This window comes from Xyrauchen texanus, chromosome 18 (assembly GCF_025860055.1).
Source record: "Xyrauchen texanus isolate HMW12.3.18 chromosome 18, RBS_HiC_50CHRs, whole genome shotgun sequence".
Classification (NCBI taxonomy): Eukaryota; Metazoa; Chordata; class Actinopteri; order Cypriniformes; family Catostomidae; genus Xyrauchen; species Xyrauchen texanus.
Window position 1 is genome coordinate 12,094,633 of NC_068293.1, and position 69,177 is coordinate 12,163,809.

At 46.8% G+C, this 69,177-nt stretch overlaps 1 pseudogene; it reads right to left on the reverse strand.

Annotated features, from left to right (window-relative positions):
- Positions 1–55,397: 55,397 nt before the first annotated feature.
- Positions 55,398–57,360, reverse strand: LOC127658622 (uncharacterized; annotated as a pseudogene).
- Between the last annotated feature and the right edge of the window lie 11,817 nt (positions 57,361–69,177).

Below are 69,177 nucleotides of genomic sequence, written 5' to 3' on the forward strand. Positions count from 1 at the left end.
AAATAAAGTGATCCGGCATGTCATTCATGTGTTCTGTCTTTCCGACTTGGTATAACATTTAAGTTAAGTATATAATACAAGAACTTTACTTTGGTCGATGATGAATCATAAGATCATATTTTTTACTTTAAATATAACTGTTAACCTAGTTATATTTTATCAGCAGAGATAATGATAGGAAAAGAGATCAGTTTGGTTTGCATTAAATACATGCATAATTAAATTAAAACATTAGCGGCTCTCCACATGAAACACCCCGTGACAGATATTTAACGACACGCTGTTTCTTCTTCAATATTATAGGAAGCATGAAATGTAATTAAGAATAATGAAAAGAGGAACATGCATCTTATGAAAACTCATGTAAAAGGATGATTGACAGGTCGATGTACAGTGACACGTAACAATGTGCCTGAGGGGTTTCAAGACACGATTTTCTGATGTGATAGAATGTTTCGAAACTTGCCCCCTTTTGCAACACATCAAAGAGTAGACACTTTCCATCACAAAAAGAGTGCACACTTTAAGGACACAGAATAAGTTGGCGAACTGGGACACAGCAATTGTCCATTTCCATTTATTTGTTTATTTGGCAAGTCTTTTAAAAAGATGGATAATGAGCAATTAAATGGTCATTTTTACAAAATGAACACCAACAGAACATGATAATGCAAACCAAAGGTGGAATTTATTTATTTAGCAATTTCTTTCTTTTCACATGCTACATAATTTCAATGCAAATCAATATTTTATGTAAATGTATGTATTTATTTGGTTAGTAGCCTTGTAATAAGCGGGATAATGTAGTCAGCTAGTTGTTACCGCAAAATAAACCCCTCTTCACGCCGGGTCCTGATCAACTTTTGGGGATATATTTTGTAATAACAACCGGCTGACTATACATTATCGCTTACATTTCTATTTATGGCAGAAATAGCAAGAGTAGTATGGTAGGATGCCATTATGAACTCGGCCATAGAAACCAACTGACCGACAAAATGTCTCATTGTGTCTGGTAAGTACAAAAACATGGACGAGATGGTTAGGACGTGGTGTGAATGACTGCACACTGATGTTATTGCTCCTAATTTAATTTAATCAATGCAACATTACAACCTCTCAAAATAACATTTGGAGCAACAATATCAGTGACCTGACCTTATCTCTTTTCTTTTACTCTGTTAGCTTTCTCATCTGTTGTTAAAAAGGTTTTATTTATATCCTCCACATTTTCAGTCAGTATAGTCAATAAATATGTATTTTCTCTCTCCTACACTTGCCAACTCACAAAGCTGCAGGGAGACTGGCCTTGAAAGATCAGTGATTAATTTGCCCCATTAACTGCCATTGCCGGGAAAGAGAAGGAGAGAGATTGTGAGAGAAGAAGAGAGAGAGAACTTCTTGCCTACAATGCGTATTTAAAAAAAGAAAAGAACGAAAGAAAGAAAGAACGTCAAACACACAGAGCCATGTCCTCAGCTTACCCTCAACATCATCTGTTAGTCTTGTGGGCATCCAGTGGGCGACCCAGTCTCCCTCACTGTTTTGCATTTATTCTTTCTCTCTTCTTTTCTTTCTGGGCCACGCTCAGAGTCCCCTCAACACCGTTGCTCTGAAGCCATTTTGACAGCTGCACCCTCTGAAGTCATTCAGCATTCTCAAACTTCCACCTGTCCCTCAAGCCACAGCTGTTTGAATGCAGAGCTTAATGTAAAACTAGACTTAAAAGGGCTGGAGGGGAGGATTATGATCCTGAGTAGATAGAAAAATGGGATTCGAAATGACGAATACCAGGACTCATGCCAGGCCGGCATTAGAGCTTAAAGCTGGAGAAGCACCCAAACACTGGACCTTATTTTCATCCCCATGAGACAGCAGGTCACACAATCTGCAATTTCCACCCCGAGGAAAAGCAGACAGTAACATTTGAATCTGTTCGGTCTAGTCAGATCTGGGGAGACATGTGGTTGGCAGTATATACTGTATCTCCCCAGAGACAAGAAAAGAGAGAGGGAAGAGGGATCGGACCTCAATCACACACACCAGATGATTCAAACACACACAGATTCATTTGTTTGCTCACACCTCTGTGGTGGTGTAAATAAAAATCATCATGTTGCTAAGCAACGGACAGTCTTATTACAGCAGCTTGAGCACACTAATGTATATTGTAAGTGCATTGTGTAAATTGTGTCATTTGGGATAGTTCACCCAAAAATTAAAATTCTCTTATCATTTACCCACCCTCATGCCATCCCAGATGTGTCTGAATTTCTTTCTTTAGCAGAACACAATAAAGGTTTTTAGAAGAATATCTCAGCTCTGCAGGTCCATGCAGGCAAGTGGATGGTGATGGCTTTGTAGCTCCAAAAATCACATAAAGGAAACATAAAAGTAATTTATAAGACTCCAGTGTTTAAATCCATATCTTCAGAAGCAATATAATAGGTGTTTGTGAGATACAGAACAATATTTAAGTCCTTTTTTACTCTAAATCCCAACTTTCACTTTCAGATGTGAAAGTGAAACTAAACTGGCACCACATGTGACTTTTAGATGTAAAAGTGAAGGTGGAGATTTAGATTAAAAAAGGGACTTTTTTATCTGTTTCTCACAAATGAGGTGATACAAGTTTCAAGTGACATGAGGGTGGGTATATGACAGAATTTTCAGTTTAAAGAAAATTATCTGTGGAAAGACTGACCCAAATTTAGACAGCTGAATGGGAGTGATTTCTGCTACACCATTTTGAATAAACACTTTTTTTAATCTACAATACTTCTGCAACTTAATAATCAAAGATGCATTTTATTTTAATTGTTTATTTATATTTTATTTATTTAGATATTTATTTTTATTTCAAAATCCACTTGCCTAAAAAACCTGAAGGAAATGATGCTTATGGCTGGAAAAACCACATACAGTAACATTGCACTTCCTCGCACGGCCTGCGGGTGGCAGTGTTCCCACACTAACAATAGTTGTACAGTTTTAGGCAATACTTTTATCAATCTCTCACACAACCCTATCACCAGCTATACAAATTTAGACACACACACACACACACACACACACACACACACACACACACACACACACACACACACACACACACACAGGTTCCCTGTACAAGGTTATTAATCCTCCAGCTCTTTCATAATCATGACAGAGGATACATAAATATTATTGGTTTTAAAAATATGAATAACATCTCTAAAAAAAGATCTCCTCAGCAAGAGCTAAATAGTCACTGTAAAGATTCAAATGAAGCTGCTAAATGAACCCACATGCATAATGAACAGCATGAATAATTGAAAAGCTGATCATACCGCAGCACTGATGAACGAATGCAGCAGAGCATTCGCCAAACTGTCATTATGAGTGATAATGTGTGTTCACAAATAAGGTCTCATTCATGAACACAAGCAGAAGGAATTTCAGTGTGAATTGTTTGTAAAAACATTCTAACGTAAATTGCTGGACAACTTACACTATGGGCATCAAACCGAGATGCATAAATACATCGCCAAAGTGCATTTAAACGAAGACCCATGCATGAAAAATAACATTGACACTATTGTTCAGCACATCATGAACCAATTTAAAGCTCACATTGTCTCCACTAATGAACTGTGATGCATTCAAATCAATGTGATAATTTACTTAAAAATGGCTTTACCAACAATTTGCACATAAATATATTTTGCTTATTTTTCATAAATAACGCAGGGTCTGATGTTGTAAATAACCAAAGTGCACTTGGATGCATACAAACACTTACACTTGTAACTAAGCACATGCCCAAACTAAAACATTATAGTGTCTCCACTGTTCAACAAAATCATCTATCAGTGCTGTGCAATACAATTGAGCAGAGGACTGACTAGATTAGGCATCTTGATTGGCTTAGCCAATGACCTTTCACCCCTGCTCATTGGCGCTCCTGCAATGATCACAGAGGTCGGTTCTTGTCATCAATCACAAGCGCTAGTAGCTGCTGAATTATCAACATCATGTTACAATGGCTGGGAGTAGGTGTGTTTTTTTTTTCTTCCTCCGATGAAATAATGCATTAAGGGTAAACTGTCTTCTAAAGGAGAAAACATATACATCACATACACACACCGCACCACATGACATTGATAGACCTTTCCATTTATATGCTGGTAAAGAGAACACTTGGGAAAATGGTGGCTCACACAGCGGCAGTGTATTACAAATGTGCACATGGTGTTCACAAGCTCACATATGCCTAACTTATTGGCATCTATACATGCACACAAAAAGGCTTGACCCTTGTATACATTGGCCTTAAGTGCTGCAAATGCAGGTTATAAAATTGTTATACTATGGAAAGAAAGAAATGCACATTAATATCTGTGACCTTGGAGCTTTTAGTGACATACTGTAGAACACAGTCCATTGGCATTTTTATGTTTGTTAGCAATTCTAATGTCCACTCTAAGATCCCATGCTCACACACATTCCAACACACCACACCTCACGTTACACCAATTGGCCAATTTAGAGCCCAACCAACTGCACTTCAAATCAGTCCACTAACTCATCCTGAACCAGCAGCTACATCTCTTTACTCTACACCCTTCCTAATGCACTCCTTCACTCTTCCACAATTTTTTCTTTATGTTGCCAAGAAGAACAAAATGCACTAGAGTTCCAAGCAACACATGAGTAAGCACATCAAACACTGGAGTAAACAATGAAGAAACTGTCTTACCAGTAATCCAGTACAGTGGTGAAGGGAACGGGTGACGAACTGAAGAAAAAGAGCCTCCGCTCTACTCCACCAAACCAATTTCACACTCTCTCACCTCCCAGTCCCCATGATGTCATTCATTCATCAGTTTTGTTGTTGCCATGGAAACCCTGGCCGGCGTGGTTTGGATTTAGCCATTCCGTGACACTGTTTTCTGGCATATGAGTGTATCCTCTTTCCACCCTCCCAATCCTCACTCAGCATGGGGGAGTGTCGCATTCAATTTCCTGACACTGTCATTAACATTTACACATTTGGCAGAAGCTTTTATCCAATTTCAAGTAATTCATTTTCAATATAAATTTTTCAGGTATATGCATTGGGAATCAAATCTGTGACGTTGATGTTCCTAGCCAACTGGTTGGTTGATGCTCCAACAACTGAACTACATGAAGCATCAGTAAAACGGGACAAGGAACAAAAAAGTAGTTGTTAGATGGAAAGTTAGCCTCAGTCACTGTTCACTTTCATTGTTTGGACATTTCTTTTGGAAAATGAATAGTACTGAGACTAACTGTCTAGTGCTGCATGATTATAACAAAAATCGATATTTTCCTTGATATTGTAATTACCATATATTTTGATGAATACAGTTTATGTTAAAATACTTATTTTTTGTGTATTATGTAGGCTACACATCCAAAACCAGCCAAAAACTGTATCTGAATTACTTTACTTACATATGCTGTTTTATGAAGATTCAAATTCAGAATAAATTGTATACACAGAAACGAGCAACAGACTTGTCTGTGATTGGTTACGATGTTCAACCGCTGCATAAACACACATCAACTAGACAATTTAATCAAAATTTTAATAGAACTACTTGGACTGCTGCATAAAATTAGCACTTTTCTTGATTAGTTAATTTTAGCAATCTTGATAATTTATTTGATTAATTGTACAGCCTTTTCACTGCCTAGCATCTAATTTGTTGTTCCATGGAACTCATATAGGTTTGGAACAACATGAGGGTGAGAAAATGATGAAAGAATTTTCATTTTTATGTGAGCTTTCCCTATAAGCGGTAAAACCCCTGAAGCACAGAGGGAGAGAATGTTTTATCCAGCTACTCAAGACCCCCTACAATCTTCATGCTGGTTCTAGTCTCATCATCTTGTACTTCATATACACATGTATTAAAATGAACTGCTTATTAGTATACTATGTGTGTGACCCCATACAACTTTTTGATTAGGCCAGTCTTTACTGTATCACACAAATAGTCCAAGATGCCCCCCTGCAGCCCTGTCTTAGTGTTCTCCTCCTTTCTCTTCAGACATTTTCCAGTAATGATTAGTTAATGGGACTGCCCCCCTCCATTACAGTGCACACTCTGGCAGTCCCTGGGCTGACCTTGGGGGATCAACATCTTCATACAGACCCTGTACTTCCTCAAATTAATCATCCAGAAGTCTGCAAATAGATAAGAACCCCTCCTTATTACTGTTCGGACCGGTACAGTCAATTGGAATATCATCAGTCTGATTCATTCTTAACACCAGACTGAATTACACAGAGAATAAAATAAATTGATTCTGTAACTGCAAGGCCACTTTCCCTCGCTGATCTTAAAGGGATAGTTCACCCAAAAATGAAAATGCTCTCATGATTTACTCACCCTCCAGGCATCCCAGATGTACATGTCTTTCTTCCTTCTGAGGAACACAAACTAAGATTTTTAGAAGAATATTTCAGCTCTGTAGGTCCTCACGATAGAAGTGAATGGGTGCCACACATTTGCAGCTCAAAAATCCACATAAGGGGAGCATAAAAGTAATCCATACGAATCCATGTGTCCAGACACAATATGACAGGTGTGAGTGAGAAACAGATACAAATTTAAGTCATTTTTATCATAAATTCTCCTCTCTGCCCAGTAGGGTGTAACATGTATTAAAATTGTGTTTCCCCAAAAACAGAAGAAGAAGAATGGGAAATTGAAACTGAAGTGGAGAATAATTTACAGTTTTTAAAACGACTTAAATATTGATCTGTTTCTCACCCATATACTATCGCTTTAGAAGACATTGATTTAACCACTGGAGTTGTCTGGAGTACTTTTATGTTGCCCTTATATGGATTTTGGAGCTTAAAAATTTTGGCACCCATTCACTTGCGTTGTATGGACCTACACAGCGATATTCTTCTAAAAATCTTCATTTGGGTTCAGCAGATGAAAAAAAGTCATACACATCTGGGATGACATGAGGGTGAGTAAATGATGAGAGAATTTTCATTTTTTTTTGGTGAACTAACCCTTTAAATTATGATGATGTTGTGTGAAAAAAATACAGATTTCAGAAACACAGAAAGCTCAGAAATACAATTTCTCTAATGGTTCTTCTATTCCATATATTAACTGACCTGGACAGTGAAAGCCTTCTTCTTTTGTGCTGAAAGTTCTTTCAAAGCACAGCCAATGGCTATCAGACAATTTGCAGTAATTACAGTATACAATGTCCTTCTTTGCGATGGCAGATCCAACTTTGCACCTTACATTGTGATTTCATACATGATTTTGCATCCCACATTGCGTATTTTAGAGAACAAAGCAATAAGAAATTTGCTTTTAAAAACTGTCAAACTTTATGCAGAGATCTTGCACACCTCATAACTTATTTTTATTAATTTATGTTTACCTTATTGTTTTATTCATGTCTAATACTTTTCCATCCTTTGTTTGCTGTCACGCGATGTTTCTTTGATATGCTTTACCTTAAATGACTGCTCTTCTCAATATTGCAATTTCAAGAATTGTGTATACAATTACTTTCTTTCTAAATAACAAATTCATAAAATCATCCTTCCGTGACACTATTTGCAACCCTATTCATGTGGAGGTCAAAGTGGTTCATGTTGCTTGCATTTTATTGGTGTGTTGAAGCCCTGCCGCGAGTCATGTGAAAGGGCCTTGAGACAGCAACAGATTTTTACTCCATGTGTGTCACTGTAAGTTTGAGGCCAAATATATGCTTGTGTAAATATATGCTAAGAAATTGACAAAATTTGTCTCTCTTTTTGGACCAAAATGTTGATGGATATATAAACATATAAAAATGAATATACACAAATATAGATGAGTATAGATGATCTGGAACTCATGGGCATTTTCAAATTGTTGTCCAATAAAACACTCTCTAGAACGAGAATGTCCCTCTTCCTAATACCACTGTGGCAGACAAGCCTCTTGTTCATCGGGAAAGGAGGAAGCAGGAACCAGGTTAACAACGAAGAATACTTTAAATTAAAAACAAAAACCACACAAACACTGCTGTATGTGTCTCTCTCTCTCTCGAACTGGCATCGTCGTCTCCTCTTCATCCCTCTCCCGGCTGATTCAGCACTGGGCGTCCATCATTATGACCCAGCCATGCCCTCCTTCTCGTCACATCCACCTGCTACCAACTAGCAATAGCAAGTGGTTCATAGCTGTGACAGAAAATAAATTAAACTGGCTAAGACCTTTCATATATTCCACCTTCTCTGCCTTCCTGTTTCATTAGGAAATATGTCAACACTGGAAAGAAAATAGCCCTCGTCATGTCATTTCATGATTCTGTTCATGCATCGATAGTACATGATTTATTGTGTTGTAATAACACACAATCCTGCTTATTCACCAGTGGCAGTAACCTCTGGATTTATTTCTCCAAAAGAGGTTGATATAAGACTACTTTGACCTCAGGTGTCTGAGAGAGAAGGGTCTGCATTACATCAGAGTTTCAGAACTGAGTGATGTATCATCAACACTTACAGTCTGCTTTATTACACCAGCAGACAGGAAATCAATCAGAGCTCTTTCTCCATCTGTCACCAAACCTCAATATAGTGCAGGCAAGGAATGCATGGATGACAGAATAAGTGACAAATGGTGTGAGAAAGACAGAAGACATTTTAAATAGTAAACTGAGAGTCAGAAATTAGAAAGAGAGAATCCCTCTGAGAGCTGTTTTTCCCACATTGCGTACGCCATTTCTTTCTCTTTTTTTAAGTTGTCTTCCTTCATTTCTTCACACTCTATTGGCCCTCTCCTGGTTTTCTAAGTTAGAACTTGGTGATAAACAATATTGCATATACTAGATATTTATCGAAGAAACAATTCTTACAATTGATGATAAGCATATTAGCAATTTTCTATATTTAGCTTATGATCTACATAGACGATCGTCTCAGATACGTGTCACTAAAAACGCAAGCAGTTCAGCAAATGTATACACACAACTTGCTAACTAAATCAGTCATGAAATCAGCTGGTTAGTAAGTATTTGCTGGCTAGAGGCTACATAAGCTCTGCTGTCATAGAAACCAGTAGTGAGGCTAGGTAGCTGCTAGCTAGCAACTAGCTATCTGACTAATGTGATTTTTTTTTTTTGTATATTGAACAAGACAGAACTGACAATGCAATTCAACTATTAACTGAAATCAAAAACAATTCAAGATCAACATCATTGTTGTTTGTTAATGTACTATTTAGTTAAACGTTTTAAAAAAAAATTTTTTTTAAAGAAAGTAAAAGGCTTTACCACCACCTACTGAGCTGAAATGTGAAGTAATAGGAAGTCAACTGAAGATGATGAAATTGGTGAACTATTATCGGAAAAAGATCTCACATCTTATGTAGGATTAAATATTAAACTTCTTGAACTTCAAATTAAAAGGTAGCATACCCTGTCGAGTTTAATTGTAAACAAACACAATATTTTTACATTGATTCTTGAGGTCTTAAAAACACGTGGAATTAATTTAATTTCCTATTACTGGAATTAAATAATTTTTTTAATGAATATCGATATCGAAAAATCTGAAGAAAAAAAAAACTATAGTGATAATATTTTTGGCCATATCACCCAGCCCTTGTTAAAACAGACTACAATTAAATAATTTTAAGGCAAGACAGCCAATATAAAATCTGACAATAATGGTAACATAAATTTGGTTTCTTTAGCCCAAATCACACTAAAAATGTAATCATAATCAAAATGATCACTTCCTGGAATGCCATCTATGCATATAATAAGTTGTCTTTTCAGGGCGTTGAATTACAGTCAACAAACAAAACTGAAAGCAGGAATATAAAATATGAAACACTGTTCACAACCCCTTTTCTTCCATAATCTGACAGGATACTCAACGAGGTGCTGCAGCCTGGTCTCAAAGAATTGTGACTTTTATTCAGTTTCACACAAATTATAAATAAACAATCCCAGCAGTTTAGGGCTGCAACAACTTATCGATAAAGTCGATAATTATCGATTATGGAAATCATCGACACTGAATTTCATTATCGATTAGTTGTATGTATGCCGTGAGCATAGACAAGCTCCATGAGTGGCATCACTTTACTGCCCAGTGAAAAATGCGTTGCATGATAACTAATTTGAAAAAAAAACGATGAGACAAGTTAAAATGGAAAAAACACAAGCCAAGTGGCCAGCGTAAGAGAGAAGAAGTTAGAAAAATCAGGCTGTATGCGTTCAGTGCTTGAGCACACTGCTGATGACAAGATTTGCGATTTGCATCTGACCAAAGTATACTTTGGGCTTAAGAGTTGTCTCTCTCCATAGCATAACACACACTTGCTATTTTCTATGTTTTATAATGTATACATGTTATGAATTCAAAATTAAAATAGCGTATTTCGCAAAACTGTTTGTTTTTAACACATGCGAGTCTCCATTAAACTTCACTGAGCAAGCGAGTGTGCGTATCCACATCAATCAAACTGATCGCAATGGAGAAAGGAGTGCAATCATTTTGATTAAATTCATCCAAAATCATACCACATCTTCAATTTCAATGTAATCAATTGTGCAGCTGTCATTGACATCTCACTGATGTTTCAGAGATCAAAGTGTGCCAGTTTTACTATACTGGTCTGTCATTAATAGGCAACTATGTAGGACTACATTAACACTTTAGCTACTACTGTTAATAACTAATATGGAAATGCGCTTAACTAATCATTAAGTAATAGTGAACTGATGACTGAGGTAGTTCAATGTTAACTAATCAGCAATTGCTGAATTTGATTTGCCTCATTGAGAACTATTAAATAACTATGGCTCATTTAAAATGTCTACTAATTAAATACTAATAAAAACATTAACATTTCTAAAATGTAAGCAATTATGTTTTTATTGTATACATGAACATGAAGTGCTCCATCAGAGAAATATTTCACCTCAAATGTTTTTTATAGCAAGAATTAATTTATTAAAGCAACAGCTCCAAGGCTACAGTGTCTGGTGTATCATAGTTAGCTTATTTACAGAAATATAGGGATGCAAGTGCCCAACCTGTGTATTTCCTTCGGGGATCTCTTCTGTTCATTTCAAATGGTTAACTTTGGCATGTTTGATATTGCTGGAGGTGTTTTTTACCTAGAATAGTAAATTGAAAATGTTGTTGACCCATAAGTAATGAGTCAAGAGTGTTAACATATATATGAAGGAATTACTAATGATTTGGGCCATTTTTTTTAAAGTGAGGCTCATGGTAACACATTATTAATTAATGAATATACACTTGAATATTCACAAAAAATATATATAAATTACAAAATATTTAACAGTAACTTTTTAGTTATAGATATAGTAGGTTAATCTTACAAGAAGTGTTGATTTTATATGAAGAGCATTTAATAATGTTTTTTTACTTAATGGATCCAATGGGGAAAATACAAATGACAAAACTAATGTCATATCCATCAAGTTTCTAATCCAATCAGGGTTCGCCATATTCTTTGCTCGTGCTAAAACTGAAAGAAGAGCAAAAGCAATTTCTCTCCGTCGCTCCTCCTGCAAACAGTGAACTTCAACATAAATTGAACATCTGTTCTGTTCATGCTGAACGTATGCAAAGGAGGGCACATGTAAAATGAATTTTTATAAAAACTGTACGTATGGGTGGAATCGGACATATATGCACGCCGGTTTTCTCTCCGTTTTCTGTTATAGCCTTGTTGAGGTCAACGCACTTGTCCTTTTGACACAAAATGTTTATATTTCTCTTGATATATTTTTTTACGTTAAGAGATAAGACTTAAAACATGTGTAGTAACCGTGAACAACCATTATAAGCATGATCCTGCTTACGGTTTGCGAAAAGACATTGCATTTAGTTAAGTATGTAATTATGTACAATTATTTCAATGATTCATAGTTAATTAAATCTGGACCATTAGTAATTCCTTCATATTTATTTGGTAACATTTGACTCATTACTTATGGGTTACTAAAATTATAAAAAAAAAAAAAAAAGACTTCCAGTAATATCAAACATGCTGAAGTTAATAATTTGTAATGAACAGATATAATACCCCAAGAAATACACAGGTTGGGCACATACATTCCTATATTTCTGTAAGGTAAGCTGACTATGATACTCTACCAGACACTGTAGTCTTGATTTAGCGAGCTGTTACGTTCATAAATGAATTTCCACAAAAAAAAATTTCTCTGAAGATGCATTTCATGATCTTTTTAGACACATGTTAATGTTTTGATTTGTTATTAATGAGTAGTTATTTTAAATAAGACATAGTTAGTTAATAGTTCTCAATGAGGCAAATCAAATTCAGTAATTACTGATTAGCTAACAGTGAGCTACCTCAGTCATCAGTTCACTATTTTACAAGTAAGTTTTACAAGTAATGAAACAAACTGTTTTCCATATCTCCTGAAAGTACTAAAAATATATTTAAACTTAACTCTTTGTTCAAAGTTTTGCAAGAATACAGAATTGTGAATTCAGTACTGTAAATTAAACCAAATCCGTACCCACTTTATCATTTCTGATTTTTTTTTTAATCACCTTTTAATATAATACAGGAAACAAAATTAGGGGATTTTTATCTGATTAATCAATGAATTGAAGAAATAATCAACGATTAATCGATTATCATATTAATTGTTAGTTGAAGCCCTACAACATTTACATCATTTTCATGAGGTCAGACTGTGATAAAATGGGTTCAGGGGTTCAAAAGTAAGAATTAAAGTCATTTCAGTAGCAGAGCAAGTCAATGTATTTTGATAAAAGAAAAACAAAGACTTATTTTAACAAATTATTTCTATTAAGAATAACATGCACAATGCGACAAAGAATGTGCATTAAGAAAGTAAATCAATTTGAGTAGGTTCATTTTAAGTTCATGTGGACTTAAAAATCGTCTCCTATGCCATGCTTATCCAAGCATGTATGCTCTCACTTATCAGCAAGTATTTCAATATTGCTGTCAGCAAATCATAAAAAAGCCAGTTTACAATTTACCTTCAACAAGGATCCCCTCACAGTTTGTCCTGTCACTGACTCTAAACAAACTGTGAAACTGTCACACCACTTGACAGTTTTGCAAGGAAACAGCTATAGGATCTCAGCAAGCTAGTGTAAATGGCTAATGGCACTGCCAATACCTCACACAAATAGCAAATAAACAAAGCTCCATCAATTCTAACTTAGCCTACCTTTGCATTGCCTCTGAAAAATATTAATTCATCTCACAGTGCATAAATGAATCGCCATATACTAAACATGTTAGCTAAATTAGATTCAGTGTTCTTCACATTGAGATAATATCTTCCCTGAATAGCCTTTATGAGATAGATGACCATAAATTTGTACCTCAATGGGAACTGAAAAGTGTTTTATATGAAAGCTTTAGTCAATGCACAGCTCAAAAGAATATAACAGAGCGAAACTAGGTCATATACATATCTCAACCAACCAACAGCAGAGCAGCCCTCCTTAAAAAGACATCAAATAACAGCAGATTGTAGGAGAGCAGGAGCTGAAGCTCAGATGTGAATGATTTATGAATTGAAGCCGATCCATAGCTTTGAGCTTCACATACTCCCAGCTAAACAATACCGGAGAGAATCATGTCTTCAATGCGGACGTTTTCCCGGCGTGAAGGGAACAATTCTCAAGGGTTCAAACTCCCATGACACTTGCTCAAAAGCACTTGTTGAGGAGAATGAACCCCTTTTGGGTTCATCTGTTGTAGCAGAGTGTTGATGCACTTGTTATGTTGATGGTGTCTTTTCCTCAAGCAAGTATTGCAAAAGTTTGCTTAATGCTCTTGGAAAAGTTTGTTTTGGAACTAGAAAAGCTACACTAAAATGCTAGCTAATGTACTCTAGCTTTTAGCCAGAACCACTGCCTCCCAACATAATCACATGAGAAGTCAGCATGGTGTTTCTGAGAGGCTTGCTCACACTGATGTCACTGGACTTCCTGTTCCTGTTGCTGACGTCATGCTGCAGGAGTGTTTGTATTTGTAGCCTGCCCTTTTTATCCTTTGTCATTTTACCATGTGTTTCGGGTTTTTCCTCTTTTCTACTGTTTCATCTGTGTGTATTTTACCTGTTGCTGCTGGTGCCTAGCTCGAGTCTGTGTTTGTAGCCTGCTAGCTTTTTTAGCATCGCTTATATATCTGTTTTCAGCCTTTAATCCTTAACATCTGCCATTTTTCAGTGCACATCAGGTTTCCCCCCGCATTATTCTGTTATCGCGATTCAACTGCGTGCATTTTCCACAAGCACCAGCTTTCTATTTTTAACCCACTAGTAATGACTGAAGTGCTACAACATCCTTCTAAATGAATTACTAATGATCTTGAACATATTCCAAAGTAAAGATCATGGTAACCCGCTATTTGGAACAGTATTCTAATGTGAAGTCTTGATACCCTGCTAGTAATGACTTGTGACGGTACTAAAATATTACCATTCTGTTCCTTTAAAATTAATCTCATACCATCCCTTTAATAGTGCCATTCTATTATTTTAAAAACAGAAATGAAGCGGCATATCCGGGAGGTAATTGGAAGAGGAAGTGTATAAAAATTACTGTTTATTATATTGGCAGACCTAACCTGTCTGCCTGGCACCCGAAAATAAATTGAGTTTTCATTCTGTGTCGCACTCTGGGAGTCGGCCACCGTAACAGACTGAAAAGCTACTTCATACATATAAATGAATTACTTATGATATTGAACAGTTTTCTGTCTTCTGAAGGTGAAGATCATGGTAACCTGCTAGTAATGACTGAAGTGTTACTACATCCTTCTGAAGGAATTACTAATGACCTTGAACAGTATTCTAAAGTGAAGATAATGGTAACCCTCTAGTAATGACTAAAGTGTTACTACATCCTTCTGAAGGAATTACTAATGACCTTGAACAGTATTATAAAGTGTAAATGCATTATAAACGATTAAATGTAACCATGGTTTTACTTATCAGTTTATACTGAATATTGCACCAAGAAATTTGGTTACATAAGTTACATAAGATACATAAGTTACATAAACATGTAAATACATTCAAAACATATTTCTATGACATTAAATTAATTGAACATAAAATGCATAATAAACAATTCACTGCATTACAATATATTTTGTCAAACATATAACGTATATAATGCTTTTAAATGTTCTCACAGTTAGAACCTACTACAAAGGCTGTGTGCTGTGAACAAGTTCTGGAGGCCTTCCACAAGTTTAATTCCCTGGTTCTCTGAAACTTAGAGTGGAGAGATCCACCTATGGGAAGGGCATCCGTACCTGACCTCTGCAGAAGCATCCAATTGCAACAAGTATGGCTAGACAGACAGAAGCACGTGACCTATGCTTGGTAAGGACCCACCCCCTTACATAAGAGCAAAAATCAGCCCAGCAGCATACATTAAAGACAACACCCAGGCAGGAATGTTAACGCATGCTTGGTGACATGAACCGACCCATAACCCCTTTTTCTTACTTTCTATATAAATAAATATATATATAAATATACATCCAGCCGGTAGTAATGTACAAAAGTATGGGGAGAAGCCCAGCTGGCAGCAGAACAGATGTTCTGCAATGAAACTCCCCTGAACAGAGGTGGCCATGCCCCTCGTGGAGTGGGCTCTGATGCCTTCTGGAGGCAGCACTCCCCTAGGTTCATAAGCCAAAATTATAGCTTCCACAAGCCAATGCGAGAGGCGTTGTTTAGAAATGGGATTCCCCGAGTGAGGGGGGAGCCCAAGAGATAAAGAGCTGATTACTCTTCCAAAAAGCACTGGTCCTATCCAAGTAAACCCGCAGGGCATGGACCGGACATAGACCATTCAGCCTCTGATCCTCCGCAGATCAAAAAGGAGGAGGGTGAAAAGCGGAAATAGCCGCCAGGTAGACCTTAATAGTGGAAAAAGACCTGCCTTTATCCATAAGGTCTTGTAAAAAACACAAAATATCAGAGACTGAACACTGATATTGTTATGGTTACCCTGTCTTGTTTCACTGTTGCCCTCTTGTTTTCCATCTTGTCACTTTTGCACTTCTTAGTTTTCACTTTAGTCCCTTATGTAACTCCATAGTCCTCTGTTAGCGTTCGTGTTCCCTGTCATTGTTTTCACCTGCCCTCATTAGTTTGCCGTTTGCTTCTGTTAATCACCTTATTATCTTGTTTGAGTTCTGTTCGTTCATTGGCCCCTCTTTCCCTTGTTTATGTATTTATACCCCGTGTCTTTGTCCAGTCTTCGTCGATCGTTGTTTGATGTTGTCTTGGCGTGTGCTTCTCTCCCTAGTTCCCTGCTCGTGTCTACCTTGGTCAGCTTCTTCAGGTTATGTTTCTTTTCCCCATCGTGGGTTGTTCATTTTGTGTTTTCTTATTCAATAAAATTCAAACTGCATTTGGATCCGCATCTCCTCGTCTGCCTCGTTAATCATTCGTGACAGAACGATCGACCCACCCATGGATCCAGCAGTCCAACGTGCGAACTACCACCTGCTCTGCTTAAAGCAAGAGGACCGCCCCATTGAAGACCACATCCACGATTTCCTGAACCTGGCGAGTGTCTCAGACTTCCCGGACTCAGCCTTGGTGGCCTTCTTTAGGGGCAATCTGAACGCGGCGCTGAGGGAGCGGTTGCCACAGGCAACGCACGCCTGGACGCTCTGCGACTTCCTGGAGGCGACCCTACTAGTTTGCGGCTCACAGCTCACCGTGGGCGTCGTAGAGGAGGACCCTACCCCTCCACCCACTGTGGAGACCCTTCAGCTGTCCGGGGCTCCCCCTGTCACACCTACCCCGGCCTGCAAGCCAGGGCCCACGCCTGTCACAGTGAGCGAGCCAGCGGCCACGCATGTCACAGTGAGCGAGCCAGCAGCCACGCATGTCACAGTGAGCGAGCCAGCGGCCACGCATGTCACAGTGAGCGAGCCAGCGGCCACTTATGTCACAGTGAGCGAGCCAGCGGCCACGTATGTCACAGTGAGCGAACCAGCGCCTACGGCCTCTACCATCAGCAAGCCTGAGTCCTCGTCAACCACGGCCAGCGAGCCTGAACCCACGCTGACCAGGAACAGCATCCCAGCCTCGCCAGTCGCATCAGCCCGGAGGAAGAGGAGAAAGGGAGTGGTCTCTGTGCTCCAGCCTCCGCCTGCCGCAGCCCCATGCCCTAAACCCCCCTTGACTCTGCCCTCAGCGCTCGGCGAACCTAAGCCGGCACATACCACGGTAACCCAGCCAGAGCCTGTAGCCTCAGACGTCAGTGAGCCAGTGCCGTTAGCCTCAAACGTCAGTGAGCCAGTGCCGTTAGCCTCAAACGTCAATGAGCCAGTGCCGCTAGCCTCAAATGTCAATGAGCCAGCGCCTGTAGCCTCAGATGTCCCTGAGCCAGCGCCTGTAGCCTCGACCGTCCCTGAGCCAGCGCCTGTTGCCTCGACCGTCCCTGAGCCAGCGCCTGTAGCCTCGACCGTCCCTGAGCCAGCGCCTGTGGCCTCGACCGTCCAAGAGCCAGTGCCTAAAGCCATGACCGTCCAAGAGCCAGTGCCAGTAGCCATGACCGTCCAAGAGCCAGTGCCAGTAGCCGTGACCGTCCAAGAGCCAGTGCCAGTAGCCGTGACCGTCCAAGAGCCAGTGCCAGTAGCCATGACCGTCCACGAGCCAGTGCCAGTAGCCACGACCGTCCAAGAGCCAGTGCCAGTAGCCATGACCGTCCACGAGCCAGTGCCAGTAGCCACGACCGTCCAAGAGCCAGTGCCAGTAGCCATGACCGTCCAAGAGCCAGCACCAGAAGCCTCGATCGTCCTAGAGCCAGCACCTCCCGAGCCTTCCAGGGCTCCTCCTCTCGAGCCTACCAGGGCTCCGCCTCCCAAGTCTCTCAAGTCTCTCGAGTCTTCCAGGGCTCCTCCTCCCGAGCTTTCCAGAGCTCCGCCTTCCGAGTTTCCCGAGCTTTCCAGAGCTCCACCATCCGAGTTTCCCGAGCTTTCCAGAGCTCCGCCATCCGAGTTTCCCAAGCTTTCCAGAGCTCCGCCATCCGAGTTTCCCGAGCTTTCCAGAGCTCCGCCTTCCGAGTTTCCTGAGCTTTCCAGAGCTCCGCCATCCGAGTTTCCCGAGCCTTCCAGAGCTCCGCCGTCCGAATTTCCCGAGCTTTCCAGAGCTCCGCCCTCCGAGCTCCCCAGAGCTCCACCTCTCAAGCCTCTCGAGCCTTCTTGGGCTCCGCCTCCCAAGCCTCTCGAGCCTACCAGGGCTCCGCCCCTCAAGCCCCTCGAGCCTTCCAGGGCTCCGCCTCTCAAGTCGCTCGAGTCTTCCAGGGCTCCGCCTCTCAAGCCTCCCAAGCTTTCCAGAGCTCCGCCCTCCGATCTTACCAGGGCTCCGCCCCTCAAGCCCCTCGAGCCTTCCAGGGCTCCGCCTCTCAAGTCTCTCGAGTCTTCCAGGGCTCCGTCTCTCAAGCCTCCCAAGCTTTCCAGAGCTCCGCCCTCTGAGCTTCCCAGAGCTCCGCCTCTCAAGCCTCTCAAGCCTGCCAGGGCTCCGCCTCCCAAACCTGCCAGGGCTCCGCCCCTCAAGCCTCTCGAGCCTTCCAGGGCTCCGCCCCTCAAGCCTCTCGAGCCTCCCAGGGCTCCGCCTCTCAAGTCTCTCGAGTCTTCCAGGGCTCCGTCTCTCAAGCCTCTCGAGCCTCCCAGGGCTCCGCCTCTCGAACCTCTCGAGCCTTCCAGGGCTCCGCCTTCCAGGCCTCTTGAGCCACCCAGGGCTCCGCCTCTCGAGCCTTCCAGGGCTCCGTCCCCAGAGCCTCTTGAGTCTCCTACGGCTCCGCCCCCAGAGCCTCTTGAGCCTCCTACGGCTCTGCCCCCAGAGCCTCTCGAGCCTCCTGCAGCTCCGCCTCCGGGGCTTCGAGGCGTCCTGCGGCTCCGCCCCGAGACTCCTATGGCTCCGCCTCCCGATCCACTCAAGCCTTCGACGGCTCCGTCCCCAGAGCCTCTTGAGCCTCCTACGGCTCTGCCCCCAGAGCCTCTCGAGCCTCCTGCAGCTCCGCCTCTCGAGCCTCCTGCAGCTCCGCCCCGGGGCCTCCTGCGGCTCCGCCTCCAGAGCCTCCTATGGCTCCACCTCTCGATCCACTCAAGCCTTCGACGGCTCCGCCCTCAGAGCCTCCCGAGCCTCCTACGGCTCCCCTCTCGAGCCACTCAAGCCTTCGGCGGCACCGCCCGCCGAGCCTCCCGAGCCTCCTACGGCTCCGCCCGCTCGAGCCACTCAAGCCTTCGACGGCTCCACCCTCAGAGCCTCCCGAGCCTCCTATGGCTCCGCCTCCCGAGCCTCCTCCGGCTCCGCCTCTCGAGCCACTCAAGCCTTCGGCGGCTTCACCCTCAGAGCCTCCTACGTCTCTGCCCCCAGAGCCTCCAGCGTCTTCCTGGTCTCCGCTCCTAAAGCCTCCCACGGTGCCGCCTACCCCGGCTCCGCCTCCTGAGCCTCTTTCAGCTCCACCTCCTGAGCCTCCCTCAGCTCCGCCTTCTGGGCCTTCTGAGCCATCACCTCCCTCGGCTCCGCCTCAGAGGTCCTCCTTGGCTCCGCCTCACGCAGCGCCGCCCGGCCTCCCCTGTGGCCACTCCATCTCCTAGGCCACCAAAACCGGCCTCTGTTCCGTGGTCACCTCCCAGGTCCCCTGAACCGGCCCTTGGCCCACGACCACCTCCCAGGCCACCAAAGCCGGCCGCTATCCTGTGGCCTCCTCCCAGGCCTCCTGACCCGGTCCCTGTCCTGTGGCCTCCTCCCGGACCTCCTGACCCAGTCCCAGTCCCATGGCCTCTTCCCAGGCCCCCTGACCCTGTCCGGTGGCCTCCACCCAGGCCTCCTGACCCTGTTCCCGTCCTGAGACCTCCCCCCCGGCCTCCTGACCCAGTCCCCGTCCAGTGGCCTCCTCCCAGGTTCCCCAAACCTGTCATCGCCCTGTGGCCAGCTCCCAGGCCTCCTGCACCTACCCTTGCCCGGTGGCCAGCTCCCAGACCATCGAAACCTGTCCCTGCCCAGTCGATACCTCCCTGGCCCCCTAACCCTCGTCTCCACTTGTGCCCCTGTGGACTGTCTCACCTCCATTTGTGCCCTCGTGGACTGTCTCATTTCCCTCCCGGACTTCCTGCCTGCCCAGTGTGCCCCCCTGGTCTGCCTGTCTGCCCATATGCCCACTTGGACTGTCTGTTTGCCCCTGGTGCCCTCATGTTGTTCTTGTGGGTTTTTGTCTTTTGTTATTTGTTGTTAAGGATCGTCTGGAAGCCGATCCTTTAGGGGGGGGGCTCTGTTATGGTTACCCTGTCTTGTTTCACTGTTGCCCTCTTGTTTTCCATCTTGTCACTTTTGCACTTCTTAGTTTTCACTTTAGTCCCTTATGTAACTCCATAGTCCTCTGTTAGCGTTCGTGTTCCCTGTCATTGTTTTCACCTGCCCTCATTAGTTTGCCGTTTGCTTCTGTTAATCACCTTATTATCTTGTTTGAGTTCTGTTCGTTCATTGGCCCCTCTTTCCCTTGTTTATGTATTTATACCCCGTGTCTTTGTCCAGTCTTCGTCGATCGTTGTTTGATGTTGTCTTGGCGTGTGCTTCTCTCCCTAGTTCCCTGCTCGTGTCTACCTTGGTCAGCTTCTTCAGGTTATGTTTCTTTTCCCCATCTTGGGTTGTTCATTTTGTGTTTTCTTATTCAATAAAATTCAAACTGCGTTTGGATCCGCATCTCCTCGTCTGCCTCGTTAATTATTCTCGACAGATATGATGTGGAACCATGCCCATCACACCACCCTTCAAACACTTGCCACCTACAGTCATATAGGGACCTTGTGGAGGAGGCCCTGGAGTTTTGTATAGTGGCAACCACCCGTGGGGGGAGCCCCATCGAGCTTAAATTTGTCCTCTCATGGGCCAAGCCCAAAGAGCCACCCCATTCGCCTGAGACAACAGGTCAATGGTTGGGCATGCAGAAGAGGAATTGTCTCTGCCAGCCATGGTGCTTTGGGCAACCTGGGTGCTATCAAAATGAGGGACAGGCCCTGCTCTCTCACCCTGGCCAGGGTAGGTATTAACAGGCATAGGGGAGGAAATGCGTAGAGCAGCACTTTTGGCCATGGGTGGGCTAGTGCATCCACACTGAGGGGCATGTCCTCATCCTTTAACGAGAAGAACATAGGACAATGGGAGTTTTCACGCGAGGTGAAGAGATCTACGGTTGCCAGTCCGAATCTTTCCCACAACATGCCCACTATCTGGGGGTGGAGGCGCCAGTCTCTGTAGAGCGGGTTCCCCCTCGACAGAAGGTCTGCGCCCCTGTTCAAAATGCCTGGAACATGGGTCACGCGTAATGACAGGAAGTGCTGTCTGCTCCACATTAAAAGCCTGTGAGCTAGGGCATGAAGCTTGGGCAAGCGCATGCTGCCCTAGCGATTGATATGTGCCACTGCAGCGAACGAGCACATGATGCCCCTGCAAGCGGGGCAGAAAATGATTCAGAGCTTTCCATAAAGTCATGAGCTCCAAATAATTTATTTGGGCTGAACGAAGTTCACTCGGCCACGAACCATTTACTGTCTTGCCATCCTGAGTTGCTCCCCACCCTGTTAAGGACGCATCTGTCATTACCACTTTTCACTACATAACAGCCCCGAGAGCGGTCCCATGTGCGTACATGTCTTTGCTCCTCCAGTGGCACAAGGCTGCTGTGCACGAGCGCGTCACTGTAACAGAGGTAGCGTAATGGGCTGAAGTGGAGGGATAAAACCCACTTCATGAATGTCCTCATTCCTAGAAGGCCCAAAGGCAAAACCTGAATAGCTGATGCCATAAGACCCTGTAATCTGAGACATGTGCGATATGGCACTTTCGTCCCCTCCTTGAATTGTGATTGACAATTCATTAGAGAGTGAAAACTTTCTTGTGAAAGGCGCGCACGCACACATGGAGATTGAATTCAGCTCCAGAGCTCCGCCCTCCGATCTTACCAGGGCTCCGCCCCTCAAGCCCCTCGAGCCTTCCAGGGCTCCGCCTCTCAAGTCTCTCGAGTCTTCCAGGGCTCCGTCTCTCAAGCCTCCCAAGCTTTCCAGAGCTCCGCCCTCTGAGCTTCCCAGAGCTCCGCCTCTCAAGCCTCTCAAGCCTGCCAGGGCTCCGCCTCCCAAACCTGCCAGGGCTCCGCCCCTCAAGCCTCTCGAGCCTTCCAGGGCTCCGCCCCTCAAGCCTCTCGAGCCTCCCAGGGCTCCGCCTCTCAAGTCTCTCGAGTCTTCCAGGGCTCCGTCTCTCAAGCCTCTCGAGCCTCCCAGGGCTCCGCCTCTCGAACCTCTCGAGCCTTCCAGGGCTCCGCCTTCCAGGCCTCTTGAGCCACCCAGGGCTCCGCCTCTCGAGCCTTCCAGGGCTCCGTCCCCAGAGCCTCTTGAGTCTCCTACGGCTCCGCCCCCAGAGCCTCTTGAGCCTCCTACGGCTCTGCCCCCAGAGCCTCTCGAGCCTCCTGCAGCTCCGCCTCCGGGGCTTCCGGGGCGTCCTGCGGCTCCGCCCCCCGAGACTCCTATGGCTCCGCCTCCCGATCCACTCAAGCCTTCGACGGCTCCGTCCCCAGAGCCTCTTGAGCCTCCTACGGCTCTGCCCCCAGAGCCTCTCGAGCCTCCTGCAGCTCCGCCTCTCGAGCCTCCTGCAGCTCCGCCCCCGGGGCCTCCTGCGGCTCCGCCTCCAGAGCCTCCTATGGCTCCACCTCTCGATCCACTCAAGCCTTCGACGGCTCCGCCCTCAGAGCCTCCCGAGCCTCCTACGGCTCCCCCTCTCGAGCCACTCAAGCCTTCGACGGCACCGCCCGCCGAGCCTCCCGAGCCTCCTACGGCTCCGCCGCTCGAGCCACTCAAGCCTTCGACGGCTCCACCCTCAGAGCCTCCCGAGCCTCCTATGGCTCCGCCTCCCGAGCCTCCTCCGGCTCCGCCTCTCGAGCCACTCAAGCCTTCGACGGCTTCACCCTCAGAGCCTCCTACGTCTCTGCCCCCAGAGCCTCCAGCGTCTTCCTGGTCTCCGCTCCTAAAGCCTCCCACGGTGCCGCCTACCCCGGCTCCGCCTCCTGAGCCTCTTTCAGCTCCACCTCCTGAGCCTCCCTCAGCTCCGCCTTCTGGGCCTTCTGAGCCATCACCTCCCTCGGCTCCGCCTCAGAGGTCCTCCTTGGCTCCGCCTCACGCAGCGCCGCCGGCCTCCCCTGTGGCCACTCCATCTCCTAGGCCACCAAAACCGGCCTCTGTTCCGTGGTCACCTCCCAGGTCCCCTGAACCGGCCCTTGGCCCACGACCACCTCCCAGGCCACCAAAGCCGGCCGCTATCCTGTGGCCTCCTCCCAGGCCTCCTGACCCGGTCCCTGTCCTGTGGCCTCCTCCCGGACCTCCTGACCCAGTCCCAGTCCCATGGCCTCTTCCCAGGCCCCCTGACCCTGTCCGGTGGCCTCCACCCAGGCCTCCTGACCCTGTTCCCGTCCTGAGACCTCCCCCCCGGCCTCCTGACCCAGTCCCCGTCCAGTGGCCTCCTCCCAGGTTCCCCAAACCTGTCATCGCCCTGTGGCCAGCTCCCAGGCCTCCTGCACCTACCCTTGCCCGGTGGCCAGCTCCCAGACCATCGAAACCTGTCCCTGCCCAGTCGATACCTCCCTGGCCCCCTAACCCTCGTCTCCACTTGTGCCCCTGTGGACTGTCTCACCTCCATTTGTGCCCTCGTGGACTGTCTCATTTCCTCCCGGACTTCCTGCCTGCCCAGTGTGCCCCCCTGGTCTGCCTGTCTGCCCATATGCCCACTTGGACTGTCTGTTTGCCCCTGGTGCCCTCATGTTGTTCTTGTGGGTTTTTGTCTTTTGTTATTTGTTGTTAAGGATCATCTGGAAGCCGATCCTTTAGGGGGGGGGCTCTGTTATGGTTACCCTGTCTTGTTTCACTGTTGCCCTCTTGTTTTCCATCTTGTCACTTTTGCACTTCTTAGTTTTCACTTTAGTCCCTTATGTAACTCCATAGTCCTCTGTTAGCGTTCGTGTTCCCTGTCATTGTTTTCACCTGCCCTCATTAGTTTGCCGTTTGCTTCTGTTAATCACCTTATTATCTTGTTTGAGTTCTGTTCGTTCATTGGCCCCTCTTTCCCTTGTTTATGTATTTATACCCCGTGTCTTTGTCCAGTCTTCGTCGATCGTTGTTTGATGTTGTCTTGGCGTGTGCTTCTCTCCCTAGTTCCCTGCTCGTGTCTACCTTGGTCAGCTTCTTCAGGTTATGTTTCTTTTCCCCATCTTGGGTTGTTCATTTTGTGTTTTCTTATTCAATAAAATTCAAACTGCGTTTGGATCCGCATCTCCTCGTCTGCCTCGTTAATTATTCTCGACAGATATGATGTGGAACCATGCCCATCACACCACCCTTCAAACACTTGCCACCTACAGTCATATAGGGACCTTGTGGAGGAGGCCCTGGAGTTTTGTATAGTGGCAACCACCCGTGGGGGAGCCCCATCGAGCTTAAATTTGTCCTCTCATGGGCCAAGCCCAAAGAGCCACCCCATTCAGCCTGAGACAACAGGTCAATGGTTGGGCATGCAGAAGAGGAATTGTCTCTGCCAGCCATGGTGCTTTGGGCAACCTGGGTGCTATCAAAATGAGGGACAGGCCCTGCTCTCTCACCCTGGCCAGGGTAGGTATTAACAGGCATAGGGGAGGAAATGCGTAGAGCAGCACTTTTGGCCATGGGTGGGCTAGTGCATCCACACTGAGGGGCATGTCCTCATCCTTTAACGAGAAGAACATAGGACAATGGGAGTTTTCACGCGAGGTGAAGAGATCTCACGGTTGCCAGTCCGAATCTTTCCCACAACATGCCCACTATCTGGGGGTGGAGGCTCAGTCTCTGTAGAGCGGGTTCCCCCTCGACAGAAGGTCTGCGCCCCTGTTCAAAATGCCTGGAACATGGGTCACGCGTAATGACAGGAAGTGCTGTCTGCTCCACATTAAAAGCCTGTGAGCTAGGGCATGAAGCTTGGGCAAGCGCATGCTGCCCTAGCGATTGATATGTGCCACTGCAGCGAACGAGCACATGATGCCCCTGCAAGCGGGGCAGAAAATGATTCAGAGCTTTCCATAAAGTCATGAGCTCCAAATAATTTATTTGGGCTGAACGAAGTTCACTCGGCCACGAACCATTTACTGTCTTGCCATCCTGAGTTGCTCCCCACCCTGTTAAGGACGCATCTGTCATTACCACTTTTCACTACATAACAGCCCCGAGAGCGGTCCCATGTGCGTACATGTCTTTGCTCCTCCAGTGGCACAAGGCTGCTGTGCACGAGCGCGTCACTGTAACAGAGGTAGCGTAATGGGCTGAAGTGGAGGGATAAAACCCACTTCATGAATGTCCTCATTCCTAGAAGGCCCAAAGGCAAAACCTGAATAGCTGATGCCATAAGACCCTGTAATCTGAGACATGTGCGATATGGCACTTTCGTCCCCTCCTTGAATTGTGATTGACAATTCATTAGAGAGTGAAAACTTTCTTGTGAAAGGCGCGCACGCACACATGGAGATTGAATTCAGCTCCAGACCCAGGATTATAACACTCTGGGCAGGTGTAAAATTGCTCTAGTTCACATTCACACTAAACCCGAGTGATGTGATGTGTGTGAGCACACGGCGAGAGTCTTGCACCACATTCTCCTTGGAATTGGCTATGATTAACCAATCGTCTATGTATGATGGGATCCTTAGACCCGTTATTCTCAGCGGCGCTCAGCCCGCCTCCGCACATAGACAGTACACCCTCGGACTCAGCGAGAGGCCGAAAGGGAGGACTGTGAATTTGTAGCATATGCCCTGATAGGCAAAACAAAGAAAATTCCTGTGCGGGGGTAGATGCTGATGTGGAAAAAAGCTTAATTCAGATCGACTTATGTGAACCAGTCGTTCTGATGAATTGAGCATGCGAGTGTGCCGTGTGTTAACATTCTGAAATTATATTTCCTCAAATGTTTGTTTAACACTCTGAGATCCATAATAATATGGAGAGAGCCGTCCTTCTTTGGAACTAGGAAATAACGGGAGTAAAACCCCTGATTGCATTGATCTAGCGGTACTACGTGAATCGCCCCCTTCGCGAGGAGGGAGGCGATTTCTTCTTTCAGAAAGTGAGCAGCGCTCTTCTCTGTGTGAGAAAAGATAACGCCGCTGAAAGGTGGGGGTTTCCTGGCAAACTGGAGTCTGTACCCATTCATTATGGTTTGAATCACCCACTCGGGAGCCGACACAGCCTGACAAGCTGTTGTGTGACTCGCAAGTGACCCCACATGAGCCGGGGAAGTGCTTAAAGCTGCGTTTATGCCCGATTTTCTCATTTGAAATGCAATGGCGCCACCTAGTGGACAACCTAGGGGCGACATAAGGGGTTGCAGAGAGATGTACTCTCTCTGTAATGGATTAATTAGATTTTTTGTGTTTTTGTGAAACACTGGGGCCGATGTCTTTATTGAATGCGTAGGAGAGATGTAATAGGGAGGTGTGGTGACACTGCTCTCATACTTTTTCCCCACTGTAAACACTTCCAGCATGGGAAGGTTCCCCGACATGAGCTGGACAGGGGAACACACATTGTTTTTAACTGAACTTACAGGGTGGGCACCCGTTGGGGGGTTGGCTGACCCCACCGAGTGAAAACCTTGAGTGAACTAGGAGGGTAGGATAAGAGTCCGGGGGGCTGGTGGCCCGAGAACGTGGATCAGACCGGCCGTTTACGGGGTAGAGTTGGGGTGTTTCTTGGCGGCAGCCACATCGAAAGACATTTACCCCAGGGCTTAGCAGAGGGTGGGTTACTCTGCTGAGGAGGGGGTTTATTGCGTGGCTTTCCCTTACCGGGGTGCTGGAAAGGACGCCCCGAGGCAGGGAGGTTGGGTGGTCACACGGGGGGCGCCTGCCGCGGTGCCGCTTTCCTAGGAAGGCATAATTTAAGTGCGTCATCCTCCTTTTCTTATCGTTGCAACGCTGTTGCATGTCCCTCTCTTGGTCAGTGGCACTTTGTAGGGCTGGCCATTCGATATTGAGGCGAGCGGCCGCTCGCTCACAATCCTCGATGAGGACGGACTGGGGGAGGGCCACAAGGGCGTTAGCCTGGGGAGTTATGGAAGATGGGATGACCTCCTCATCCTCCAAACCCTCGAGAAGTCCCACATCGTCTTCGTCACCAGAACCAGCCGGCTCATTGGCGAACGAGGGGTCCCCTGAGAGAATGACCTCAGGGAACGGCGGGTTATTTTGAACGGCCCAGCTAAGAGAGGCTGCGCCCCGGGAGGGACCCAGGAGCACGTTGTCATCACCGTTGACAAACTCCGTAAAATCCATGGTGCGCAGCCATGGAGCAGGGGAAGTGGTGAGAGAGAAAGGCGGGCAGCCTGATGGTAGTTTAAGCGAGCGTGGGCGGCTTGCAATAAACACGAAACAGCTAACCTGGCTGAAACAAGGCAGTCACGTCTGGCGGAGGCTGATCTGAGCGATGTGTCCTCCTGTAGACAAATTAGTGAAAGTCAAATTCCAACCGAGCTGAGAGAAAAACAGAGGTTGCGAGAAGCGAATGTCAACTGAGGAGCAGCAGCGCGTGCAGGTCGTTATATGCTCTTAGGTAAGGGGGTGGGTCCTTACCGAGCATAGGTCACGTGCTTCTGTCTGTCTATCCAGACTTGGTGCAATTGGATGGTCAGGTACGGATGCCCTTCCCATAGGTGGATCTTGAACATGAGATGATGAAAGAGAACAACAATAAGTGTAAACATTAACTCCACAATTGGCTTTCAAAGCATTACTGTTCAACTTAAAATAAAAAAATCAAGATGAATATAAAAATAAAATGTTTACACAAAGTGCGCTGATCTCCAAAATTCGCTTCTACAAGGCAGACTCCACCTGTCTGTGTAGTTCCGCTAAAATGCTTTAAAATCTATTTTCCATGTGTCCTTTGCCTATTTTTAAATCTGAACAGAACTAAACATGTCTCAACTGTATGTATGTGTTCATCACAGTGCGTATTCAGGCAGAGTGACATGAGTTCGAATCAACCCATCCACCTCCTCAGCTCCAACATCCAGTTTCACGAATTCTGATTGGATTAGAAGCTTGATGGAGGTGTAGTTTTACGATTTTGATAATTCTATTCAACTAGATTTATTAAGTTATAAAAAAATACATAAAATTAAATATTGCTAAATATAAAAATGACTGGAATACATTTACTATGATAAACATTCAAACATATTCCATGACTCAAAAATGTATTGTAAAAATATTTTTCCTTAAAAAAAATATGTTTGAAATCTTTAAACTACAGTTTTAAAAGATGTTTCTACACTGTCACAAGTGCAAAATGTGTACCTTTAGGGGTTGCCACTGGGGCAGTACCCTCAAAGGTACATTCCTGTACCCTTAAACATGAGTACATTTTCTTTCCCTTAAATATGTAAAAATATGTATCATTGGTGATGAACTTGGACCTCAGTGATATGGTACTATAATGTACCCTTGGAAAATATGCTAATTTGGCCTTTTAATGGTACTGCCCCAGTGACAAGTTATTTGTACCTAATGAATGGCAAATCTGTACTCAGTAAAGCATATTAAAAACTTGATGTTTAATTATGTTTATTTAATAACATGAAACATTCAATAATTTCACATTTTTCACATTGTTACACTTTAAACATCTCAGAATCACAATTTGTCATCAAATACAGTAAGATACATATGCATATATTGTTTAGCCCTTTAGCTTTAAAAATATTACTACACATTTTATTTTAACTTAAATACCCTTTAATATTCACCCAAAAATACTTTTTTAGGAGCACATAAAAGGAAAGGTTTTAATGAACATCACAGGCTATCTTTTCAACACAATGGCAGTTGAGAGTACCTCACTTTAAAGCTTTAAAAAAAGAACAAAATGAACACGTGAACACAAACCACACAAAACACAAACATCATGAGGGTGAGTAAAATATGACAATTTAAATTTTTCGGTGTTAATAGGGATTCTTGACTCATATCTTTGCAATAGCACATTGCAGGAAGTGTGCATATTTTTCATATACGGTGAAAAAATTCATGTTAAAAAAGAAAGTATGCACTGAGGGCTGCAATTACCCCCTCTTTGATTCTTATTTCCCTACACAACATCCATTTGATAAGGATTTGAACCTTCCTGGTGAAAGCAGGGGTGAAAATTTCATCAAAATGTTGGGGGGGACAATAAACATAACAATTCTCAAGAGCAATTTTTGAAGGGGACACCAAGGTTTTTTTTGTTGTTGCCCCGTTTGCATTTGTATTATTTTATTTCTTAAACAATTATTTTAAGAATATATCGTTATATTATTTACAATACACATATTTTAGGGGGGGGGGGGGACAACCTTCAGATGCTGGGGTCCTGACCCCCCTGACCCCCCCGCGATTTCCACCTATGGGTGAAAGCCATTTTCATATGGTGTATCAGCATCTCACTGTAAGAGGAAAACATAATGTTAGAACAGTATTAAAACCATGCAACATCTGCAAAAACAACTTTCCAAGCTATATTAATTTGCAATGACAAAACTTACAGTATTACATAATTCTGACGAAAAAAAAACCATTTATATTTTTAACAATATTTACCTTGCATATAATCGCAGTAATGCCACAGTTATTCTGCAAGCATCTCCTTTCTTGCTTCAATGTATATTTTAGCATAAATGATTTATTCTTGGTGCAAGCTCATGCACAATACTAGTGAAACCCTCCTTCAAGTACTGGACAGTTGTTGAATGGATTCTGTCAATTTCATCACATGACTGAAAACAATTGATAGTAATGGAAAGTTAATTATTCACATTAACTTGATATTAAAGTGCTCACACCTGTCTTACAGAAATAGTTCACCCAAAAATGAAAAGTATGTCCTAACTCACCCTTATGTCACTCCAAACCTGTATATCCTTTTCTTCTGTGGAACACAAAAGGTGAATGTTTGAAATCTTCATAGTGTTTATTGGCCATAATGTAAGTGGATGGTGAATTTAAAAAAGCTCAAAAAGAGGGAAAAATACCATACAACCACAATAAAGTAATCAATGCTACTTAAACTATATTCCAAGTTTGTTCACAGGATGCATTGAACCAGTGAGGTTTTCAGAGCTTTATTGCTTTCATTTGATATTAAATAACAACTTAAACAATGAGCCAGAACTCTCTGGCATGGTGAGCAGCGTGGTGAGCGGATTTCTTCCGTGCCAGTGAACATGTACAGTGTAATGATTACCTTGTCTTGTTTCACCGTTGCCCTTTGTTTACCATTTTTGTCACTTTTGTATTCCTTAGTTTTCACTTTTGTCCCTTGTGTAGCTCCATAGTCTCCCTGTTAGCGTTCGTGTTCTCTGTCATTGTTTTCACCTGTCCTCATTAGTTTGCCATTGGTTTCTGTTCATCACCTTGTTACCTTGTCTGAGTTCTGTTTGTTCATTGGCCCCTTTTTCCCTTGTTCATGTATTTAAACCCTGTCTGTTTGTTCAGTCTCTGTCGGTCGTTGAATGTTGTTGGATGTTCGTGTTCCCACCGTTCCTATGAATGTTGATGTTCGCTCCCATGCCTGTTTTCCCGTGTTCCCAGTTCCTGTGTTTTCGTGTCTTGTTTTCATTTTGCCCATCGCAGTAGTTTCATTTGTTATGTCTGTTTATCTCCTTGGTCAATAAACCCGCGTTTGGATCCTACCTTCTGTCTGCCTTCTCCTGATTACCCACATCGTGACAGAATGACCGACCACAATGGATCCAGCGGCCCAACAGGCCAACTATCAGCTGCTCTGCTTGAAGCAAGGGGACCGACCGATTGAGGACCACGTCCAGGACTTCCTCGAACTGGCGTTTGTCTCCGACTTCCCGGACTTAATCCTGGCATCTTTCTTTCGGGGAAATCTGAATGCCTCACTAAGGGAGCGGTTGCCACCGGCGACGCTCAGCTGGACTTTGGAGGAGATGGTGGAAGAGGCTCTGCTGGTCAACGGCTCGTCACTCACGGTGTACGTGGCAGAGGAGAATCCTGCCTCACCTCCTGCAGTGGCGACCTTCAGCTCCCCCTTTGCTCTTCCTGTCACGCCAGTCCCACCTGTCAACGAGGTCACCCTCATGCCTTCCATGAGCCAGCGCGGTCCACTTCGTCTGCCCGGAGGAGGGAGAGAAGACGGGCTTCCGCCTCCCGGCCCGCGCCTGCCCCGGTCTGCGAGCCAGAGCCCACGCATGTCACTGTGAGCGAACCAGAGCCCACGCATGTCACGGTGAGCGAGCCAGAGCCCAAGCATGTCACGGTGAGCGAGCCAGAGCCCACGCATGTCACGGTGAGCGAGCCAGAGCCCAAGCATGTCACGGTGAGTGAGCCTGAGTCCTCGTCAGCCACGGTGAGCGAGCCTGAGCCCTCGACCGTCCCCGAGCCAGTGCCTGTAGCCTCGACCGTCCCAGTGCCAGCAGCCATGACCGTCCAAAAGCCAGCGCCAGTGGTCGTGCCCGTCCAAGTGTCAGCGCCTCTCGAGCCGCCCAGAGCTCCTCCTCCCGAGCCTTCCAGGGCTCCTCCTCCCGAGCCTCCTACGGCTCTGCCTCTCAAGTCTCTCGAGTCTTCCAAGGCTCCTCCTCCCGAGCCTCCCAGGGCTCTGTCTCTCAAGTCTCTCGAGCTTTCCAGGGCTCCTCCCAAGCTTCCCAGAGCTCCGCCTCCCGAGCTTCCCAGAGCTCTGCCTCCCGAGCTTCCCAGAGCTCCGCCTTCCGAGCTTCCCAGAGCTCCGTCTCTCGAGCCTTCCAGGGCTCCGCCTCTCAAGCCTTCCAGGGCTCCACCTCTCAAGCCTTCCACGGCTCTTCTTCCTGAGCCTTCCACGGCTCCTCCTCCCGAGCCTCCTAGGGCTCCGCCTCTCAAGCATCTCGAGCCTTCCAGGGCTCCATCTCTCGAGCCTTCCAGGGCTCCGCCTCTCAAGCCTCTCGAGCCTTCCAGGGCTCCGCCTCCAGAGCCTCTCGAGTCTTCCACGGCCCTTCTCCCTGAGCCTCCTACGGCTCCACCTCCAGAGCCTCCTACGGCTCCGCCTCCCGAGCCTCCTACGGCTCTGCCCCCAGAGACTCCAGAGCTTTCTAGGGCTCTGCCTCTCGAGCCTCCTACGGCTCCGCCTCCCGAGCTTCCTACGGCTCTGCTCCCAGAGACTCCAGAGCTTTCTATGGCTCCACCTCTCGAGCCTCCTACAGCTCCGCCTCTCGAGCCTCCTACGGCTCCACCTCCAGAGCCTCCTACGGCTCTGCTCCCAGAGCCTCCCGAGCCTCCTATGGCTCCGCCTCCCGAGCCTCCTACGGCTTCGCCTCCCGAGCCTCCTACGGCTCCGCCTCCCGAGCCTCCAGAGCCTTCTAGGGCTCCGCCTCTAGTGCGTCCTACGGCTCTGCCTCCTGAGCCTTCCTCAGCTCCGCCACCAGAGCCTCCCTCGACTCCGCCCCCTGATCCTCCAGAGCTTTCCATGGTTCTGCCTCCCTTGGCTCTGCCTCCTGAGCCTCCAGAGCCTCCCACAGCTCCGTCTCCTGAGCCTTCCTCAGCTCCATCTCCTGAGCCTTCCAGGTCTCCGCCCCTAAAGCCTCCTACGGCGCCCCCTTCCTCGGCTCCGTCTCCTGAGCCTTCCTCGGCTCCGTCTCCTGAGCCTTCCAGGCCTCCGCCTCTAGAACTGCCTACGGCGCCACCGCCCTTGGCTCCACCTCCTGAGCCATCCTCGGCTCCGCCTCCTAGGCCTTCCTCGGCTCCGTCTCCTGAGCCCTCCTCAGCTCCGTCTCCTGAGCCTTCCTCAGCTCTGTCCCCAGAGCCTTCCAGGTCTCCGCCTCTAGAGCTGCCTACGGCGCCACCGCCCTCGGCTCCACCTCCTGAGCCATCCTCGGCTCCGCCTCCTAGGCCTTCCTCGGCTCCCCCTCCTGAGCCTTCCTCAGCACCGTCTCCTGAGCTTCCAGAGCCTCCCTCAGCTCCGCCTCCTGAGCCTCCCTCAGCTTCGTCCCCAGAGCCCCTCTCAGCTCCGCCTCCGGGACCTGTCCCTGTCCGATGGCCTCCTCCCAGGCCCCCTGAACCGGCCCCTGCTCTACGGCCATCTCCCAGACCACCAAGACATGTTCCTGTCCTGTGGCCACCTCCCAGGTCCCCTGAACCGGCCCTTGCCAAGTGGCCAGCCCCCGGGTCATCTAAACCGGCCTCTGTCCTGTGGCCACCTCCCAGGCCACCCGAACTGGTCCCTTTTTCCTTGTCTGCCCTTTGTTGCCCCCTGGACTGCCTGTCTGCCCCTCATTGCCCCCTGGACTGCCTGTCTGCCCCTCGTTGCCCCTGGACTGCCTGTCTGCCCTTCGTTGCTCCCCTTGGTCTGTCTGCCCACCACAAGCCCCCCCCAGTCAATGGACATTTGTTCTTCCTGTTTTTTGTTATGTCACTTTTGAGCATCTGGAATCCGCTCCTTTAAGGGGGGGCTCTGTAATGATTACCTTGTCTTGTTTCACCGTTGCCCTTTGTTTACCTTTTTTGTCACTTTTGTATTCCTTAGTTTTCACTTTTGTCCCTTGTGTAGCTCCATAGTCTCCCTGTTAGCGTTCGTGTTCTCTGTCATTGTTTTCACCTGTCCTCATTAGTTTGCCATTGGTTTCTGTTCATCACCTTGTTACCTTGTTTGAGTTCTGTTTGTTCATTGGCCCCTTTTTCCCTTGTTCATGTATTTAAACCCTGTCTGTTTGTTCAGTCTCTGTCGGTCGTTGAATGTTGTTGGATGTTCGTGTTCCCACTGTTCCTATGAATGTTGATGTTCGCTCCCATGCCTGTTTTCCCGTGTTCCCAGTTCCTGTATTTTCGTGTCTTGTTTTCATTTTGCCCATCGCGGTAGTTTCATTTGTTATGTCTGTTTATCTCCTTGGTCAATAAACCCGCGTTTGGATCCTACCTTCTGTCTGCCTTCTCCTGATTACCCACATCGTGACATACAGTTACATGCTAAATAAGTGGTGCAAGAAATCAGTTCGACAGACTAAAGTGTTTAAATGAAGAAAACATGACAAAAAAGAATTGAGGTGTTGTAGCTTTGGTATAAGCAGAATATATTGAACATTTAATTATTGAAAGTGAATGCAAACCTGAGGTGTAGCGGCCGCAATGCTAATAGGCTATCAATACGGGGTGTGCAATAATTGTCAATAATTTGACGGTCCCTCGTCAATTATTCTGAACTAAACTGAAGTAGGAAACAATATTTTGGCTTTCTCAAGCCTGCATAATTAAATAATTATTTTGGTGGGAGAGCAAATATGGTTAGCACGTGAACATGTCAGCTGGCCTCAATGAAAATTACTACATACAAACACATAACAATTGGACAAATACACAAAATACCAATTATAACAACACATAAATGTAAATGTACCTCTGAATTTATGTGATTCTTCAGTGACTTCCATGTTCTTTTAAATTGAGGAGAATCCTCCGCTGACAGTCAGAGATCAATCATCATGTTGCGAGCGTCGGTCCGCGCACATCCCAAATTTCTCACGCACATCCCAAACTTCCTGTGCACATCCCAAACTTTCAACGCACCTTCCAAACTTCCCGGCACATTCCAAACTTCCAGTGCACAACATAAACTTCCTGCGCAAATCCCAAACTTCCTGCACACATCCCAAAATTCCAGTGCACATCCCAATCTTCCACCCAATCTTCAAGCGCACAAAAAAATCTTCCAGCACACATCCAAACTTCCAGCTCACAACACAATCTTCCAGCGCACATCCCAAACCTTCAGCAGTAACACAAACTTCCAGCACACATTCCAAACGTCCAGCACACATTCCAGACTCCACTGCACATCCCAAACTTCCAGCGGCAACACAAACTTCCAGCACACATTCCAAACTTCCAGCGCACAACATAAACTTCCTGCGCAAATCCCAAACTTCCTGCACACATCCCAAAATTCCAGCGCACATCCCAAACTTCCACCCAATCTTCAAGCGCACAAAAAAAATCTTCCAGCGCACATCCAAACTTCCAGCTCACAACACAATCTTCCAGCGCACATCCCAAATTTTCAGCAGTAACACAAACTTCCAGCACACATTCCAAACTTCCAGCACACATTCCAAACTTCCAGCACACATTCCAAACTCCACTGCACATCCCAAACTTCCAGCGGCAAGACAAACTTCCAGCACACGTTCCAAACTTCCAGCACACATTCCAATCTTCAAGCGCACAAAAAAATCTTCCAGCGCACATCCAAACTTCCAGCTCACAACACAATCTTCCAGCGCACATCCCAAACTTTCAGCAGTAACACAAACTTCCAGCACACATTCCAAACTTCCAGCACACATTCCAAACGTCCAGCACACATTCCAAACTCCACTGCACATCCCAAACTTCCAGCGGCAACACAAACTTCCAGCACACATTCCAAACTTCCAGCACACATTCCAAACTTCCAGCGCACAACATAAACTTCCTGCGCAAATCCCAAACTTCCTGCACACATCCCAAAATTCCAGCGCACATCCCAAACTTCCACCCAATCTTCAAGCGCACAAAAAAATCTTCCAGCGCACATCCAAACTTCCAGCTCACAACACAATCTTCCAGCGCACATCCCAAATTTTCAGCAGTAACACAAACTTCCAGCACACATTCCAAACTTCCAGCACACATTCCAAACGTCCAGCACACATTCCAAACTCCACTGCACATCCCAAACTTCCAGCGGCAAGACAAACTTCCAGCACACATTCCAAACTTCAAGCGCACATCCCAAACTCCACTGCACATCCCAAACTTCCAGTGCACATCCCAAACTTCCAGTGCACATCCCAAAGTTCCAGTGCACATTCCAAACTTCCAGCGCACATCCCAAACTTCCAGCGCACATCCCAAACTTCCAGTGCACATCCCAAACTCCACTGCACATCCCAAACTTCCAGCGCACATTCCAAACTTCCAGCGCACATCCCAAACTCCACTGCACATCCCAAACTTCCAGTGCACATCCCAAACTTCCAGCGCACATCCCAAACTTCCTGTACACAGCATGTACGGTGAGTCAGTCCCATTGCACAAATCTAAATAAAGCCCTACAATGTGAAATTACCTGTTGAACTTGCAGCTCTTCAGTTTTTCTTGTTTAAAAAAGTTTGTATTAATTGTGTATACATTTGTGCACTTCCTTTGAATAAATAAAACATCAAAATTATGATTTTAATTATAGAAACAGCTTGTTTATTTTTTACGGGATTAAATGGCATTGTTTCTAAACCTGCTTGTAATTTAATTATTGAATTTGTTTTATATGTAAAATACTACTGATTCCTTAAAGAGTACATATTAGTACCTTAAGGTTTAACTTTTACCCAGTAAAATTCCCAGTCTCGTATCAGAAAAAATGGGTGGCTGTGGCTTAGTTGGTAGAGTGGGTTGGCCACTAATTGCAGGGTTGGTGGTTCGAATCCTGGCCCACATGACTCCACATGCCGAAGTGTCCTTGGGCAAGACACTGAACCCCAAGTTGCACCCAATGGCATGCTAGCACCTTGCATGGCAGCTCGGCCGCCATTGGTGTATGAATGTGTGTGTGTGTGTGTGAATGGGTGAATGAGTCACAGTGTAAAGCGCTTTGAATACCGTTAAGTTTAAAAAGGCGCTATATAAGTGCAGACCATTTACCCTATGCGATCACAAATGACCCCGACTGTACCCTTTTTTCTGACACTGTATATAACATCTCTGAAATCCTTTTTTGTAATTGACCCATATATATATATATATATATATATATATATATATACCAGACACATCTTTATGTTACATTCATAAGTTGATCCAATTCTGTCCTGAAGAAAACCGAGGCACAATGCTTCTCTGAAGATGCATTTTCATTTTGACAATAAAAATACAATTCTTCACATTTTAGACACTGTATTTTGAGGAGTTAATGTGGTGATGAGTAATTAATTAGTAGTTATTTTAGTTTAGCTGTAGTTAGTTATTAGTTTTCAAGGAGGCTTATCAAATTCAGTAATTATTGATTGCTAATAGTAAACTGCCACATTCATCAGATCACTATTATTTACTGATTAGTTAATCGTGTTTCCATATTAGTTACTGTAATAGTTGTGACTAAATTGTTAATGTAGTAGTACTCATTTGTCCTGCATTAATCGTGCATAGTTGCCTATTAATGAAGGAACAGTATTCTAAAGTGTTACCGAATTATGATATGAAATTGAAATGTGTACATTTAAAAAATAGCCTAAGTATTTATTTCTTTATTAATGTGAAAAAGCCCTTTATCCATGTAGTTTGTTGACATTTTATCATGAATGAACACTCACACTGGCTGCATGATTTTATGTTAGAACAGATTTTCAGGATTCTAGATACAGTTGGGGAGGAGAATTATCTTCTTTTTGACACACCTGGTCTGTTCTTAGTTGTATAAGTTTGCACCATTACACGGCAGAAAACGAAATCTAAGTCTTTAAATGTGCACAAGGCAAAGAGCTTCACTCTTTAAGTCTAGTATGCACTTAACTTTAGTTACTTCTTAACAGCCAGTAATATCCTTAAACAAAAACACTGATTTAAATATGTTCTTCAGTGCCTTTCTATAAATATATGCACCACACCTTATTAATATTTTGCACATAGGTAATGCAGGTTAACGTCTAGGTTACGTATGTAACCTCCGTTCCCTGATGGAGGGAACGAGACGTTGTGTCAGAGAAGCGACACTGTTGATCCAAGATGGCGGCGCGGTAGCACGCAGCGGCCACTCCAGATCCACAATGGTGCTATTTTTGTTAAAAAAGCCCGACTTTTGCAACACATGGACATCGGAGCAACCAGTGTTCGTGTCTACCATCACCAGACACTACTCAAATATAAGACTCATGCAAAAACCAAGCTGCATGATGACCTGCAGGAGGCGCTACGCGTACTCGGCTTGCTGCGGAGACCAGGCCTCCAGCCCTCGGCGTCGCCTGATGCCGGTGGCCGGGGGAGAGGACGTCGTAAGCGGTGTGCGAGAAGCGAAGCGCGGAAAGAGGGCGGGGTCCATGCTAGGCTAAAAACAAACCCTAGCCGGCCGGCTCTCCCGTCTATCCTGCTCTCAAATGTTTGCTCCCTGGACAATAAACTGGACCATATCCGACTCCAGCAGGCTACGCAGCGTGAGTTTAGAGACTGCTGCGTCTTTGTTTTCACGGAGACGTGGCTCAGCGACAGAGTTCCGGATGCCGCCATTCAGCTAGACGGGCTCGCCTCGTTTCGTGCCGACAGAAATACAGCTCTCTGCGGTAAGACTCGCGGTGGTGGCTTGTGTGTTTACATCAACACGGAATGGTGCAAGAACTCTATGCTAGTCTCTAGTTACTGTTCATCGCTGTTGGAGCTTGTGACTGTTAGATGCAGACCTTTTTATCTACCACGGAATTCACCACTGTTTGCATAACCGAGTTTACATTCCCCAGCGCTAACGCTAAGGAAGCGCTCTGTGAACTGTATGGGGCTATGAGCGAACTGCAGAACGCTCACCCCGACGGACTGTTTATTGTCGCCGGAGATTTCAACCATGCAAATCTCAAGTCAGTGCTCCCTAATTTCCATCAGTATGTGGACTTTGCAACGAGAGGGGCTGAACGCGCTTGATCTTGTTTACACAAACATCCCAGGCGCGTACCGGGCGGAGCCCCGCCCCCACCTCGGCTACTCAGACCACATCTCTGTTATGTTAATTCCAGCATACAGACCGCTCGTCAGACGCACAAAACCGCTTCAGAAGCAGGTGAAAACCTGGCCAGCAGGAGCCATCTCTGCTCTTCAGGACTGTTTTGAGTGTACTGACTGGCACATGTTCAGGGAGGCTGCAACATATGGCGATTCTACCAACTTGGAGGAATACACAGCATCAGTGACCAGCTACATCAGCAAGTGCATTTATGATGTGTCTTTCTCCAAGACCATCACCACACGCTCCAACCAGAAGCCGTGGATGACTGCGGAGGTGCGCACGCTGCTGAGGTCCCGAGACTCCGCCTTCAGAGCAGGCGATAAGGCAGCCCTAAGAACAGCTAGGGCCAAACTGTCACGGGCAATCAGAGAGGCAAAGCGTGCACACGCCCAGAGAATCCACAGTCACTTCCAGGACAGTGGTGACACGCGGCGCATGTAGCAGGGCATCCAGGCCATCACCAACTACAGGACAACATCAGTTGCCTGTGACAAAGATGCCTCCCTTCCAGATGCGCTGAACGACTTCTACGCTCGGTTTGAAGTGCAGAACGACGTGATGGCGAGGAAGTCCACCCCTCCTCCCAACGACCAGGTGCTCTGTCTTACCACGGCAGATGTGAGGAAAACTCTACGTAGAGTCAACCCACGGAAGGCTGCTGGACCAGACAACATTCCTGGCAGAGTGCTCAGAGGATGTGCAGACCAGCTAGCAGATGTTCTTACCGACATCTTCAACATCTCTCTGAGCAGCGCCGTTGTTCCAACGTGCTTCAAGGCCACCACCATCATCCCCATGCCAAAGAAGTCTTCAGTGTCCTGCCTCAACGACTACCATCCCGTCGCACTTACACCCATCATCATGAAGTGCTTCGAGAGGCTCGTCATGAGGCAGATTAAGACCCAGCTGCCCCCTCACTAGACCCACTGCAGTTTGCGTGATCGTTCAAACCGTTCAACGGACGATGCCATCACCACAACCCTCCATCTGGCCCTCACCCACCTAGACAATAAGGACTCATACATTCGAATGCTGTTCATAGATTTCAGCTCAGCATTCAACACAATCATTCCCCAGCACCTGATTGGAAAGCTGAACCTGCTGGGCCTGGACACCTCCCTCTGCAACTGGATCCTGGACTTCCTGACTGGGAGACCTCAGTCAGTCCAGATCGGGAACAGCATCTCCACCACCACCACACTGAGCACTGGGGCCCCCCAGGGCTGTGTGCTCAGTCCACTGCTGTTCACTCTGCTGACTCACGACTGTGCAGCAATGCACAGCTCGAATCACATCATCAAGTTCGCCGATGACACGACCGTGGTGGGTGTCATCAGCAAGAACAACGAGTCAGCATACAGAGAGGAGGTGCAGCGGCTGACGAACTGGTGTAGAGCCAACAACCTGTCCCTGAATGTCGACAAAACAAAAGAGATGGTTGTTGACTTTAGGAGAGCACAAGGTGAACACACTCCGCTGAACATCGACGGCTCCTCTGTGGAGATCGTCAAGAGCACCAAATTCCTTGGTGTTCACCTGGCGGAGAACCTCACCTGGTCCCTCAACACCAGCTCTATCACCAAGAAAGCCCAGCAGCGTCTCTACTTTCTTCGAAGGCTGAGGAAAACACATCTCCCAACCCCCATCCTCACTACATTCTATAGAGGGACTATTGAGAGCATCCTGAGCAGCTGCATCACTGCCTGGTTTGGGACTTGCACCGTTTCGGACCGCAAAGCCCTGCAGAGGATAGTGAGGACAGCTGAGAAGATCATTGGGGTCTCTCTTCCCTCCATCAAAGACATTTACAAAAAACACTGTATCCATAAAGCAACCAGCATTGTGGACGACCCCACACACCCCTCACACAAACTCTTTACCCTCCTCCCGTCTGGCAAGAGGTACCGAAGCATTCGGGCCCTCACGGCCAGACTGTGTAACAGCTTCTTCCCCAAGCCATCAGACTTCTCAATACTCAGAGACTGGTTTGACACACACGTGTCCTGAGTTGCACTTTAATAACTGTCACTTTATAACTGTCTGCTACCTCAATAACTGCTATGTGCATAGAACATTATCTCATAGTATGTTATGTTTACATTTTTAGAAACTGTCATCTTTTTGCACTACTGAGTACTGGTCGGCGCTGCACTGTCTATTGTCCTGTTCATTGTCAGTAATTTGTTGTACTGTCCTGTACTTTTTGCACATGTTTGCACGTGCACTTTATATAGTATATATAGGTAGTTTATATAGGTATTTTATTTCGTTGTGTAGTCTCATGTGGTCCTATGTTGGTCCTTTGTTGTTTTTATGTAGCACCATGGTCCTGGAGGAACGTTGTCTCGTTTTGCTGTGTACTGTACTAACTGTATATGGTTGAAACGACAATAAAAACCACTTGACTTGACTTGACTTGACTAGGGGTCTCTCTTGAGTGCCGATATTCACCTCTGAACTATGAAAAAAGGCCAATGAGAGTTGGCAACCAGTATTTGCATGTCCCGCCCCCGGACATACAGGTATTTAAGCGGCGCAAATACGGGAGTTCATTCAGGATTTTTCTGAGGAGCCGGAAATGGTCCGGCCACAACAGTGGCTCGGCTCAGCGACGTGGCAGGGGAGACACAACGTCTCGTTCCCTCCATCAGGGAACGGAGGTTACATACGTAACCTAGACGTTCCCCTTCTGTCGCTCTCTCCATGTTGTGTCAGAGAAGCGACACTAGGGGTCCACTTATAAAAGCGCCACGCGCTGAGCCGTGTACGTGAACTGCTGATACAGGAGCGAGCAGGTATTCTTACGTGCAGGACGACCAACTGTATCAGGCTGCACGTACCCTTCCCCAATGCCCCATTTAAGCCATCAGGCTTCCTTATCGTTACCCTGGAGGGGGGAACAAGGTGCTGGCCGCCAACCTGGGAACGGGCCAAGCCTGGCCGGGCCTCTTTTCTCTCTATTTTTCTCGCATAGAGCAACTTAGGCCGGGGCCCTTACACGCATTGAGGGAAGGGGGTCTTAGCCCTTATTCAGGGCAGAGAAGACTCTGCGGAGGCCACGCCTACCCGAGAGGGGAGGCAAGTTTAAGTGGCAAAACCATCAGAGGCCTGACTTAGGGCCTATGTGGAAAAGTCGGTGCGGTGGTGGATCCAGCCTATACAGGGGGAACATACAGCACGGCAACCGAGGCAGCCGTGACTGCCTAAGGGAAGCACGGGAGTCCACTCGCCAGAGGGGACAGAACCGTGGCGTTACACACAGGGGGAGTCCGAAGGAGGCCTTACCTGTGGAGCACCTATACCAGTGCAGGGTAGCTTGTGGTACCCGCAGTGGCTTGGGTCGGCGAGTTCCTGAACTGCGACCCACGAGGGCTAGGGAGGAATCAACCAGTGTCCCAAACCTGAGATCTCCTGGGAATGAAGGCGCACTGTTTCCCCTGGTTAGGGGGAAGGGCGCTAGATGCAAGCGATTCACCTGGTCAGATCGTGGGCGTGCCACCGAGTTCTACAGGCTCGGTACCTGAGAGAACACGGGACGATACTGATTCAACTCGGAGATTGTAGAATCTCGCGAAAGTGTTAGGTGTTGCCCAGCCCGCTGCTCTACAAATGTCTGCTAGGGCAGTGCCCCTAGCCAGTGCCCATGAGGACGCAACACTCCTGGTGGAGTGGGCTCGGACCCGCAAAGGGGGGGGCACGGCCTGGGTGTGATAAGCCAGGGAAATGGCGTCGACAACCCAGTAGGCGAGTCTCTGCTTGGAGACAGCATTCCCTTTCTGCTGTCCCCCAAAGCAGACGAAAAGCTGCTCAGAGCGTCTAGTGCTCTGTGTGCGGTCCAGATAGATACGTAAGGCACGTACTGGACACAGCAGTGAAAGGGCTGGATCTGCCTCCTCCCGGGGCAGCGCTTGCAGGTTCACTACCTGATCCCTGAAGGGTGTGGTAGGAACCTTGGGCACATAGCCCGGTCGCGGTCTTAGGATCACGAAAGTGTCTGCCGGACCGAACTCCAGGCAAGCGTCGCTAACAGAGAACGCTTGCAGGTCCCCGATCCTCTTGATGGAAGCGAGCGCGATCAGCAGAGTGGTCTTGAGAGAGAGGGCCCTGAGTCCAACTGAGTCAAGCGGCTCGAAGGGGGGTCTCTGGGGTCCCGTAAGGATGACCGAGAGATCCCAGGAGGGGAACAGGTTAGGCCGAGAGGGAGCTATCCTCCGGGCACCTTTTAGGAACCTGACGATTAAGTCGTGCTTACCAAGAGACTTTCCGTCTACCGTGTTGTGGTGGGCCGCGATAGCGGCGACATACACCTTGAGGGTGGAGGGGGACAGCCTCCTCTCCAGCCTCTCCTGAAGAAACACGAGCACTGACCTAACTTCGCACTTCTGCGGGTCTTCGGCTCGGGAAGAACACCAGTCCATGAACAGACGCCACTTTAGGGCGTAAAGATGCCTGGTAGAGGGGGCTCTGGCTTGATTGATTACATCTACGACGGCAGATGGTAGACCGGCTAGATCTTCCACATCCCGTCCAGGGGCCAGACGTGGAGGTTCCAGAGGTCTGGGTGCGGGTGCCAGAGTGTGCCCTGTCCCTGAGAAAGAAGGTCCTTCCTCAGGGGAATTCGCCAGGGAGGGGCTGTTGTGAGGAGTGTGAGGTCCGAAAACCAAGTCCGGGTAGGCCAGTAGGGGGCTACCAGAATGACTTGCTCCTCATCCTCCCTGACCTTGCATAGCACCTGTGCAAGAAGGCTCACTGGGGGAAATGCGTACTTGCGCAGCCCCGTTGGCCAGCTGTGTGCCAGCGCATCTGCCCCAAGGGGAGCCTCTGTCTGGGCATACCAGAGCGGGCAGTGGGAGGTTTCTTGGGAGGCAAACAGGTCTACCTGGGCCTTGCCGAACCGGTCCCAAATCAGCTGGACCGACTGGGGGTGGAGTCTCCACTCTCCACCGGGCAAGCTTTGTCTTGACAGCGCGTCCGCCATCACATTGAGGTTGCTGGGGATGTGAGTGGCGCGCAGTGACTCCAGTCGCTGCTGACTCCATAGAAGGAGACGACGGGCGAGCTGTGACATGTGGAGGGAGCGTACTCCGCCTTGGCGGTTTATGTAGGCTATGACCATGGTGCTGTCTGTCCTGACTAAGACGTGTTTGTGCCGAATTAACGGAAGAAACTTCTGCAGGGCCAGAAAAACAGCCAGCAGCTCTAGGCAGTTGATGTGCCAGCGCAGCGGGCCTCGGTTCCACCAGCCTGCGGCTGCGCGCCCGTTGCACACGGCGCCCCAACCCAATTTGGAGGTGTCGGTCGTGACCAGAACGCATCGGGACACCTGCTGCAAGGGTACTCCAGCCCTTAGAAAGCAAAGGTCTGTCCAGGGTTTGAAGGTCTGGTGGCAGGCAGAGGTAACTTTTACGTTGTGCGTGCCGCGGCGCCATGCTCGTCTCGGGACTCGAGTCCGAAGCCAGTGCTGAAGTGGTCTCATATTCATCAACCCCAGCGGCGCGGCTGCCGCGGAGGATGCCATATGCCCCAGGAGCTGTTGGAAACGTTTTAGCGGGACCACGGCGCCTGGCTTGAAGGAAGCGAGGCATTTCAGCACTGACTGAGCACGCTCGTTGGAGAGACGTGCTGTCATTGAGACTGAGTCTAACTCCAGACCGAGAAAAGAGATGCTCTGGACCGGGGAGAGCTTGCTCTTTTCCCAGTTGACCTGAAGCCCCAAACGGCTGAGGTGCCTGAGCACCTGCTCTCTGTGTGCGCATAGTAACTCTCGAGAGTGAGCCAGTATGAGCCAGTCGTCGAGGTAATTGAGTATGCGTATGCCGGCTACTCGGAGCGGGGCAAGAGCTGCCTCTGCGACTTTCGTGAAGATGTGAGGGGACAGAGACAGGCTGAAGGGGAGGACTTTGTACTGATATGCCTGGCCGTCGAACGCGAACCATAGGAAGGGTCGATGTCGAGGGCAAATTGAGACGTGGAAGAACGCGTCCTTCAGGTTTACCGCTGCGAACCAATCTAGATGCCGGACGCCAGATAGAATTTGTTTCTGGGTGAGCATTTTGAACGGGAGTTTGGACAAGGTCCGATTGAAAACTCGCAGGTCCAAGATCGGTCGTAAGCCGCCACCTTTCTTGGGTACAACAAAGTAAGGGCTGTAGAAACCCTTCTTCGTTTTGGTTGGAGGGACAGGCTCTATTGCGTCCTTTAATAGAAGGGAGGCGATTTCTTCGCACAGGGAATGGGCATGTTGGCCATGTACTGCGGAAAAATGTACGCCCACGAAGGGGGGCGGAGACCTGGCAAACTGAATTACGTAACCGAGTCAAATGGTCCGGTGCAGCCAGCGTGACGGGTTGGGCAGTGAAAGCCACGCCTCTAAACTCCGTGCTAGGGGCACCAAAGGGACGGATTTTTGGACGTACCCGGCGGGGCTTCGCAGCAGTGCGGAACAGGTAACGTGGCGTCGGGAGGCAACGTGGCGTCCCGAGGCTCTGGTGCTGAGAATAAACTCAAAGCACTTACCTTGCTCCGCGCACCCAGCAGGGGTCGGGTTCGTGACTGAGGAGGAGGTCTGATGCTGGCGTCCTCTGGACTCGTCTGAACCGGCCGGCGGGGGAACAGTCATGGGGCTGAAGGCGGGGACACCGCGTCCATGGAGCCGGGACTGTTGAGGCCTGAAAGCAGAGTGCCGTGAGAACGGCATTTGCGGGCCATATGCCCCAGAGACAAAGGAAATAGCTCTTTTATTGAGAATTTGGGTACCGCAGCCCCCGTTAAGGGGTGCGGCAAATGAAAAAACAAAGGATTCTCCTCCCGGCCCTCCACCGGGGACGGAGCGGTCTTACCACCTCCGGAGCTAACTTCTTGGACTCTGGGTGCGTTGTCTCAGGAGCGCCTGGGAGCCTTCCGGGTCCTCGAGGGGTCCGTGAGACAGGGGCGTGCGCTTCCCGCGGTTTGCTCGACGCTGGGGCTGAGAGCTGGGCCCGGGTTGAGGTGGAGCAGGAGCTTGTCTTCTGGCCGCGGGAGGACGCCCTCGGCGAGCAGACGGGGCATGGGCCGTGGTGGCAGGCTTGCGGCGAGGCATGATGTGAGAGATGGCCTCCGTCTGCTTTTTTACCGTGGAGAACTGCTGGGCAAAGTCCTCGACGGTGTCGCCGAAGAGGCCGAACTGGGAGACAGGGGCGTTGAGGAAGCGAGTCTTGTCGGCTTCACGCATCTCGACCATGTTCAGCCACAGTTGACGTTCCTGGACCACTAGCGTGGCCATCGCCTGCCCGAGCGCTTGCGCTGTGACCTTCGTCGCTCTCAGGGCGAGGTCGGTCGCTGAGCGCAGTTCCTGCAGCGTGTCGGGATCAGGGCCACCCCCGTGCATGTTGCGAAGTGCCTTGGCTTGGTGGACCTGCAGGAGAGCCATGGCATGCAGGGTGGAAGCGGCGCATCCGGTGGCGCTGTAGGCCTTCACTGTCAGCGAGGAGGTTGCTCTACAGGTCCGGGAAGGGAGTACGGGGCGACCTCGCCAGGTGGTAGGGGTACCGGGGCATAGATGGATCGCAACCGCCCTATCCACCTGGGGAATCGCTGCTGTGGCGGTGTGATGAGTGGAGAGGGGTGCTCTCCACGAAGACGTCAGCTCGTCATGCACTTCCGGGAAAAACGGAACCGGGTGGAGGCGAGGCTGTGAACGGCGCGCAGACCCCAGGAACCAGTCATCCAGCCGTGATGGCTGTGGGGAGGATGGAGGGTTCCAATCCAAGCCCACGCTGTTGGCTGCCCGGGAAAGCATGTCGGACATCTGTGCGTCAGCCTCAGCCTGGGCGTGCAAGCCCGAAGGTGGAAGCCCAGGGGAGTCCTCTGCATCAGATGCCGCGCCCTCCGATGTCGCGGCGAGCTCATCGGCTTCCATCGCAAGAGGGTCGGCTGACTGGCTGTGAGGCGAGTCGCCGCCGCCTCGAGCACGGACGGGAATCAACGAGCGTGCTGGGGCGCGGGTGGTCCGAGGGGGCGTACCCGGTGGAGCTGCACCCGCAGCCATCCCCAAATCGCCTCCATCGCCAGCCGCATCGTCCTCAATCCCGTGGGAAGAAGGAGCAATACGGGGGGCGGCTGGAGTGGCTTGCTCACGGTTGTAAGCAAGCCGCGACCGCAACGTTGTCATGGTCATGTTCTCGCAGTGAGAACATGAATCATCCACAAACGCAGCCTCGGTGTGATCGCTACCCAGACACACGAGACAGCGCCTGTGGCCGTCGGAAGTGGAGAGCACTCTACCGCATCCAGAAACAACACACTTTTTTATAGTTCAGAGGTGAATATCGGCGCTCAAGAGAGACCCCTAGTGTCGCTTCTTTGACACAACGTGGAGAGAGCGACAGAAGGGGAACAGGCAAATTCACTCATTCATTGCACACAGAAATACTGCAGCAAGAGTTCTGTTTTGCAACATCATTAACCTCTCCAACACACCCCCACAGTCCCTATCAAAAACCCATTTCTGTAATTAAACAACACAACACAACTCTTATATATGACTCAGGGCAACATTGGCTTGCTGTCAGTGTTTTAATGAGAAGACTAAGCCCGCAAGCACTATAATTTGACAAGCTCTAGGTTTGTGACAAACAAACAAATATTTCATCACATTATGACATTATGTCTCTAAGCGTGTCAGGAAATGCAGAGGCAGAAGCTCAGGACCCAAATGAAGATTGAAAAAATTATTTAATTATATACAAAATAAAAATAAAAAAGACCAAACAGAAACTCCCACAAGGGGGAAAAGAAACATAAACAACCCCGTAAGGGAAAACAAACAATCCAGGGCTAGGGCGGAGGGAAACAAGGAACCAGTAGCAACCAGACCGGACAAAGATGGGATGAAAAACAGACAAGACCGACTGACTGGATCACAACAGACACACAAGACCGACTGGGAAAAAAGACGTACTGGCACTGGACAGCAAACACGAGGAGACTAAAATAGGGAGAGGAATCAAAAGGTTAACAAGACAGGGCAGGTGTGACTAATAAACTAATATTGGGCATAAAGGAGGTGGAGTATGACGTAAGGCAGAGAGACATGCGGTGATACAGAAACAAAACAAAGCCAAACGCTCTCACAAGAGCAAAACGCGAATGGCATTAGTGCACATCGCCAAGACAATGAGGCAATTTACACCCATGCCAACCGACAACAAGAAGAGAGAATGCATAGCAACACCAAACAAAGCGATGCCACGCATTCTCACAGTAAATTAAACCTGAGCGTACATCGCGAGACAAACGCCATGCGATGCACGCAACAGGCGACAAAAATAAGACAGGACACACATACACCTGACACCTTAGACAGAAGTGTCCGAACCTCAGCACAACATGAATACAGCTCGCAACCTGGGCGCACCTGTTTTCGTGAGAAACAGACAAACTACTGACACGAGTGCATGCTGCCAAAATGACATAAGCGCGATACACCCACGTTAATAAAAAACAGACATGGAGCACGAGCATATGTAACCCGACACAGACCAAAACTGGACTAGACAGGAAGTCAGGATCCAGACCGAAGAGCGAATGGCAGGGAATACAACCGAAACCATGCACTCACACAAAGACAGACAACGAAACACATGACAGACATGGGACGATAATACCAAGGACCTGTCAGATGAAAACTCTGATATAGTGACACGTGCGTGCTGATGCATTTTGTACCACCACTTCCAAGACAGAACACTGACCAATGAGATTAAATGTTATCATTTTACATCATAAAGATCAGGAGATGAACCTACAGAACATTTGAGGAGTATGGCAAGACTGAAAGTGTAATCATGTACAAATTCATCATATTCACCATTTATCCATATTTACCTTTCTCCAAAGCTGTAATATTTCAACTGAAATTTGTATTCACTTAGGAGCAGGCTTTGTTGGAGTTCAGAAATCTCCACGTTCACAAGATGCACTGTGAAAACTCACATGCAGAATCATGATTATATCATAATCATCAGGTTTTGCACACATTTCCACTCAACTGTTATGCTGATAATATAATTTGTAATTAAAAATGAACACTTAAATGAGAAAACTAGGAGTGGTGGTGGCTAAACTAGGAGTGGTGGTGTTTTTTTGTTTTTTTTTTAATAATCCATCTGCTCAATAGCAAGTTTTGGAAGCAAACATCAGAAAACAATTTATAAAACCAACAACATTACCAACTTTCTTCATTGCTTATTTAGATTTTTTTTATGTCTCAAGGAGCTGGGTGGTCTGACATTGCAATTCATGAGTGCCTTCTCCCATGCAATGAACATTGACTGGCAATGATTTTACAATATAAAATGATGTGGTCCATTACACGTCTCAGGGCAGTTCTGAGGTGAACTCCCACTTGTGTCCACTGCGTGGAGCTAAAAGCAAGTGAAATGTTCTCCCAAACAGATAAGATTTTTTAAGATTAATGCTCAATCAAGTTTTAAATCAACAAAACCGACCCCCCTACCCCAAAGCTTAAACCTAAACCTAACTGTTAGTGTCAGAAAAAGCAAACATGAGATGAAAAACTCAACCGCGTCATTTTGTGGCGTTTCAATAACACATTCAACTCACGTGTCGACTCGAATGCTCTTCAGGATTCGCACTCCAGTCCTTTATATCACAAGTGCAATGCTCTATCGGTTGAGATACCGCACAATTTGATCACACCTGAACAAGCTTGTACATGTAGTTCATAAATGTTAAAATGAGTCGTACACTCTAGTAAAATGGTTTAGATGTCATAAGATAGCATTTTGTGAGAAACATGGTGAAAATGAAGTGTTTCTGAACAGATAATCTGCCATTTTACTCCATTTGAGTGAATGGGGGATAGAGGTCATTGTTGTTTTAGCGCCTCCAGTGTTCATTTTGATTATTGGAGTTATTGTCAAGATTCTATGACCAGGTTAAGGCTACAAAGGGAGAAATATGACAGTTGTCGGAGACAGTAAAAAGGCGACTTAAACCATTCTAATATAACAACATTCTCTCTCACATAATCTCCTCTCTTGATTTCATTCTAGCTAGGAGAAAAGTTACTTTTAACCGTATTAATACTTAAGTAAAATGTAATGTGAATCCTTTTTTACTTTCAAGTATGTTTTTGGCTAGATTCTTGGACTTTTAATTGAGTAAAATTTTCACTCAGTATCCATACATTCACTTAAGTATAATTACTTAATGTACTTTTACACCCCAGCCTATATGCATATTATGCAGTCTTTGTAGGGCACCAACTCCATAGGGTGGCACTATCTTACTCTAGGAGGGCACCAAAACTCCACTGGCTGCCCTTACTCACATGTTATTGTGAGTATTATTTGTTATTCAAGGACCTGGTAGCAGTTACGGAACACAGACAAACAATTGCTCTCGCACTTGCACCGCACCTCGCAACTTCCACACAGCACCTCGCAATGTATCATCTAACATGCCCCTTACCTGGAGATCAAACGAGAAGAAGACAGAGAGCCTTTGATTGTGCCTTTTGTGTGTGAGTTATTTTTGTCAACTAACCATCTTCACTTTCAGTGAGTTGTCATAGCTCTGCATGTTTGTTGGGCTTGAGTGCGCCTGTCCAGTCAAGCAGCTGGCCAGACCAAAACATGCGAACATGTAAAGAAGACAGATGCATCCCAAATCTCTTGATCCCCCCTTAATCCAGCCAGATATGCCTCCTTACATGCACACACACAAACATGTTCCTCGTCTATTTGTTCTTCATATGTCCCTTTCACACTGCTTATTCACATTGCTTTGAGAGTTCTGAGAAATTATATGTGCCTTTCCCTTCATATTCCCTTTCTTGGTTTGTTTCAATACATATTTCATATTATGCTTGTTTCAACATTGCGGCAATGCTTTAATTTTCTTTTTAAGCGTATGGCTTTCTATATTTCACTTTTTCTTCTGTCCATATCTATTTTTCTTCCAACCTTTGCAAAACACAAGAGAGCCACCGCTGGGAGCTTTAGTATGTACCTTGTTATTATCTTGTAGAATGAACTGAAATGAATTTAAGCCTCATTTAAGCCTCAAATAAGTACCCAGCAGAAAACTGTATTGCTCAGAGGTTGTGCTTTCATCACTCGGCAGATTTAATTGAGTTCTCAGTTATGTTTCACATAAAGGGAATATGTGTATATTTTGATGTTGAAATACTTCTTCCTATCCCAGTTGAACTCCAAAATTTCTCCCAAAACATTGCTCTCTTTCTTTGATCAGCCCAACACAGCAACATTGTCTGAATCACTATTAAAAATTAAAAATGACAAATCAAAATAAAAAATGTGTTAGTTAATATTGAAATCAACCTTTGATTGCAAACTTTGTCAAGTCTGTCCAGAGTTTGTGACATGTTGAGTCATGTTGAGCTTGTTGGGGTCAGTTTCTCAGGAGCAAAATCGTAGGAGTCGTAGGAGAAAAGTAGGAGTCTTAAGCAAGACTGTGTGTGTGTGTATGCGTGCGTGTGTGTGTGTGTGTGTGTGTGAGCTGCCTGATTTGTGGACAGTCTGTGTGCCATGATTGCTGATGCATGATACTTCTACCAATCTGCTCTGTGCACCTGCCCATAGACACATTCCATTCCAAAGCCCCAAGTGCCTGCCACCTGATCCCAGAGTGCTCACTCTCTCTCTCTCTCTCTCTCTCTCTATCTCACACACACACACACTGACACTACTCCTGTTGGCACCCATAACTTTCCAAACATCTTCATGCAAATCACCACTAAATACACACCATAAATGGTCTGCACTTATATAGCACTTTTTTAACCTTAACAGATTTCAAAGCACTTTACACTGTGACTCAATCACCCATTCACCCATTCACACACACACACACACACACACACACACATACACACACACACACACACACACACACACACACACACACACACACACACACACACACACACACACACACACATGTTGTGTTTCCATGTTTTATGGGGACTTTCCATAGACATAATGGTTTTTATACTGTACAAACTTTATATTCTATCCCCTAAACCTAACCCTACCCCTAAACCTAACCCTCACAGAAAACTTTCTGCATTTTTACATTTTCAAAAAACATAATTTTGTATGATTTATAAGCTGTTTTCCTCATGGGGACCGACAAAATGTCCCCACAAGGTCAAAGATTTTGGGTTTTACTATCCTTATGGGGACATTTGGTCCCCACAAAGTGATAAATACACGCTCACACACACACACACACACACACACACACACACACACACACACACACACACACACACACACACACACACACACACCAATGACATAAGAGCTGCCATGCAAGGCTCTAGCCTGACATTGGGAGCAACTTGAGGTTCAGTGTCTTTCCCAAGGACACTTCAGCATATGGAGTCATGTGGGCCAGGAATCAAACCGCCAACCCTGCAATTAATGGCAAACCCGCTCTACCGCCTGCGCCACAGCCAGACTTTCACTTTAAGTAGCTCAAAATGCACTCTTTATTTTTCTTTAACATGACCACAGAACTGTATCACGTACCTCTAGTGTTGTCAAAAATAATGATACTTCAGTTCCAAGTATGTACTAAAATAAATAAGAATTAACAATACCAGTGTTTCTACAGTGCCGGTAGTTCCGAGCACTGACTTAATTCGGGACTTGGGTCTTGCTGACACACGACCGCTTTCAAATGGAGTTTCATAACAAATTTATGAGCATGTTAATTTAATCCGACTAATCACATCACCAGAGTAAGTGTATATAAACAGCTGCTTACATCCATGCTGCAATGATTCTACCAGCATTTGCCCCCGCCCACTTACCCACAACAGATCCATGTAACAGTTTTGGATGACCCACTACTCTGTTCAAAGCATTTGCCCTCATCAGATAAGCTCTTCCATCACAATCGTTACGTTATTCACCAAGCTGTCGCTGCAACCAATATTTTCCTATTTCATGGCAACCCCGGCTGCCAATATAACTCTGGTTTTTGTAGACCTGGCATCAAGGCTGCCTCAGCACAGGCCACTGCTTCGCTGTATACCTGTTGTAGAACCCCCTATGGCTGTATACAAGTCCTCTCATCTTAACTTTCTGTCTGGAGCGGTCCCCATACCCTATCAATAGGTTCTCCCACAAAGGTGATTCCTGTCATTCTGATTACCTCAGCGTACAGTTGTTTAGGGCGTCTTCAATTCAGAAGTGATCGTTCTCATGCCTTATTCCCTTTGAAGAGTTTACCATCAACTGTGAGATATTTGGAGGGCTAAGAATTGGGGGACTCAAAAATCAGAACTCACTTGTAAGCCTTTATTATCAGAAATTCCATTTGAAGTTATCTTTCAACAAAATATTGTGATTGTTCTCCCTTCAAATTGCCCTTCGGAGCGTGATTTATTCCATTTGGAATACAGGGCTAATCATTCAACAAGCAAACTAACTTTCAAATGATCACTACTCTAATTACAAACATCTTTCCAAACCAGCGCAGACATTTTAGCGCAAGCTAAACCATGCTACAGCTCACAATTGCTATATACAGCTTCTGTCTGAACAGACCAGAGCCGAATTTGGCTCCGCAAGTGGCAGGTCGCGCTCCGTGTCACAACTCGTTCGTAAATAATTGCTGTATGACTTTAAAGTGTCATAATCTTGCGCTCCACTCAAGCTTAAAGTAATGGCTTAAAATCAGCGCTGTATGATTCGGCTTCACATTTTGCTTCATTCCACAATAGTTCAGTTATTCTGTAGAATTTATTACAGGCTTTCAATATAAATAAGTATTTATTCACCACACGACTGCAAAATGGTGCCATATAGTATTTATTATCCAATTCTCAGGCACAAGCTCCAAATGATTTTATACGTCCTCCTCAAAATGAGACTTGTATTCCCGTGCCAATAATACAGAGTTCATTGAATTACTTGCATTAAGTTGGAGAACAATCTATAAAGCTACAAACCAATAGGTTACTGTCGTAACCCCGGTTCTCAGAAACATCGAGTGGAGAGATCCACCTATGGGAAGGGCATCCGCACCTGACCTCTGCAGAAGCATCCAATTGCACCAAGTCTGGCCTGACAGACAGAAGCGCGTGTCCAATGCTCGGTAAGGGACCCGCCCCTTACCAAGTGCATAAAACACTCGTACGCGCTATCTTACCTCAGTGAGCATATTCGCTTCTCGTGCAGCAAGCGGGGCAAGCTTGGTGGATCTCTCCACTCGATGTTTCAGAGAACCGGGGTTACGACAGTAACCTATTGTTCTCTTTCATCATCTCGTGTTCGAGATCCACCTATGGGAGATATGGACAGCTCCCGATTGCCCAATACACTACAATGAGGCCCTGAAAGCCAGAGGGCGGTCACCTCGAAGGCGGTGCATGACACGTCACACGGAAACCACCCCACAAAGTGAGGAAGCCACTTTAGCAACAAAGAATAGCATATGGTAACATGCATTCGTGAATAAACCTGACCGCACTATCATGGTAAATATATTGTGCCAGGTGCAGAGTAGAAACATGCTTAGTGACTTTAAAGTGCTGGACTAGGCAGCCCAGACTTAAAGAGGGGTGGAGGGCCTAAGAGCACAAAGCTACAAAGAGCCGACACCCAGGACAGAATGAGCTACCGGGGTTCTGGTAACATCTAGCCGGTAGTATCTGGCAAATGTATGGGGAGAGGCCCAGCTTGCAGCGGCACATATGTCCTGCAAAGAGACTCCCTTACATAGAGCCCAAGAGGCAGCCATACCTCTAGTGGAGTGAGCTCTGATGCCCTCTGGGGGCTGCACTCCCTTTGATTCATATGCCACAGATATAGCTTCCACAAGCCAATGAGAAAGGCGTTGCTTGGAAATGGGGTTCCCTGAGTGCGGGGGGCCCCAAGAGATGAAAAGCTGGTCGCTTTTTCTAAACGAGCTGGTCCTGTCTAACTACGCCCACAGGGCACGTACAGGACACAAAGCGTTCAACCTCTGATCCTCTGTGGAGGAGAAAGGAGCTGGGTGGAACGCGGAAAGCTCAATCACCTCACACGTGAATGCCGGGAAGCATTTTGGCATAAAGGCCGGGTTGGGCCTGAGAAAAACCTTATCTCCACTGAGAGAGAATTTAGTGCACGAGGGATGAACAGAGAGTGCATGCATATCACTGACCCGCTTGGCAGATGCCAAGGCCAAGAGCAAAGCTGTCTTGAAAGACAAATTCTTAAGGGAAATACTCCCCAGGGGCTCAAACGGCTGTTGAGACATTAGCGTCCAGCACCATGGAGAGGTCCCATTCAGGAACGACTCTCCTGGGGACTGGAAGAGAGCGGCGTCGCCCTTCATAAACCTACGAATAAGGGGTGTTGCCCCACCGTAGCGCTGTCGAACCCCACATGACATGCAGCGATAGCCGCTAAATAGACCTTAATAGTGGAAAAGGATCTTCCCTTGTCCATAAGGTCCTGCAAAAAGCATAAGATGTCGGTGATTGAGCACTGATATGACGTTACCCGTCGCCCTTCACACCACTCTTCGAACACCCGCCACTTACAGTCGTAAAGAGACTGTGTTGAAGAGGCTCTGGCACACTGAATGGTGGCCACAACACGTAGGGGGAGCCCTGTCCGGGTGCGGGTGATAAATTTCCCCGTTCGCTTGAGACAAAAGGTCTTTGCGAAGTGGGAGGGGCCATGGCTGGGCATACAGCAGAGGGATAATCTCTGAGAGCCACGGCGCCTTGGGCCACCTGGGAGCTATCAAAATCATGGTCAAGCTCTGTTCCCTCACCCTGGCCAGAGACGGCGTTATGAGGCAAACGGGAGGAAATGCATAGAGCAGCACGTTGGGCCACGGGTGGGCCAGTGCGTCCACGCCGAGGGGGGCGTCCTCGTCCCGTAGCGAGAAGAACATAGGACAATGGGAGATCTACGGTTGGCTGGCCGAACCTCCTCCACAGTAGACACACTATCTGAGAATGGAGGCGCCAGTCTCCGTAGAGTGGGTTTCCCCTTGACAAGAGGTCTGCGCCCCTGTTCAGTATGCCCGGGACATGGGTCGCCCGTAACGACAGGAAATGCCGCCTGCTCCATACTAACAGCCTGTGAGCGAGAGCATGCAGCTTGGAGGAGCGCATCCCCCCCTGGTGGTTGATATATGCTACAGCTGTCGTGTTGTCGCAGCGCACCAGCACATGATGCCCCTGCAAGCGGGGCAGAAAGTGATTCAGAGCCTTCCGCACAGTGAGGAGCTCTAAATAATTTATATGGGCTGAGTGAAGTGTGCTTGGCCACACACCATTCACTGTTCTGCCCTCTTGCGTGGCTCCCCATCCTGTTAAGGACGCGTCTGTCGTCACTACTTTCCGCAGCATAATCGCCCCGAGAGGTCTGCGTTCCTCCAGTGGCGCAGCGCTGCTGTGCACGAGCGCGTCACTGTGACAGAGCGGCGGAGATCGCTTAAAGGGCTGAGATGAAGAGTTAAAACCCACTTCATGAACGCCCTCATTCTCAGAAGGCCCAAAGGCAGGACATGTATAGCCGCAGCCATAAGACCCTGTAGCCTGAGACATGCGCGGAAATGTATTCTCGCCCCTTCTTTGAATTGTGAGAGGCAATTCATTAAGGAGAGAACGCGCTCTTGTGAGAGACGCGAGCGCATTGTAACCGAATTCAGCTCCAAACCCAGAAAAGTAACTCTGCGCGGGAGTGAAATTGCTCTTGCTCACGTTCACTCTGAAGCCGAGCGCTGTGATGTGAGCGAGCACACGGGCAGTGTTTTGCATGACGATCTCTCTCGAATCGGCTATAATCAGCCAATCGTCTATGTAAGTCAGGATTTTGAGCCCCGCTATTCTCAGCTGGGCTAACCCTGCTTCCGCACACATACAAAACACTCTTGGACTGAGTGCTAGGCCAAATGGAAGTACTGTGAATTCGTAACATATGCCTTGGAAGGCGAAACGAAGAAACTTCCTGTGTGGCGGGTAAACATTGATGTGAAAAAACGCATCTTTCAGATCGATCGACGTGAACCAATCGCTCTGTTTTATTGCACGAGAGAGAACGTTGTGGGTTAACATTCTGAAATTGTATTTCCTTAAATGTTTGTTCAACACTCTGAGATCCAGAATAGGATGAAGTGAACCGTCCTTTTTTGGAATCAGGAAATAACGGGAGTAAAAACCCTGTTGACACTGATGCGGAGGTACCACTCGCACCGCCCCCTTCTCGAGAAGAGAAGAGATCTCGTCTTTCAGAATGTGCGCGGAGCTCTCTTCTGTGTGAGAAAAGATAACTCCGCTGAAACGTGGCGGTTTTCTGGCAAACTGCAGTCTGTAGCCCTTCGTAATGGTGCGAATCACCCATTCTGGGGCAGACACAGACTGCCAGGCTGTCACGTGTGACGTGAGAGAGCCCACACTCACCGGCGAGTTGCCTAGGGCAGGCAATACAACCGGATCGTTCATTTGTGATACAATGGCGCCATCTAGTGGACAACTTAGGGGCGACATGTAGAATTTCAGGGGAACAACAGCACTTGGCAGAGCTTTCGCTCTCAGTGTTTGATATTTTTGTTGTTCTTGTTTTTTTGTTGTTTTTATTTTTGAAACACACACAGGGAATTGAACCTTTATTGAATGTGTGTGAAGTGGTTTGTGCAAACTGTGAAGAGACTGTGGTTGAGCACTTTTCAACAGTGGAGGGGCACACCTGGACAGTGAATTTCCCCCCAGTTCTGGAACTGGAAGCTGGGAGGGGAATTTTTTTATGGACCACACCTGAACTTGTGACATGTCCATATTGAACTGGGGTTGGGCACCCGAACGAGGGAAAAGGGGCCCTCGAGCTGAGAACTTCCTCCTTTTGGGTAAAGGGGGGAAAAAACTCAAGCTTGTGTCCACTGGGCTGGTCGCCTGAAAACCTGGACCGAGAAGCCCCTGGAGCTGAGCATCAGGTAGGCCTCTTCCTCTTCCCGTCCCACGGGGTAGAGTGGGTGGGCTTTTTCGCTGCAGCCGCCGCGAAGGATGTCTTACCCCAGGGCTTAGGAGGATGGTTGGGCTGCTGGCTAGGCTGCTGGCTGGGTGGCCTGCTGCGAGCCTTAGGCCTGGCTGTATTACGGTACGGCCGTCCTGTGGCTGGGGCCTGAGGGGGCCGTGCGGGGGGCTGGTGTGGAGTGGCCTTTCTAGGCAGGCACAGTTTAAACGCCTCATCCTCCTTCTTCTTATCATCGCACCGCTGTTGCATAAGTGCAACAGCAGGCTCTTTTTGGCCCTGCTGTTGCATAAGTGCAACAGCAGGGCCAAAAAGAGCCTGGCCTGGTTCCACTGGGGCTCCTGCTATGCGTCTTTTCTCGCTGTCGGGCAGACCAGAGAGACTGAGCCAGAGGGCCCGTTCCCCCACAACACATAGGGCCATGGAGCATCCGCCGGCTTGGACGGCCTGGCGGGCGTTACGAAGGACCAGGTCGTTCACGGTAACAATCTCCTTCCACAGCATCGGCGATGGCACGCCTTTCTCCAAATGAGTGCTCATGTCCTCCAACAGCTCGGCCTGGTAGGCCGAGAGGAGGGAGGAAACATTTAGAGCCTGTACCGCGAGAGCCGAGGCCTTGTACGAGGCCTGGAAGACAGATGCTGAGAAGCGGTCCATCTTATTAGGGAGAACTGGCTTAGGAGGGGCCAGTAACCCTCCCTGCAAGGGGTTAAGGTGTCTGGCGATCGAGGGCTCGATGGTGGGAGGGTCGCCCATGCCACACGCTGCCATATCCTTAACCTCCAGACCCGCTAAGCCGTGCTTAAGATCTTGCGGGTCCTTCCAATAGAGTCGCATGTGCTTAGCGCACGCAGGGAGTACAGGCATGAGCTGCTTCCTAGGACCGGATGGGGGACCTAGGAGTTTGCCGTCATACACATCCCTCTCTTGGTCGGCGGCGTTCTGGAGGGCCAGCCATTCCATGCCGAGAAAAGCGGCCGCTCGCTCACACACCTCGAGAAGTGTAGCGTGCGGCAGTGTAGCCGAGCCGCTAACCGGGGGAGCTTGGGCGGACGGGGTGGTTAACTCGTCATCCGAGCCCTCAAGTATAGCGGGGTCCTCGTCCTCGCCTGAGCCGGGCGGCTCGTCGTCGAACGAGGAAATACCGGGAAGGATTTCCTCGAGTAGGCCCTCGTTAGACTGGTCAGCCCAACTGAGAGCAGGCATGCTCTGGGAAGTCCCCGGAGCTGTAACGCTTTCACCTACTCCAGCGTCCGAATCGTAATGTTCGTCCGTGCCTTGAGAGGATGCAACCTTGAGTCTTCGTCGAAGAAGCTTCCTAGGCAGGGCGAGGCAATGGGTGCAGTTCTCAGGAAGTGAAAGCGCTTCCTGCGCGTGTCTTAGTCCCATGCACACCACGCAGAAGGGATGGGCATCCCTCGCGGCAATGAGTGAACCGCAGGCGGCAGGGCATGCACGCGACTGCACGTCCGGTGGGTTACCGGAGAGCTTGTGATCCATTGGAGAGGTGAAAGTTGATAAACAGGCGGGCAGCCTGAGCAAATCCAGGTGGGTGGCTTGCAACCCGAAATAATCGCAACTAAACGCAACCGTCTGACAATCACGCCTGGCGGAGGCTGATCAAATGGATATTTCCTCCTGTTGACTGTGGTGAAGTCAGCGAAAACCGTAGAGCTGCAAAGCAAAGAGGTCGCGAGAAGCGAATAACAACTGAGGTAAGATAGCGCGTACGAGTGTTTTATGCACTTGGTAAGGGGCGGGTCCCTTACCGAGCATTGGACACGCGCTTCTGTCTGTCAGGCCAGACTTGGTGCAATTGGATGCTTCTGCAGAGGTCAGGTGCGGATGCCCTTCCCATAGGTGGATCTTGAACACGAGATGATGAAAGAGAACATACATTTAAGCGCCTCCATTAGTTTCAGTCATCTTATAATTCAGTGACAAATCACCAATTATGTTGTATGTATGCACATACAAACATATATCCTGATATTGCTTTAAAAACTTTATATATACTTAATATAGCAAACAATTACCTTTAAGGTGTCCGCAGATGCTACATTTAATTATGTCTCCCTCAACAACCTTTTCAACATGGCTGCTTTGTTTCACACGTGTTTGCAGGTGTCTTGCAAAACCTACTTGTGTAAAATATGAAATAAATAAATAAAAGTTTTAAATATCTCTCTAGAAGTGCTTTTACAGGGGATTCAACAGCAGTGTAACAAAGTAGAGGTTCCATTAGCCAATTCATCTTACCATGCTCTTATTTACTATTCCAGTTCAACTGCTCAACTGCAACAGCAGTGCCTAAAACTCTGCTCCTGCAGGAGCGCTTTTATGATCCTGGCTCAACTATCCCCAATCACCAGTGCCATTTAATGCCAGGCATTTCTGCAAATGCATGTTTTACATATTACTGTTTACATGATCCATAAATTTCATGTAATATAAATACATTTTATATTATCTATAAACCCCGTCCCTCTAGGAAACAGCAAGCAGTGTTAGCCCTGCTTCCAATGTTTCCAATGATGTACACTCACTATTAGAGTGCTGGGCTCGGCCATTATCTCACCAGAACACAGATGCCTGCCCAACCATGAGACCCCACCAGCAACAATGTTAGCTGTGGACCGATGCGATGTCCAACCACGCTTCAGGTTCCTTCATCCATACTCACTTATGGTTCTAATTCCAATCCACTGCAGCCTCAGCATTTTACCATGCTTTCAACGATGCCCCTTTTATCTATGCCTCACTGCAGCTGTAACAAGCCCTGACTTTGCAACTGCAAGTCCCTTTCTCCTCTAACTAATACATATCACCCTGGTACCTCTCCGCAAATCATCTCCCGGGCAGTGCGCTCAAGCTTGGTGACACCGCAACCGCAGCACCCATGCTATTGGCTCAATAAATCTCTGATGCAGCTCAAATGCACCGTTCCCGTACCACAACCGCAGTATGTATTTCAGGCCATGCTTCTAAGCATCCAAGGCACCATAACTGTGATGTGTTTTCTGCATAATTGTCTTATATTATGCCACTCATACCAAACAAACCATTACACACCCTGGCTGTTTCAAGTCTCCCCTAAACAGTTCACCATAAGCCTGCATCTCTGCATCAATCATTTTAATTTGAATATAGCTTACTATATGGCCTGTCATGGAATGCTGTGCTTGATGACTCAGCCAGTTCTCATTTATAGTCAGTGTAAAATCTTTACTCAAAAATATGGGCTGTTCCTGTTGAACACATGTGGTCCCGTGCTCGAGGATTCAGCCTGTTCATTTCGCATAGGGAGTTCTTTTAAAACTGCAGCATATATCATTTTCTCAAGAATCAAGTACTCTACCATCAAATGCTGTGTGGGCCCATGCCTGCATGTTCAGCCACTCGCAGCACTGAGCGAGCTTCGTAAAATACAGCATAAGCCATTTTCACATGAATTGTATGCTCTCCCATTGAAAGCATTGCATTCCCACGCTCGAGGATTCAGCTCCTTCATATCGCAAAAAGGGGGAGGGCTCTCATATAAAATAACTTGAATCACTCCATTTGAATGCAGCACAAGCTCTCGCGTTCGAATGCATTGAGAGTCACCACGTTCAGGCCATTGACTCTCCCTTTCAAATCGTGGTACGGCTCTCCCATTCAAATGCAGCAAGAGTTTATGTGCAGGCCCTTGGCTTTCCTCTTCGAAATGCAGTACAGCACTCCTGTTCAAACACAGTGCGGCTCTCTCGTTCAAACTCAGCACAGGCTCTCTCATTCAAATCGCAATAAGGGCTCTCCCGTTCTAATGCAGCGAGTTACCACATCCAGGCTGTTGGCTTTCCCATTAGAATTGCAGTGAGAGCTCTTCTGTTCGAATACAGTACATCTCTTCCATTCAAACGAAGCAAGGGATCTCCCATTCAAATCGTAGTAAAGGCTCTCCCATTCTAATTCAGCCCTCCCAGTTAAACCAGCAGCCATCCTGGTCATACCTCTGTGAAGGCCCTCCCACTGCATTCAAGGGCTCTCCCGTTCAAATCGGAATGAGGGTTTTTCTGTCTGAATGCCATGTGAGCTAACTCACTATTATTTGTATCGTGGACTCTCCTGTTCGAGAAACTGGGAGGACTCCCCTGTTCAAATGCAGAGAGGGCCCATGTTCGATTGCAGGATGGGCTTGCCCACTCGAGTGGCAGCCAAGCCCCACACCTGTGGGATTCGCCCATTCTCTGTGCGGGCCTCTCCAGTCGAAACAGTTAGGTGGAGTCTGGGATGGGGAGGCCCCTTTAAGGTGGCAGGGACCCGCTCTTGCCACGGACAGACCTACCCGGGTGGTAGAAGGTTGGGTGGCCTCCCAGCTATGGCCATTGCGGAGTCCTCCAGCACAAAAGCAGTTCCTGATAGCAACCGCCACTGTTTTTTCAGTGTTTCTGCCTATTTTCACTCCACGACTTCTCTACCTATCCTTTATCTCTCAGTTTCCTATCTCCTAAGCGGACCCCCCCCCCTCGCAGAAATACTACATTAACCCCCCCTCAAATAAGTAAATTACTTGATCCAAAAAGTTTTGTTTCAGGCCCATAGCTGCAAGTAAACTACATCTGTACTTCTTACTTGTGGTTGGACAGAAATTCCATTACTATTTCACTGCAGTGATTTAGTTTTTGAATTAGTTTGTTCCACACCTGTTATTATGGTATGAACTATTTTAGATAAACTTTCCACTAAATGGCACATAAAAAAATTAATTGGTAGCTTTCCATGTCAGAGAGACAAACCTTTCCTGTCTGAATGGGAGGTTCTTAGCCAAAAGAGGCTACAAACAGGACCATTTTGGGAAAATTAAAAAAAAAAAAAATACGACAACTTGCTTACATAATATGCAACACTGAGTAATTCAAATTCACTCCTGACACAAACTTGACCATCCCTTAGTCTCTCTCTGCATCACCTGACAAGTCCAGACATCAGCCCCGACACCATCATCCAACCAGGTCAGTCACCAATTATAGCCTAAGTTAGCAAGGCCACCTTGCCAGGGACAGGTGAATCTTATATCCTCTGGAGGGACTAAAATTTACATCAGCTTCTCTTCACTGATCTCAACCTTATTGCAATATTATTTTTAAATTGATTATTCCTTCTTTTTTTAAATAAATAAATACAAATATATGTAGTGGTTATACTAAGTTCCCCTGATTACAGTAAATGGATATGGAGCATTTGTGCATAAGGCACATAGTATGAAAGAGAGTGTAACAATGCATGCTCGTTTTAAGTGGCCTTGCAACATTACAATTGAAAATGAATGGAATTTGTACTTCTGGAACCGTACTGATGCACTATATATTTTCACCTGGTGGGAGTTTGCTAATATTATGCTAAAAGTGACAAAGATTTGGCTTCAGTCTTTCCCTACTCACCAACTGTCCAATCAGCAGCTGACTGAAGGGATGTAAGAGAGTGAAATGGATCTGTATATTTGGAGATATACCAGGAGCTAAACAGAAAACACAGTAAGCTGAGCTACTCAATCCAGTGGCACCAGAATAGAAAGTAGCCAAGCAGGGCCCTATGAGTGTGCGTCTGTGAATACTTTTGTGTGTGTGTGTGTGTGTGTGTGTGTGTGTGTGTGTGTGTGTGTGTGTGTGTGTGTGTGTGTGTGTGTGTGTGAGCGTGTATTTATCACTTTGTGGGGACCAAATGTCCCCATAAGGATAGTAAAACCCGAAATTTTTGACCTTGTGGGGACATTTTGTCGGTCCCCATGAGGAAAACAGCTTATAAATCATACTAAATTATGTTTTTTGAAAATGTAAAAATGCAGAAAGTTTTCTGTGAGGGTTAGGTTTAGGGGTAGGGTTAGGTTTAGGGGATAGAATATAAAGTTTGTACAGTATAAAAACCATTATGTCTATGGAAAGTCCCCATAAAACATGGAAACACAACATGTGTGTGTGTGTGTGTGTGTGTGTGTGTGTGTGTGTGTGTGTGTGTGTGTGTGTGTGTGTGTGTGTGTGTGTGTGTGTGTGTGTGTGTGTGTGTGCAATTGCAAAGTCAGGAATGTAACAAATGGTCAAACTTGTGAAACATACTCAGGATTTTTTTTTTTTATTTACACAAAGGAAAAAAGGAAACCAAAATCAAGTTCTCAGCTACAGATTCTAATTCAGAGAAATCAAGCATTTTCCCACCTTCAGCAGCACTTGAAAAATCCAATTGTCAGACGTGTTTTACATTTCTCTCAAATGTTCCATCTTGAAACAACCAGCATGGACAGTCATCCTTCACTCTTAGAGCTCTCTGCTTTTCTTTTTCTAGTTAGGGTGACTAGATGAGCACGTGAAATACAAAGACACATCAGAGATAAAACCTGGTGGGTAGTATGCATGGTTTACTTATAAATTAACTGTATTTAAACCCTAGAATGCATATGCTACTTTAGCACCATACAATGTATATATAAGTTGAAAAAGAACCATGTAAAATCTAGATGATTATTCTTTATAAAACCCATTTGTTCAAGGAAAATAAATTGCAATGATAATTTTATAAACAATTAACTTTTTTAAATTGTTTATATATCTTATATTTGATTCTGAGTTTGGGTGACAGTGCAAAAACAGAAAAGCCTGTAACAGAAATGTGTTGTTAGGAGTGGTGAGCCGTTCTGAAAAAAGAAAAGTTTCAGGTTCAAACACACTATGAACTGTGAATTAGGCAAATAACCAAATTTTGCTCCAAGAGGACTGTTTTGAAGTCATTTAAAATTGTAAACTTTTACTTTTACTTGAGTTCATTTTAAGTGCTGTAACTGTACTTTTACTGCTCTATTTTCTCACCGTCTGTGTTCGCTACTTTCCTGTCCTGATTTTATTTTTATCTATCAACATGATTGTCTAGGGAGAGTCTCGTGACTCCCATCCAATCAAATAACACGTAAAAAACTTGAATGGCAGCTGCAGATCTGGCGCCATCTGTTATGGATGCCTCAAGCTGTCAAAGTTTCACACTTCCCCGGCCCCTTGTCTCCAAGCCTTCCACGGCCCCTTTCTCCAAGTTAACTCCACTCCATGCAACTCCCCTAAATAATTTTTTTAGGGGGGCTCATCCTATTCTGTTTCCAGTGGTCGATTACCTGCCACAGCCAGTGACAGCGACCACAGTCAGCAAGCCAGACCCCATGCCTGCCACGGTCAGCGAGCCAGCACCTGTAGCCTCGACCGTCCCAGAGCCAGCGTCTGTAGCCTCAACTGTCCCTGAACCACGCTCACTGTTGGCCGAAGGAGAAAGAGAAGGAAGAGGGCACCTTCTCCCCAGTCTCTGCCAGACCTCACAACCACAGAGATCATCCCCCAGTCTCTGCCAGTGCTCTCTTCCAAGGCTCTCAGCCCCGAGCCTCTCACGGCTGCATTTTCCACGGCTTCGTCCCTCGAGCCTCTCAATGCTCCTTCCATGGCTCCACCCCCAGTGTCTTCCACGGCTCCGCCTCCCTCGGTTCTGCCCCCAAAGTCTTCCACGGCTCCGCCTCCCTAGGCTCCGCCCCTTGAATCTTCCACGGCTCTGCCTCCCTCGGGTCCACCCCCAGAGTCTTCCACGGCTCACAAGAATGTGAATCACCAAAAACACAAGAAGAAGAAAGTGAAAGTTGATGTGGAGACAGAGCAGGGATGAGAATTTCTAGCAAAAATGGACTTAAATATTGATCTGTTTCTCACACAACCTATCACTTGAAGTCATGGATTTAACCACTGGAGTCACATGGATTAGGCTACTTTTATGCTGACTTCTGTGATTTTTGGAGCATAAAAATTTTGGCACCCATTCACTTGCATTGTATTGACCAAAAGAGCTGAGATATTCTTCTAAAAATCTTAATTTGTGTTCTACATAAGAAAGAAAGTCAAACACATCCGGAATGGCATAAGGGTGACTAAATACTGAGAGAATGAAAATTTCTGTGTGAACTATCCCTTTAAAGCCTGATGTGGCACCTGTACCAAACAACTACTCTACCTCCTCTATTGTGCCAAGTGACCCTGCTTTTTAGCGTTCCTTGCATTGTTTTGAACATGTTTTGTGCACAACAGTAATTCTCTCATTTGGCATTAAGGGAAATTTAGACCCTACACATAAACTGATTTTAATGTAATTGTTTCATACTGTAGCCATCAAGATTGATAACCTGCTTCAGAATGCTTCATGGCCTCAGTTATGTTTCACCCCGGATTCTACACTCTTAGTACAGGAACAGACACTCACCTGAACCTATGCATGTTGCTCACACTTGTGTTTCCATGGAGGAACGCCAACGTCATCGCAACGAAAACCTTTACTTTTACTGTGGTTCACCAAGTCATCTCAATGCCGCATGCAAACATAAGAAATCAAGGTTCCCTGAGTCAAGGTAGCACGTGAGTACTATGAACATTAAATCACCCACCTCACATAATTTTCTCTTACCTGTAGAAATCTCCATTGGTGATCATGTAAGATGTGTTACAGCATTAGTGGATTCTGGGGATGCTGTTAATATCATTAATCAGTGGATTGTACTAGAACTCAACATACCCACCATTGAATGCTTTCCTAAGCTTAACATTACCACTGTTAACATTAACAAAACACACCTATTGGTAATGGAATAATCCAACAGTCTGTTCTGATAACCATCAAGATTGGACTTTTTCATGTTGAAAATATCTCACTATACTGTATGTAATCAATTCACCCAATCACGCTCTTATCCTGGGTCATCACTGGCTGGCCATCCATGACCCATCGATATCCTGGAACTAAGGTGAGCTCACACATTGGTCAAGATTCTGTCATGAACATTGTCTCCACGTTGCTGTTTCCAGACCTTGCTTTATCACCAGTATAGAGATCCCTAAATCACAGAAGGAGACCACGATTCCCAAGGAGTATGCAGAGTTCAGTGAAATGTTTAACAAGATTAAAGCTACACAACTTACTCCTCATCGTCCATGGGACTGTGCCATTGAACTTCTGTTGAATACAGCTCCACTGAGAAGCAAGGCCTATGCATTGTCACACCCCGAGACCCTCGCCATGGAGAATTACATTGAGGAAGCCCTTGCCTCCGGTTACATCCATCCCTCCACCTCTCCAGCTGCTGCAGGATTTTTTTCGTAGAAAAAAAGGATGGAGGTCTATGTCCCTGTATCGACTTTCGAAGTCTTAACTCTGTCACCATAAAATATCGTTACCCATTGCCGCTTATCCACTCAGCCCTTGAACATCTATTTGCCAACTTCTATCGCCGTTTCATTAGAAACTACAATACCATTGCAGCACCACTCATGTCATTGCTCAAGGGAAAGCCAAGCAAATTGCCATGGAATGATGCCTTATACCAAGCCTTCATCTCCCTCAAGTCAAGCTTCACGACTGCTCCGATACTGAAACATCCTGACCCCAATCTTTCCTTCGTCGTTGAGGTAGACACTTCAGATTGTGGGATTGGCTGTCCAGTCACAATGTCACAGAACACCATGCAAGCTTAAACGTTTGCCATCTTCTCCAGGAAGTTGAACTCAGCTGAACGTAACTATGATTTGGGGAATAAGGAGTTACTTTCCATGAAAGCTGCATTCAAGGAATGGGCAGTCCATCAATACCAAATTATCACCGATCATAAGAATCTTGAAGATATAAAAGCAGCCAAGAGATTGAACCCACGTCAAGCAAGATGGTCATTGTATTTCACCGGATTCAATTATACAGTCACTTACCGTCCTGGCAGCAAGAACAGCAAGGCAGATGCTTTTTCAAGCAGACACGATCCACCTCACCTCCAACCTCACCCTGGGTCCATCCTGCCACCATCTGTCATCATATCACCGATTAGCTGGGACACAATGGAGGAGATACAATGAGTACAAGAGCATGAACCATCACCACCAAACTGCCCCCTACCAAGCACTACATACCCCAAGCTCTACGAGGACAATCCAATGCGTACACACTTCCTTGAGCACAGGACATCCTGGTATCCAAAGAACTGTTACCCTGGTATGTAATTTTAGTTTAGGTGTGTGTCCGTGTGTTTGTGTGTTTTGTGAGAGGCAGCATCTCAGAGAACAATCCAATCTAGAGCATCAAAAACATTTTTAGGCTCAAAAAACATTGTGTCCAGAACTGATTGCCCAAAAGCTAAGATGGTATGCAGGTTGCATACTTCCAGGGTACATCTTCCAGCTGAGCAACTGCAACTGAGATGAATGTGAATGTGAATGCTAATGGACAGGTATTACCAGAGGACATAGTGTCTGAACAAGGTACACAATTCACATAACCAGTTTGGCAGGCGCTCTGCAAACAGTTGGACATTAACGTGAGTCTCACCTCTGGTTATCACCCTCAGGCCAATGGACAGGTGGACTGTCTGAATCAAGAGATTGGCAGTTACCTTCGATAGCCATGAACAGGAGAATTGAGTGATTTCCTGGCCTGGGCCGAATATGCACAGAACTATCCAGTTAAAGTGAGCTGTCCAAGCTCAACGCTTCCTGGCTGACCAGCGGAGGCATCCCATCTCAACTATCAGCTGGGACAGAGGGTCTGGTTGTCCACAAGAGATCTCAAGTTGTGGCTACCCTGCAGGAAGCTCAGTCCAATGTATGTGGTTCCTTTTAGAATTATCCGTCTAATTTTCAATATTTCCTGCTAATTACCGCATCTCTCCGTCCTTCCATGTGTCCTTGCTGAAACCCATCCACCTGCCGTCTGTCTCTGGAACCACGGATTCTGAGCATTTACCTCCAATGGAGGTAGATAGAGCCCCATGGTATATGGTCAGAGAGATCATGGAGTCAAGATGACGAGGGAGCCAGATGCAATACTTGGTGGACTGGGAGGGTTACAGACCAGAGGAGGGATCATGGGTAGCTCCCAAAGACATATTGGACTTGTCCCTGATCCAAGAATTTCATCATGCCCTTCTTAATCATCCAGCGCCAAGACCAAGGGGACGCCCCAGCAGAAGAACACCAGGAGATGTTTGTAGAGGGGAGGGTTCTGTAACATCCGAGGTTTTTAGCCCTCCTACCAACCACCAGAGGGAGCACTCTCCCGAATACTAACACAGTACCGTTTCTTCTTTGGTGACTTCCTGTCTGAACTATATAAATACCATGCTGTTTCCAATGTCACGTTGCGAAGTATTGCCAGCTTACCCTGCCTTACCAAGTGTTTTTCCATTGCTATTTCTGATTGTTTATTTGTTATGACCATTGTCTGTTTTCCTGGATTTACTGCTTTTTGGATACCCCTTTGTTTTGTATGCCTTATTGGACTTTCTTTATTGGATTATA